This window comes from Jaculus jaculus, chromosome 8, assembly GCF_020740685.1.
Source record: "Jaculus jaculus isolate mJacJac1 chromosome 8, mJacJac1.mat.Y.cur, whole genome shotgun sequence".
In the NCBI taxonomy this organism is placed as follows: domain Eukaryota; kingdom Metazoa; phylum Chordata; class Mammalia; order Rodentia; family Dipodidae; genus Jaculus; species Jaculus jaculus.
Genome location: NC_059109.1, coordinates 135,534,982 through 135,605,191, shown reverse-complemented (window position 1 = coordinate 135,605,191; position 70,210 = coordinate 135,534,982). Strand labels below are relative to the sequence as shown.

Here is a 70,210-nt window from a genome sequence, read left to right as displayed (position 1 = left end):
GGCTTCAAGGGAAAGAAAACACCTCAGGCCCTTAGACCAGCTTTCTCTTTAAAGTAAACAGGTTTTATTTTTATAATCAGAACATTCTAATAAAAATATTATTATAACATTAGTTCCCTCCGTCCTCGGGTCTTGACTGGCAGGTGTGGCGTGGAGCACGTGCACACTAGCTCCCTGAGGTAGGTGTGAAGGGACCCACTGCCCAGCCAGCGGGCAGCCCGCTCTGCCAGAAGCACCTGCCACTCCCCTGCCAGAGCCCCTTCTCTGCAGAGCCATAGGCAGCCAGGCTGTGTCCTAGACTGGCACACAGGCAGCAGGAGGAAATGCGGGCACAGACCCTGCCAGCCAGAGCTGCCGCGGTTAGGAGGGTGTGGGGCCTGGGAGGTCTTGGAACGGCGGCACAGCGACAGACACCTGAGAACTGGCCCTGGAGGGGCACCTCTGAGGCTGGTGGGCATCATCAGGCTCTGCGGGGGCTCACGTCTGCTCATGGGGCCCCTCCCCGGGAGATGTGCTCTGGGCAGCCAGCCAGCAGACACTGTCAGGGAAACACTGTCACTGTCTCCATGGCTGTCGCCATCAACCAGAGCAAGACTCTAGGTCAAAAGCAGGTTTGGGGTTCTTGGTGGTAGCTGTTCTTGAAAAACATAGACTAAAATTTGAAATCTCCTTAGAAAAACTCCAACAAGACAAACTGCAGGCTGTGACTGTAAACCCGTTGTCACCCAGGAGAGTCATCAAGGGGGAGGGGGAGGGGAGGGCGGCGCACAGCCCCAGCCCCCGGAGCAAGGCACCTGTTGTGAGTGGCAGGAGGGGCTGAGGAGCCCAGGCGCGCTGAAGAGCTCCTGAAGTCCTCCCTCAAAGCACGAGGACTCAGCCTGGAAGAGAGCCATCCCACGAAAGGCAGGCTTGGGCCTGTGGTGACTCAACCACGTGCTGGTGGCTACCGAGGTGGTGGTTGCTGCCTCACTGCATCCTGTCGGGCTGCAGCTGCGGCGCCTGGTACTGTACAAAGGTGGTGCCCGCAGGGGCTGCAGCCGGGAGGGCGGGTGGCATGGTGGCTGGGTAGCCGTAGCTCACAAAACCGGTGGCCGTGGCAGGCGAGGCGGCGTATGGATACTGGTCATAGGTGGCTGGTGGGTACTGGGCGTAGGCTGGGCTGGCTGGCGTGTACTCAAGGTAAGGAGAGGAGAGGGACGGGACCGGAGCAGCAGGGATCACCACACTGGGCTGGACGATGGCTGGTGGGTAGATGTAGTGGGGTGTCAGCCTGTGGGCCAAGCAGAGCATCAGGGGTCGTGAGCAGAGGGTAGCAGGGCAAGTGACAAGAGTTGGGGACACAGATGGCTGAGGAGAGCCAGGGGCACACACGCGGGTGACACTCTAGCCTGCCTGGGTCCGTTTCCTCACCTGTAAATGGGGGAAGGGGAGCAACAGGCTCCCCGTCCTCCTCAGGGAGGCTTCCCCAGACTGGACTCCCTCCTCAGGCCCGTGAGTCTCCCGCAGGACACACTGCGTGACGGGAGGGGACCAGGGCCACAAGGAAACATGCAGCCAAATGTGCTGCGGCGTGCCTAGCATTTGGCAGGCTGAGGTCAAGAGGATGGCTGTGAGTTCGAGGCCAGCCTAGGCTACGGAATCAATCCCCGGTCAGCCTGGGACAGAGTGAGACCCTGCTTTGAAAATAAAATAAAATAAAATAATAAAAGCACAGGATCTTTGTTTAAAAACCACTGAGAACCTTGGCTGCAAGGGCAGCCAGTGACCTTGAAGACATGGGGGGGGGCCCCGCTCCCACCCACACCTGTGCAGGCCACTCGGCCAGCTTTCACCCGGTTCCTTGCTGGGGCAAACTGGTCAGCAGGAGCAGCACAGGGTGTGCTGCCGAGGACGCGTGAGGACAACGGGTGACAGGGCCACTGGTGCGCAGCAGGCGGGTGACCCCCAGGGACCTGCAGACCACCATGCCGCGCTTACCCACGGCGTGCTCCACTCACGAAGCCTCTCAACCCTCTGCCCAACACAACACCCACTGTTCGGTCAGGAGAGCTGAGCGCCTGGGCCACGGTGACCAGCACTGAGGTCCCACAGCTGATGGCGGGGACCCTGGCAGACCAGCTCCGAGCCCACAGCAGCTGCTGCGACGCAGGCGCGGCCCCTCTGGGCGGCAGGCAGCGCACTGGGATCCAGGGGAGGACCCGGCTGGGTGGCAGCAGCGGGAGGGGCCGGGCAGAGCGCAGGGCAGCCCGGGGTGAAATACTGAGCACCTCCGCGCCTCCAGGTTGTCTGTAGCACCCGCCACTGATCACCTCAGGACACTGCTGAGCAGACTGACCACATGGGACGACATGCTGCCGTCACAGAAGCCAGTGTACAGCTCCTCTCACACCTTCAGGAGTGACAAGGGACAAGCTGGGAGCTTGCTGCCTCCCGTGCCTGCAGGGTCCAGGTCCAGCACAGTGAGACTCCAGAGATGTCTCCCTCTGAAATGACAGCTGGACAGCCCCAGGTACACCGCCCCCTCCAGCAGGCTGTCCTGTCCAGTTCTGTGAGCCCAGCATTCTGTCCTTCCCTCCTAGTGCCCATCCCCGGTATCTGCCCCGCCCTGCAGCCCCGCCCACTGGCTAAGCAGGGATGCAGGGAGCATCCTAGCCCACAAAGAGCATCCCAGCCCACAAAGGCGCTCGTTCCCCTAGTCTGCTGCACAATGGGGGAGCTGAACCCCCAGATAGATGTGTTTAGTGCACCCCTCAAGCATATCTGGGGCCATGAACTAAGGGCACCCATAGGGGATCAGTCGGAGCTAAGGAATGGTATCCAACATCCCTTCAGGGCCAAGTAAGGTGGCTTCTACCCCTGCAGCACCTTAGGAAGAAAAAAAGGAGCAGCTGACCTGCAATGGGGAACAAGGACACCTTACACACAAGGTCCAAGAGGTGACAAGGAGAAGAGGAAGGTGGCTGGGGGCTCGTGGTCTGAACTTTTGTAAGGCCCAGGGGGCTCACACATAAAAATAAGAGCTCTTGGGGCTGGAGAGATGGCTTAGTGGTTAAGGTGCTTGCATGTAAAGCCTAGGACCCATGTAAGCTAGATGCAAAAGGTGGTGCATGTGTCTATAGTTTTGTGCAGTGGCTAGAAACCCTGGTATGCCCATTCTCTCTCAAATAAAATAAATAAAGGGCTGATGGAATGGCTTAGTGGTCAAGGTGCTTGTCTGCCAAGCCAAAGAACCCAGGTTCGATTCCATTCTCTCTTTGTCCCTCTCCCAAATAAGTAAATAAAAACATTTAAAAAAACAACCCTACAAGGGAATGGTGTAGTCCCAGCACTAAGCGCAGAGACGAGCGGTCCCTGAGGCTTGCTAGCATGGTCAAGTCAGTGCTCCACGGTCAGGAAGAAACTGTCTTAATGGGTTGGTGTGAGGAAGACACCCATCAACCTCTCTGGCCTCCACATGCACACACGTACATACATAGGAACAAACACCAGGCACATGTGAAAACATCAGAGCTCTAGGTGCATGTGAGGGGCAGGGGCCCAGCATCCAGTCAGTAACGGACAAGTGACACGGAGCCTCGGTGCAGCAGAGCATGGTCGGCCGCAGGCAGGTGGCACAGAGTCGGGCCCACCTCAAGGAGCAGCGCGAGCCCCACGGGCGGGGCTGCCATGTCTGAGTCCATTCCTCCCAGAGGACCACGTGGGCAGACCCAGAGAGGTGAGGAAGAAGGTGACTACAGGACATGGGCAGGGGAACAGAGACTGGTCTGAAATGAGGTGGAGGGGACAGGTGCCAATCTGCAAAGACACTAAATCTCATACTGAGTGGGCTCACCAGCAGCTTTCTGTAGAGCATTTACCTCAACGACACAGGACAAGCCTGGCCCCAAGCCAGAGGTGAGAGCACTAAGGCCTATAGAAACATGCGATGCAGGCCTGACCCCGTGAGCCCCACGTGGGCAGCTTGGAGCCCTACTCCCTCCCAGCTCCCCTTTTCAAGGCGGGACAGTCACCAGGACACCAGCAGCAGGAAATACTCTGCACATCACATGGGGAACTGACTGCAGTTGGCAGAAGTGCAGGTGGGCTAAGCCTCACAGTGGTGCCCGGCACCCTCCACGAGAACAAGGCGGGTTCACATGCCACCTCTTCACATTCCTGCCAAGACAGCACTGAACATAGCATGCAGCCTGGTTCTCTAGGATGACAAAATGGTCAAAACCCTGCAACTCCCAAACCAGAGCTTAGGCAGGAGGGATCGGAAGAGGGACCTGTACTGGGTGGCAGGCCTTGCTGTCTGGAGTCCCAATGGAGCCCTGAGGCCTCCAGTGACCCAAGCCTACACTGCAGCAAACCCCATAGTGCCTTAGCTTTGGGCCCAGTGCCACCACCCTGAACTGCCTGTGGCCTGCCCCCTGGATGGAGAGCTCTGGTGGAGGGCATTACAGATGTGGATGCCTGCTCCCTAACTGGCAAGCCTGTGGGAGGCAAGGCCCAAGCTGGGAACAGAGAGGTCTTCCCAGAGCAGTTTCCAACCTGAGGAGCCCCTACCTGGCCCTCAAGACCTCAAAAACAACACTTAGCACGTGAGGCTTTGGCAGTGCTGAGCTCAAAGCTTCTCCACACACTGGTGGGGTGTGTGTGCGCGTGTTGTGTGCACACCCACACACCAATGCCATGGCTCCCTGCAAGGCCAGGCATGGCCCCCATCGCTGACCCATCATCACATGTAATGGCAGCTGACGACATCAGGTGGCCTGCAAAACATCAGGGTCCAAAATGGACTTCTGGCTCCACCCATCTGGAGGGCTTGGGCTGGCCACATGCTGCCACCTACCTGGTTCCCAATGCCCATAGCCATCAGGAAAGGGCTCAGCTACCACAAGCCTGCCTTCTCTTCTACGGTCCTCAGGGACACCGTGTGTCCATGCTCTGCTCACTTGCTTTCCGCAAGGGCTCTGCTGGTACCGGTGAGGACAAGTCTGGGATACTTCACAAAGACTTTTGGGGCCACATGACAGGCGCAATGCTATGGGCTCTGCTCTGCTCCAGAAGGCACAGTGCTCAGAGAGGCCCAAAGGGCCAGCAAAGTCACAGGGTACCGTGACTCTGAAGGGGCCCCTGTGCATGGTACCTGTGCTCCCAAGGATGCCAGATGGGGACAGAAAGAGAGCAGCAGCAGAGAGTGGGCAATTCTGCCATGGTGTCCGGGTAAGCCCTCTCTCCCACCTGTGCCCAGCTCTGCAGGCAAGTCACAGGCCCTCAGACCTGAGCTTTTGCACCTGCCCAACAAGGCTCTCAGAGAAGCACATCCCTGCCCAGACACTCAGACTCCTCTGAAACCATGGCAACTGTGCTGTGAAACTTGGGCAATGTTTGCTGACTGTCCAACTACAGGGCTGGTATATGCTCCTCCTGGTACCTCATGAGTATGGTCAAGGTCACAGCCAACGTCCACAACCAGGGACAGTCCAACTACACAGAATTATTCAGCCCTAAATGACACCTGTGTCATGGTGTAGAGCCAACCCTGCGATGGCTTTCTATGCCATAAAAAATGACTGCAAATGGACGCCCAGGCCAGAACAGGCAAACAGCAGGGACAGCGTTAGAGGGGCACACCTATTTCCACGACACGTGTGTACACAAAAACCCACCTGGAGACAGCTGAGTGTCATGATGCACACCTTTAATCCTAGCACTCAGGAGGCAGAGGAAGGAGGATCACCATGAGTTTGAGGCCACCCTGAGACTCCACAGTGAATTCCAGGTCAGCCTGGGCTAAAATGAAACCCTACCTAAAAAATCAAAACAATAAAACAAAATGAACAGACCCCACCTGGCTCTTAGGCAAGAAAGAGAAAGCCAGCCCCATTTGAGGCCATTCGTGTCCAGGGCTGCACACTGCGAACGTTCTGGAATGGCCCCTGCCCCCCTTCCCCAGAAGGTTCTCCAGTGCTTTCCACACCCTCATCCAGGTCCAGGAGGCCAGTGGCCAATCTCCACCTGCTAAGACCCAAGTTGCCCAGTCCATCAAGCGATAGTAACACGGTGTTCCTTGAACATGGCAGCGGACTTGCTACCCTTCCTGCCTCAGCCACCAGACCACCGGATGCCCGCTTTCCCCCACCCATCACGAGGACCTCCTGGCCACTCCGGCTCCCTGCTGTTTCCATCTTTCCAGCAGACCTCTCTGCTGCCTCTTCCAGCCCAGGCCTTCACCCGTTCAGCTAGTTAAGCCCTCAGGGCCATATTCCTCCTGGGCCAGAACTCTCCAGCACCTTCCCGCAGGGCCCATAATCAAACCCAAACTGCCCCCCATGCCATCCTGCACGAACAGGCTTCAACTTGCCTCTCCACCCATCTCCCACCCGAGGTCCCCTTCGCTCTGCTACTCCCGCTACCTGGGCTCTGCCCACACCGGGCCTTGGCACTTGGTGTCCACTTGGACTGAAGGCTTCTTCCCACAGCTGTGCCACTCATTCCTACCCCCACCCACTGCTTTGTTTTCCCTCTGCACCTGAAGCCACCCTGTCATGTACCCTGTACACATCTGTGTGACCCAGAGAGGCAGCGCTTTCCCTGTCTGCCGCATCCCAGTTTGAGACCGAGCAGATGTCGGAGGCAGGCCAGCCTTCAGTCATCTGGGTTGCAAAAGAGAGACCCCCCACCCCCAGCCCTTACGCTGCTGCTTCCTGGGCCAGAGGCCTCAGCCTCAAGACTGACCAGAGGCTCAGCATGTCCACAGCAAGGCAGGTAGTCCGCCACTAGGTGCTTATAGCCCTGCAAGGCTGGATCCCTCTGGGATGAGCCCTCATCACCGGCCAACGGTGCTCTGCAGCGAGCCTCCACCCAACCCCACCTAGGATCCCACATAGGCCTGGGTGTCAAGCAGGAGGCACCAGCTCCTGGTTCTTCTGGCTTTCATTCCACGACACAGAGTCCTGCTTCCGTGCTCCCTCCAACCACTGTGTGCTGGTGGGCGGAGTGAGAGCCAAGTCTCAAGAGCAAGTGATGTGGGCACACACCAGTATAGGGACCCAAGTCCTGAGGGTCTGGGAGCTTCCTTCCTAGCACGCAGACCCCACAGGGTGCCGGACACAGGCCCATGCTAAGGGAAGGGTGACACCGGTTCAGTTTCTCCCTAATAGCAGGACCTGGGCAGTACTGAGCCTCAAATCATATGGGGACTGCAGCAGGCAAACCTGGCCCAGGCGACATGCTGAAGAGATGCCCTCCCTCTGCCCCTCCCAGCAGCCACATCCCACTGAGAGGGGACATGACCCAACAAGCCCAGGATCAGGAAGACACTGCCAGGAGCACCCAGTTGACTGGACCTCACTGAGACCAAGGGGCAGAAGCCCACACTGAGATTCAGTTGCCTCAGTTTCCCTATCTATAAACACCAGAGAGCCCGGCAGAACTTCCTCTGGAGTCTTCATGGGAACACTGTGCAGTGGCATCTGAGACTGGGCGCCTTGTGGGTGAGGGCCACGACTCACAAACGTCAAAGGAGAACAGAGTCCGCAGCTGCACGTCCAACCCCTCACTTGAAGCCACACTGCCAGTGAAAAATCATTAGCACAGCCCAGCAGGACCCATTTCCTGAACATGAAGCCACCTATGAAAATGAGAAAGGCAAATGAGCCCATTTCACTTTTTCTGCTTGGCGGCTGGCTAGCAGGCTCAGCCTCAGGAGGGAGGGCTGTGTGCGGCTGCCTGGCAAGCAGGAAACCAGGACGGGGCTACATGGGCCTCCCGGGAACCCCCTGTGCTGGGGGGACCCAGGCTCTGTGGGGCCCAACAGAGCTGCAGACACTCTCTGTGGGATGCCATCCGTGAAGAGCAGCTCTGTCAGAGCGTGTCCAAACTCCCAGTGTTAACTGTATCCACCACGCTGCACTCCACAATGGCCTCCTCCTCCAAGGCTAAACCACTCTGGAATCTTCCAATGCCTTTAAAAAAATTTTTTTTAATTATTTGAAGCTGGGAGTGGTGGCACATGCCTTTAATCCCAGCACTTGGGAGGCAGAGGTAAGAGGATTGCCATGAGTTTGAGGCCACCCTGAGACTCCATGTGAATTCCAGGTCAGCCTGGGCTAAAGTGAGACCCTACCTCAAAAAAACAAAAACAAAACGAAACAATTTGAGAGAGAGAAAATGAAAGCACCAGGGCCTCTAGCCACTGAAAACGAACTCCAGATGCATGTGTCACCTTGTACATCTGGCTTTCTGTAGGTACTGAGAAACTGAACTTGGGTCCCTAGGCTTTATAGTTAAGGCCTGCCTCTTTTTCAAATACTCTGTAAGGCACATATCTGCGGTCCCAGGGCTTATACCCACAGCCAGGGTCCAGGTGACTCCAACTGTCTCAGGGTGGGTGATTATACTGTCCCCAAGGGGAGGCCTCAACAGCCTGCGCAGAGCACAGACAGGTGCTGGAGGGTGACTTAGAAATGCCTCTGCCTGGGCTCAGAGTGAGGCCCTGCCTTAAAAAAAAAAAAAAAAAAAAAAAAGACCTTGCAGTGACCTTGGGATGACTCAAAAGGCACCATGGTTCTGAGAAGTAACAGGAGTGCTCAGCACTGAAATGTCTCTATCCCACCTTCCAAGGCTCAGGGTCCATTGCGGAAGAGGTGGCGGAAATGTAAGACCCAAAGGAAGGGTAGGACTCCTTACATTGTGTTCTTCCGGACACAAAATGGCCTGGCTATCCATGACCTCACATTGCCTGACACTACCTACACAGACCATCATAATAGGAGGAAAAGATCATGACATCAAAATAAAGAGAATGGGAAAGTGTGTGGGGGGGGGGGGGAAATTAACATGGGATTTTTTTTATGATCATGGAAAATGCTAATAAAAATTAAAAAATAAATAAATAAAGAGAATGGATCCGGGCGTGGTGGCACACAGCTTTAATCCCAGCACTCAGAAGGCAGAGGTAGGAAAATTGCCGAGAGTGCAAGGCCACCCTAAGACTACATAGTTAATTCCAGGTCAGCCTGGATCAGTGAGACCCTGCCTCGAAAAACCAAAACATAAATTAAATAAATAAATAAGAGACTGAGAGGGGGAGGGGATATGATAGAGAGTGGCATTTCAAAGGGGAAAGTGGAGGAGGGAGGGAATTACCATGGGATATTGTTTACAATCATGAAAGTTGTCAATAATAAATTTAAAAAGTGAAAAAAAAAGAATAAAATTTTAAAAAACGTATCTGAAGCCAGGCAGGGTAGCACATGCCTTTAATACCAGCACTCCTGTGGCAGAGGTAGGAGGATCCTGTGAGTTCAAGGTCAGCCTGGATCTACAGAGTGAGGCTCTACCTCCAACTCCACTCCCCAGAAAAAACCATCACCATATCTGAATCCCAGCATTCAGGAGGCTGGTTGCAAGTTCCAGACAAGCCTGGGCTACACAGCAAGACCCCAAGGGCCCAGGTTCAATTCCCTAGTACCCACGTAAGCCAGAAGCACAGGGTGGGACCAAGCACAGGGTGGCACATGCATCTAGAGTTCATTTGTGGCGCCTAGAAAAACAAAAATTAAATTATAAAAATATAAACATAAAAAACTATTTTACTTATCTATTTATTCTCCCAAATGAATAAATTAAATTAAATAATTTTTTAAAAAAATCCAGAATAGAGGCTGGAAAGACGGCGCGGCAGCGTAGCAGTGGGAGACCCTAGCACACCCACATTCATATTCTCTCTTTCTGCTTGCAAATAAATAAATAAGCTCTTAAAAATTGCAGGACATAGCAGGGTGTGGTGGTGCACGCCTTTAATCCAAGCATTTGGGCAGTGGTAGGAGAATCGCCATGAGTTTAAGGCCACCCTGAGACTACATAGTGAATTCCAGGTCAGCCTGGGTTAGAGTGAGACCCTATCTCGAAAAACAAAAAATTAAAAATAAAAATAAAATTGCTGGAAATGGTGGTCCACACCTTTAATCCCAGCACTTGGAGGATCACTGTGAGTTCCCTGGTACTACAGAGTGAGATACAGGACAGCGTGAGACCCTATCTCCAAAAACTTAAAAAAAAAAGAAAGAAGGAAGGAAAAAATAGGGGCTGGAGGGATGGTTAAAGACGCTTGCTTGCCAAGCATGCTGGTCTGGGTTCAATCCCCAGGTACTCATGTAAGGCCAGATGCAGAGGCACATGCATGTAGAGTTTGTTTAGGGTGGCAAAAGGACCTGGCGTGCCCGTTCTCTTTCTTTCTCACATAAATAAATAAAATGTAACTTTTAAAAATAAAAACCAGGGCTGGAGAGATGGCTTAGCGGTTAAGCGCTTGCCTGTGAAGCCTAAGGACCCTGGTTCGAGGCTCGGTTCCCCAGGTCCCACGTTAGCCAGATGCACAAGGGGGCGCACGCGTCTGGAGTTCATTTGCAGAGGCTGGAGGCCCTGGCGCGCCCATTCTCTCTCTCTCTCTATCTGTCTTTCTCTCTGTGTCTGACGCTCTCAAATAAATAAATAAATAAATAAAAATTAAAAAAATAAAATAAAAACCAAAAATCCAGAATTTAAATATCCAAAGTCAACCCACTCTCCCACTTGGCTCAGCACCTGCCATGTGGCCTGGGTCACTCAGATGGAGACCAGTGTCCCTGTGATTACAGACCCGCAGCAGCTGCGGCCCCTCCCCCACCGCCTGGGCCTTCCCAATCCAAGGTCCTTTTTCCTCTACAGCTCCCGTCCCATCCCTGTGTGGTCATCTGTCTCCTTTTTGCTGCCTGCCACCCTTCGGGCAGGGGCACTCTAGTCACCAGCAAAGCTGAAGTACCCTCCAGGCCCCTGTGGCCCTCAGCCCGACACAAAACCAAATACCTATGGGACAAACTGAGCAAGCTCCCTGCCCGCCTACCTGCCTCGGAGGCCAAGGGGGTCAGGGCCCAAAGCAGGGCTTGGGTGGACAATACTCCAGGGCGTGTCCAAACTCCTGGGCAGGAGGCCCTCTGGTACCCCTCCCGTGTCTTGCACACAGCTTCGGGGCTGGCTCAGGCCTTTCAGGAGTCCATGCCCAGGTCCCCCAGTCTGAATGAGAATAGGTCCTTCTGGCTAGGGTCACGGGCACTGGACAAAAAAACGAGCTTTGCAGAGGAACCCAAAACAGCCGAAGCTGGCTTCTGTCAGCAGACAGACAAACAACAGGTGCAGCACGGGTCGCCGCGGGGAGGGCCAGGTGCCGCCCACGCCCGGCTCCAGACGGGCTGCCAAACAGGAAGTGACGGTGGGGGAGCAGTGGGGCCACCCCACAATACCCCGCAGGTAGCAGGGAGGGCATGGGCTGCCGGGCAGACCTGTAGTCTCTGGCCAGGCAGCGCTCTCACAGCTGCTGTTTCTGCCTGGGGGCTTGCCCACAGCAACTCGAGGGCCAGACCCTCATCATCACCCTGCATCCTGATGTCACATCCCTGCAACCCTCCCGGGGCACCCTCTTCTCTGTGCCCCGTGCAGCCAGGACAGATCCCTCAGGGGCTGCAGAAGCAGCGGAGGACTCCTGTGCGTGCGCCACCCAGACCCGGGGCCTGAGGCCGGAGCACCAGTTGGCAAGTGCTAACTTCTCTGCTGGCCATTGCCATTCTGACACAGGTTCGCCAGCCTCCATCAAACCCAACAAGCAGCACTGTTAGGCGCCCAGGCCTCCCGCAATACCGTGTTTGGCTTTCATAAGGCCCTGGTCCCCTGGGCTCAGGGAGTGTCTCACCCAGAGGCAGGCCAAGCCTGGTGTGTGGTGCTCACGGCAGACCTGGGCTCATGGACAGCTCTGGAGCAGCGCTGGCTTTCTTCCCTCCAAGTGCACCCCACTGTCTGTGGAGGGTGACACCTGTCCATCACCCTTCCTCAGTGCCACTCTGGGTGTGCACACCCATGGCAGTGACAGAGCAGGTCTCTACCTGGCTCAGGACCTTCACAGAGGACACAGGGATCCCTGAAATATGAGCACGGGAGAGGTACAGGCTGGGCCAGGTGGCCCTCTGCAACAGCGCCTGAGCTCACGCATCCACGAGCTGGAGCCCTGGGTTGGGACAAGGGCCTGAGCACCCACCTCTGGGATTTGGAGCTGGGTTCCCCATAGGCTCAGGGTCAGTCTGTCGGCACAGTTTGCTGCAGGACATACCCCAAAGCATCCCATGGCCCTGGGAGCAACATGTCACAACTCTGGTGCTCGCTCAGTTCTGGAGGTGGCCCCTGGAGGCTGGCTAAGACCCCAAGCCCATGGTCCAGCCAATGTGCCTGCCACCCAGCAGCCCCAGGACCCCATCCCCACACCTGGACTGGAGCAAGGCTCCAAGTGAGTGGGCATCCAGCCCACATCAAGGTCCCCTTAAGAACAGCTGGTTTTGTTCAAACCACCCCGGAGAGATCCAAGTACGGCCATGCCAGGGACGAGAAGGGTTCCCCTTCTATTCTAGGCCAAGCGCAAGCACACACACTTGGCCCTTGAGGCCAGGACGTGTTGTTGCCTCAGCAAAGCCATGACCAACTGCTCCTCACTTTCCACCCGGGGTACTAACTGTGTCCCAGGGATGGCAGACATCCTCAAATGGATGGCCTGAGCCACATGCTACCCCCCCCCCACCATGCAAGCCTGGGGATGGGCACACGAGGAAAACTTTTCCAGGTACCAGACCTTGGCACCAGCTGTGTACTGGATGGGCACAGACTGTGTGTGAGTCCAACAAGGCCTGTTCAGATGGGGCGAGGACCCAGGCATGGGCGGAGCTCTCCAGAAATATTTCTAAGCTGTTAGGAGGTTCTGACAAGCTGGACCAGGACGACACAATGGCTTGGCCTACAAGCGGGCCATGGGGTCTTTCAGAACCCTCAGGAGGCAAGGAAGCCTGGGAGAAGTGCAGCCAGGCACCCCTAGCTCAGAGCTCCCGGGGCCCCACCTCCCACTAGGCCCTCAGCCATGGCAGGCTGGGCCTTGCTGCCAGCCCCAAGCAGACAAAACCGACCGCTGAGTCAGGCCCAGCGGCCCAGGGCCTGATTGTTTGCAAAGACAAAGGGGACGCTGACAGCCAAACTCTGCATCCCAGGCAGAGGGAGGAACTGGGCGCTGGCAGCTCACTCAGGCAAGCCAGTGACCCCTCCAAACCTCCTGGGTCTCCCTAGGGCTGCTCAGAGGCCTCAGCTCAAGGCTTGGAGGAAAAGAAAGTGGACAGTCCCTTTTGGTCCCTCATCCCTGTTTGGGTCTCTACTTCTTGGCAACCAACAAACAAGAGCCTGAGTCTCTCTGTGGTCACGGTATTAAATGGCCCATGGATCTAGTTACAGGTTATTGTTGCCTGAAGTCAGGTGCACACACAGTGAATCCACCACCCACCCCTACGTTTCAAGGTCCCATGGCTCACAGGACTCCTGGACTCTGCCTGTCACCAAGAAAACTGGTAGGGAGAGAGAAGCCGGCAGCCTGGATTCAATCCCCTCAGCCCCAGCACCGAAACTACCATAATTTTTGGTTGGAATCTCCCCATCTATAAGATGAGGATGACATCAGTCCAACCCCAGAGACTTACTGTGAGGACAGGGGAAAGACCTTTGTGGGGAGTCCGTGACAGATAACCCATGCCAGGCACTGTCCCATGTGGTGGCACCACCCCCATTTTCCAGACTGAGAAAAATGAAGGCCACTTGCTTAGAGGACCCCAGCTGGTCACTGGCAGAATCAGGACAAGAACCCAGGCCACGAGCCACAGAGGGCAAGCGAAGGCCATTCCTGGAGTCCCCAAGGTATCTGTCGCAGTCAGAGCAGTGCCAGGACCCAGGGGGAAGGCAGGCCTGTCCCCTGCAAGCAGGACAGTCTGTGTGCGCATGCCTGCTCCCTGGGCAGAGCCAGCTGTAGCCCAGCCCTGGGAGCAGGCACAGCAAGCCAGGGAAGAGCTCTGCACGCCCTTCTGGCATGGCCTCAAGGCTGGGGGAGAAGCTGGGGCGAAGACACTAAGGCCAGGGTGTTCCCTGACTTCCAGACAGCCCCAGACATCTAGGAAATAGATCCTAGGGTGAAAAGGGGGTTCCATACCATCCACCCTGTTTCCTCCAAGCTCCCGCGGGGGGAGGGAGGAGACCCTCAGACAGGCAGCACAGGCTACACACCCAGCTCCCACAAGCCCAGTCCACAAGGCTGCTGAGGAAAGCACAGCACTGTCCGAGGACAAGTGACCAAGAGGGGGCACAGAGAACCCTCTGCAGACAACGGAGTCACCCACACAGCAGCCTGATGACAAACACCAACCCCCCCCCTGCAACCCAGGGCAACAAAACCCACAGGTGGGATTTGGGCTGTGACAATTCAGAAGTACTCGCTGGAAAAGGAGCCACGTGTGCTCCAGGCTGACCCCATCCGCACAGCCTGCATGAGGCAAACAGACACCACCAGTCACCAGGCTGAAGCCAGACTGAGTGGCAGGTCCGACTGTGTGTCCCTGAAATGTTCTTTCCCCAGCAGCTGCCGGGCTTTGTCAGATGTTTAAAAGGGGAGGAGGTGGGACACACTGCTAGGCAAGTCACCCAGAAAACCACCGTGGCAACCTCCCACCTGCCACAGAATTCCCAAACACCAGCTGACGGCGACTCGACTCAGTCACCTTCTTGGCTCTGGCCTGGTCAGTGGAGCCTTGGGAAGAGCCCAGCCCACCGCATGTAAGCACACTTCTCCAGAACTGCCTACACCAGAAGCAGCCAGACCTCTTCATTCAGAGCCCAGATGGGCGGTCACCACGCCCACCATGAAATCTCACTGGGCAGGTGACAGGGAGCAAGGCACATATGGCCCTGTGAGCCACTCAAGGTCACCAACCAGGAGTGTGGAGTGCACCAGGTAGGTGGGCTCCAAGGCGCATGTCCCCCACTCAGTTGGGTGAAACACAGTAGGCTTCACCCCTCAAACACAATCTCATTTCTGAAAAGGGCCACCTCAGCGGCCTTTCAGATCTGGGAAGCCCCTAGCCACTACAGAGACCCCAGAATCGCTGCCCACACCGGCCACATCCACTCACCCGTAAGTCCTCTGGATCAACGTGGGGTGGAGCTGTTGCACACCGACAGCAAACCCTAAAAGGAGAGGGCAATTAGGGACTTCACACCGCATGGGCAAGGTCCCCGGGCAGTCACACAGGAAGGCAGGACCACAGACACCATTCCTAATCCTCAGGACAGCCAGCTTGTCCTCCCTTCCCAGGTCACCACCTCTGCCCCACCTCTTGTGAACCCTCAAGGCCTCCCAACTTCCAGGCCTGGGGGTTGACTTCCTCCCTCCCCCCCTCCCCCCCAAGAGAACAACTGACAATGGAGGCTCCCTGGAGCCACACACTGCTAAGAAAGGGGTCCAGTTTCCAAGCTGGGGTGGCTGCTCTGGGCTGGCTCTGCAGGCACATGATAGCTGGCTGCCACTCCCGGGCAAGGGCGGGCGGGGGGGGGGGTGCTTTTTCCACCCCACAGATACCAAGGCTGAATATAGAAACTGAGAGGCAGGCGGAAAACAAGCTATCCCTCACCCGTCTGCACGCTCCGAGGTTTGGCACCCAGGTAGGCCAAGTTCACATTGGCTTTGCGGCCGTCGATAATGGGGTTGGGGTCTTTGCAAGCCCTGTCAGCTGCAGACCGGTCGGCCATGGTCACCTGCAGAAGCACAGGGCGATCAGGGGCTTCGGTGGTTGGTTTAGGGACGGAGAGGAGAGAGAGGGACAGAGGGCTCCACCCTGGCGCCTGCCCATTCTTCCTCCTCCCCCAGGAGGGCATCTGGTACTCAAGACCCCTGGGCCCTGTCCTCCCTGACCCCAGCCCACAAGCTTGCCTCCACAACTGCAGCTCCTCCCCTTAACTTCAAGCGCTGGGAAATCCAGCCTTCAAGGGCAGCCACAATCCCTTGGGAGGTGGAGCAAAAAAAAAAAAAATGAACCCCAAGGGGAGCCCCCCTACAGAGCTCGTTCTGCCCCGGCAGGGGAGGAGTCTGAGGACGCAATAGTATACTGGAAGGGAACTACGAAACAGGTCTTCGAGTCGTTTGAACTAAACTGAACTGATGCTTGTTTGGGGCAGCTGGAAAATATGGAAGGGCCGAGGGGCCCCAACACTGGCTGCTCCGGGAAACCCCCGGGGACCACGGGGCCCCAAGCACCTCTCCGCCGGCCGACCCTAGAGTCCTAATTCAGCACAGCGGATCTTCCCTCCACGGAGTGGGGGAGGGGCGGGCGGCGGGAGGAAGGTGGCAGGTGCGCGGCCGGCCGGCGTGCGCCCCGGAGTGGACTCAGCGCCTGGGGCGAGCAGGGGACCGCGCCGCTGGGTCACTTACGAAGCCGTAGCCGCGGGACTTGCCCGTCTGCCGGTCGGTGATGACCACGGCCTCCTCGATGTCCCCGAATCCCTCGAAGTACTTTCGGAGAGAGGCGTCGGTGGTGTGGTAGGGCAGGCCGCCCACGAAGATCTTGGTGAACGTGGTGTCCTTCTGCGAGCCGTGCATGGCGCTGGGGGCGGCCGGCGGCCGCGGGTAGCCCGCGCTCGGGGCGCACGGCGCGGGCTGCAGCAGCATGGGGTGCACCCCGCCGCTACGGACCCGGGCCGCGGCGCGGGGCTGCGCTCATGGGAGGCGGCAGGGAGCGTCTAGCCAGCCGCCCGGCCCGTCCGCTCGCGCTCCGACCCACGCTCCGCGCCCGCGATGCGCGAACTCCGCGCCGGCCGGCCGCCCCCGGGGCTTTGTACTTGGCCCCGCCCCCTCACGCTCCGCCCTCCCCTTGGGCACGCCCGGCGCGCGGGGGCCGCCGGGAAATGTAGTCCCGGCCCCGCCCAGGCACGCCCTGCGCGCGAGGCCGCGGGAGAGCCGGGTTCCTCTCCCGGGCTCCCGCTGCGCGCCGGCCCGGGACCTGGAGGGCTGCCCCGCCTGGTGGATGGCGGCACCTGTATGATTGGCTTCGGCCAGTTTGAGTTAGTATTTAATCCATAGAGACTGTGTAGCAACCTCCTATACTCAAAGGTGAAGTGCTTTTGTTGTTGCTGTTGTCTTGTTTCTGCTTTTTTTTTTTCTTTTTTAAAAACGAACTCCAGGGCTGGAGAAATGGTTTAGCGGTTAAGCGCTTGCCTGTGAAGCCTAAGGACCCCGGTTCGAGGATCGATTCCCCAGGACCCACATTAGCCAGATGCACAAGGGGGCGCACGCGTCTGGAGTTCGTTTGCAGTGGCTGGAAGCCCTGGCACACCCATTCTCTCTCTCTCTATTTGCCTCTTTCTCTCTCTGTCTGTCGCTCTCAAATAAACAAAAAAAGATTTGAAAAAAAAAACGAACTCCAGACGCATGCGTCAATTTGTGCATCCGGCTTATGTGGGTAATAGTGAATTGATTGGGGTCCTTAGGCTTCACAGGCAAGTACCTTAACCACTAAGCCATCTTTCCAGCCCCTTGTTCCTGTTTTTTAAATAAATTATTTACTTATTAATAAATTATATAATAGTGGGCTGGAGAGATGGCTTAGCGGTTAAGCGCTTGCCTGTGAAGCCTAAGGACCCCGGTTCGAGGCTCGATTCCCCAGGTCCCACGTTAGCCAGATGCACAAGGGGGCGCACACGTCTGGAGTTCATTTGCAGTGGCTGGAAGCCCTGGCGTGCCCTTTCTCTCTCTATCTGTCTCTCTCTCTCCCTCTCTCTGTCACTCTCAAATAAATAAATAAAAATGAACAAAAAATATTTTTTAAAAATTATATAATATTTTTAAAGATATAATTTTTAAACATTTTGTTATTTATTTGGGACAGTCAGAGGGAGGGAGAGAGAGAGAGATAGAGAATGGGCACGCCAGGTCCTCTAGCCACTGCAAACAAACTCCAGACGCATATGTCACCATGTGCATCTGGCTTTCTTGGGACCTGGGGAATTGAACCTGGGTCCTTAAGCTTTGCAGGCATATCCCTTAATGACTAGGCCATCTTTCCAGCCCCAGATTGTTGTTGTTGTTTTGTTTTTCGAGGTAGGGTCTCGTTCTAGCTCACGCTGACCTGGAATTCACTCTGTAGTCTCTGGGTAGCCTCCAACTCATGGCTAGCCTCCTACCACATAGTATTTTTTATGAAATTTAGTGGAAGGGAGCCGGTTGTGGTGGCGCACACCTTTAATCCCAGCACTCGAGAGGCAGAGGTAGGAGGATCGCCATGAGCTGGAGGGCAGTCTGAGACTACAGAGTGAATTCCAGGTCAGCCTGGACTGAAGTGAAACCCTACCTCGAAAAGCCAAAAAAAAAAAAAAAAAAAAAATAGTGGAAGGGAAATAAGATGGTCATTTGTAGAACGTTTTTATAAATAAAATAAGTTTATCAATAGGTAAGCAGAAAGACAGATAACGAATGGGCACACCCATGTCTCTAATCACTGCAAATGAAGTCCAGACTTGTGCTACCTTGTTTACATGAGTATGGGGGAATCGAACCTGGGTCCTTAGGCTTCACAGGCAAGCGCCTTACGTGCTAAACCATCACTCTAGCCCTTGTTTCTGTTTTGAGACAGGGTTTTATGTATCCCAGGCTGGCTTTCCATTTCTGATCCTCCTGCCTCCAGTTTCCAAGGGCTGGGATTACAGGCGTGAGTGACTGTGGTACTAGAGATCCAACCCAGGGCTTGTACGTGCAAGGCAAGCCCTCTCCCAACTGAGCCACATCCTCAGCCCCTGGGGGAATTTTTATCCTGTGTGTGTGTGTGTGTGTGTGTGTGTGTGTGTGTGTAGGTAGATATGATTTACTCGTCAGTTATCAGGGCCTCCCAGGTGCCTGGAGGTAAGCCTGTAAGCCTGGGGTTATAGCAAAGCACACCCCGGAACCCCTGGTTAAGAGGAATACCTCACAGGAGATACACAGAATGTGCTGAGTGTGGTGGCGCACGCCTTTAATCCCAGCACTCAGGAGGCAGAAGTAGGAGGATCGCTATGAGTTCGAGGCCACCCTGAGAGTACATAGTGAATTCTAGGTCAGCCTGGGCTAGAGTGAAACCCTACCTCAAAAAAAAAAAAAAAAAAAAAAAAAAAAACCACAGGATGCAGGAGGGAACAGCAAGATGGGTGGGTGGTCCCCGAAGCCCCCTGAAGAGGAAGGCCTACTGAGCTGTCACTGGTGTTGGGGAACCCAGTGGGGCCACAAAAGCAAGTAGAAAGCATCTTTGTCCGCATGCATAAAGAGGAGGGCATGCTTAGAATCAGGATGGTCCCCAGAATTCTCTAGGCCCAGCTCAAATGTTAATGTGGTGCCTCATGTTGAAAGGAAATTAGGACGCATGGTGGCAAATGTGATCTGAGGGTTTAGGAAGTGTAGGCAGAAAGATCAGGAGTTCAAGGCCAGCCTCAGTTCCATGAGCCCCTGTCTCAAAAAAAAAAAGGTGGAGAGGTTTTAAGGTTGCAACAAACAGCACCAAAGCAGGTATAGGGCCTTGTCACCCCTGGCCATGCACAGGAGCCCTGGTCCAGCGCTTCACCCTAAGCAGGGTTACTCCTGGCCCAACTCTATTAGCGAGGGGCACAGTGGGGCAGCAGGCAGGGTTTCCTGGTCGTTTCAACCCTACCTGTTTACCTAGCTCCTTCTCGGCACAGACCCTGCCCAGAGTGCTTCCTGTCCGGCAGATCCGGGACGCCCGGCCTAGCGCTCTCAGGGAACCGGTCAGGGGCGCATCTGGCTGGCCTCCTTTTCCCCACTCTGCCCCTTCCCTCTTCCCGTTCTTGGGTGTAAGTCCATTCCATCACACAGCACACGGCAGTGTCTGCTTGACTAAGGGTTTCTCCCGGCTGCTGCTAGGGGAGCGCCTGGACAACAGGAACCTTGCAGGTTTTGCTCTAACTGTCGGGTCTGGTAAGCAGCGGGCCATCCTGGGACCAGTTTGTTGCAAGAATCCAAGACAGAACACAGGAGGCTAAGAAAACTTCTCAGCTTGAGGTGCCCCGCCCCACTCCAGCCCTGGCTGATCTGCAGCTTACTCTATAATGCCAGGTTGGGCTTGAACTCGCAACGATCTTCCTATCTCTGCCTTCCGGCCCAGTGCTGGGATTAAAGGCGTGGGCCACCATGCATGGGTTTTGAAGTTTCCTCTTGAAAACTTTGCTTAAAGTGCGACCTTGACTTGCCCCTTCCTAAGGGCCCAAGAAGGTAGCTACGTCCTGGCCGCGAGACCTGGGCCCGCTTGGGTTTCCTTTCTCGGGGGCTCAGTTTCCCCTCCGTGATACTCAGCGCCTGGGGCCCGGCAGCCGGTGCGCTGGGGCCGGCAGTAGCGGCTCGACTACAAGTCCCAGCGCCGCCCGCGCCGCCGCCCCGCCCCGCCCCGCCCCGGCCGCGGCCCCGCCCCCCGGGGCGCGCGCGGGGCCGGCGCTGCGGGCACGTGCTGGCGGGCGGTGGGGGAGGGGACGCGGCCGGCGCGAGAGCGGGGCGGGGCGGGGCGCCCGGGGGCCCGGGGAGGAGCCCCAGCGTCTGGACCCGGGGCCCGCCGGGGGACAGTCCCTGCACGCCGTCCCGCCCCGTCCCCTTTGGGTTTCTGCATCAGCAGTCTCTGCACCTGTCCCGCGGCCCCACGTCGCACGTGTCAGCGTCTCCGGCGGAAAGATCCGCTCTTCATCTCGGCACACCAGCTAACGGTCCCCCCCACACACACCCAGGTCTTCCATGTCAGAAGGATGTAGCGACCATGAATGACTTTATGCAGTAAATTCCACTCGGAAAAGTTGTGTTTGGCTGGACTGAGTGGGGAGGGGAGAGGGCAGGGGAAAAAGAAAGAGCGGTCCCGTGCCCTTTAAAGTCAGGGAGCAGATTCAGCTACCATTATTTAATGTCTTTTTAAATTTTCTTTATTTTTACTTATTGGCAAGCAAAAGAGAGAATGGGCACCAGCCCCAGGGCCTCTTGCCACTGCAAATAAACTCCAGATGCAAGAGCCACTTCGTGCATCTGGCTTTACCTGGGTACTGGAGACTCGAACGAGCCTTTAATTGCTGAGCCATCTCATAGGAGTCTTTTTCCTTTTTTCTTTTTTGGCCTTGAACTCATAGCGAACCTCCTACCTGGGCCTCCAAGTGCTGGGATTAGAGGCGTGTACCACCATGCTCTGCTCTTATAAGACTTTTATTTATTTGAGAAAGAGGAAAATATACAGAGAGAATTGGCGTGTCAGGGCCTCTAGCCACTGCAAATGAGCTCCAGAAGCATGCGCTACCTTGTGCATCTTGCTTACATGGGTACTGGGGAATTGAACCTGGGTCCTTAGGCTTCTCAGGCAAGTACCTTAACCACTAAGCCATCTCTCCAGCCCTATTTTTAAAAATATTTTATTTATTTGCAACAAAGGGAGACAGAAGAGAGGTAAAGGAAGAGAATGAGCATGCCAGGGCCTCCAGCCACTGCAAATGAACTCCAGACACATGTGCCACTGGCTTTAAGTGGGTAATAGGGAATTGAACATGCGTTATTAGGCTTTGCAGGCAAGGTCTTTAATATCTCTCCAGACCTTATAAGTCTTTATAATTTGTTTTCTTTTTGTGTTGTTTATTTTGGGGGGGCTGCTGAGGTGAGGTAGGGTCTCACTCTAACCCAGGCTGACCTGGAATACAATATGTAGTCTCAGGGTGGCCTCGAACTCACAGCAATGCTAATAGCTCTGCCTCCTGAGAGCTGAGATTAAAGGTGTGTGCCACCACAGTTGGCTAGTTTTTTGGGTTTGTTTTGGTTTTTGGCTGGCTAGTTTTTTTGAGACAGAATCTTGCTATGTAATCCAGTCTTGCCTTGAACTTTCTACTGCTCTGCCTGTGCCTCCCAAGGACTGGGATAATAGGTGTGTACCACCATGCCCAATGCAAAGTACCCAGGTTTTAGGTGCTTTGTGCCACTATCCTCTCACATTACAAATAGTAATAAAGGCCAGTTACCTTGGAGTACTTTTAGGTGCCAGGTCCTCATGGGGGGGTGTTCCCTATGTTAGGTGATGACCCAGAGACCACGCTTGTCATAACTATTGCATCACTATTATCCATGGGCCCAGTTTGCAGTGGGAGTGGACTGAGGTGCATAGTAACTTCCCCAAAGCCACGGAGCCAGTAAATGACAGGCCAAACCCAGGGTCCCATCTTGTCCCAACAGGATGCAGAGGACAGGTCCCCCTGCTTTGAGGGCTAGACTGGAAGAGTCTCGGGTGAAACCAAGTGTCCAGGGCCACACAGCCAAGTGGGGCAAAGCAGAGTCAGGATTGGAACCTAGACATGGAGAACTCCATCAGTTGCTCATCTCCTGGGTTGGAATGGGGAGCAGTAATCAGTCAGTCAAGGTCAGTCCCAACTAGTGTTTGAATGGGCCCAACAGCACCCAGGAAGGAGAGGCCCTTCATGAGCTCATGACAGATTAGGCTCCAGGCACCCGCAGCCTAGCCCTCAAATCTGTGGGCCCTGCCCCGTGGCCCAGCTGGCAAGAGCAGCTGTCAGGAGCCTTGACAGAGAGCGGTGGACAGGCTGCCCCAGCTGGCTGGGAAGGACGAGGGGCGGGGCTGGCGCTGGCAGTCCTCAGCAGCCCTCCTGCCCCCAGGGGATAATTATAGCTCTCACATGGTGGGTGGGAAGATTCTCTGGCTTGGGAGGCGGAGTTCTGGGCATAGGCCCTGCACCCCTCAGGGGGCCTCGCCAACCCTGCAGCACTTCCCTTGCTGGGCCTTGCCCAATGAGGATCTTCTAGCTTCCCGGTCAAGAAGTCCTGCCCCACTGTTTGGCAAAGACTGGGAAAGTGCCCCTGACCAAGTGAGGGGACCAAGGGACCAGGGACTGAGCCATTGGAAACCAGAAGCAGAGCCTTGGAACAAGCTAGCTTTCTGAAGACACTTCCAGACCCTGGGAGTTAGAACTGAAGAGATGGCTCATCAGTTAAGAGAGCATTCTGCGGGCTAGAGAAATGGCTTAGTGGTTTAAGTGCTTGCCTGCAAAGCCCAAGAACCCAGGTTCAATTCCCCAGAACCCACATAAGCCACATGCACAAGGTGGCACATGTATCTCTCTATCTGCCTCTTTCTCTTTCTGAAATAAATGAAATAAAGAGAGAGAGAGAGCTTTCTGCTTAAGAATGAGGACCTCAGGCAGGCTGAGCTTGGTGGCGCACACCTTCAATCCCAGCACTCGAGAGGCAGATGTAGGAGGATTGCCATGAGTTCAAGGCTACCCTGAGACTACATAGTGAATTCCAGGTCAGGCTGGGCTAGAATGAGACCCTACCTCAAAAAAAAAAAAAAAAAAAAAAAAAATGAGAACCTCTACCAAGTTTGACTCCCCAGGGCCCCCGTAAAAAGTTTGGCATGGCCAGACACATCTGTAATTCCAGGTGGAGACTGGAGACTTGCTAGGGCTCCCACATGGACACAGCTCCAAGCTGAGGGAGAGGCCTTGTCTCAAGCAAGTACACGAAAGAGTGTACACGAAAGAGTGAGGAAAGGGAGACCCAACGTTCTCCTCTGGCCTCTGCACAAATGCTCATGGGACAGGGATGCTTGCACACATGTGTGCCCACATCACACACACACAAACAGCCAGGTTTTGAGTGCAAATGGTGGTGGAAACAAAGGGCCTTTTGTAAAATCCCAACTGTGAGGCCCGGGGCTACCTGACGGCATCTTCATTCTCTCCCACTGCCCCAGAGGATGGCGCTTTGTGGAAGCTCCCAGTTTCCTACTGTCCTGAGCATGGGTGGGGCATCTCGTGCTGTGGCGGACACTTTGTGGCTGTGAGGAAAAGCAGATACTGGTCCTGATGCCATTAAACCTAGAGGACACTTGGAAATGCTTGAAAATATCTTTTCTTTCTTTTTTTTTTTTTCAAGATAGGGTTTCACTGTAGCCCAGGCTGACCTGGAATTCACTATGTATTCTAAGGCTGGCCTCAAACTCACTGCGCTCCTCCTACCTCAGCCTCTTGAACGCTGGCCAAGTGTTCCGTGAACCAAAAGTGTCCCAAATGGTGCAGGTGCATCTGATGACAGACACTGGGGGGGGGCTGGTGTGACTTGGAAGCAGGTCTTGTCCCCGATCCTTCTCTTTGCTGGGCCATAGGGACTGGCATCAGCCTACACATGGACCTCAGTCCCATCTGGTTGTGCTCTTGAACTGCCGTGTCCCTTTTCCCATAGGCTAACGGTGGTATAATGGGCACTGAGGTCTGGAGGCAGGACTGAGAGCATGGTGACATGGGATAAGGCCCACTGAAGCTGCCTGGCTCTGGCTCTTTGGTTTTTCCCCCCTGTGGATGTGACCCAGACTCATAGTGCAGATGTGGCAGACAGGGAAGACTTGCCGGGGTTCTCATGGATGTAGTCAGAACAGCCCCTGCCACAGGGCGTGCCCCCTGCACCTCCCCAGCCAAAGCTGAGTCACAGTGTCCCGGAGCAAAACAGCATCCCATTAGAGGAAGCCCGGGATGAGCAGGCCTTGGACCTTCCATCGAGGCCGAACCCCATGGCAAAGGCACCTACGTCACCCCTTGGCCTGCCAGTGCATAGGGATGGGCACCATGGCTCTGGTCCCTAGGGGCCTGTTGTATTGTTCCTCACGAGGGAGCCTCTCTCCCTTCCCAGCTTCCAGGAGACAGTCTGTGATATCTCTGTTCTTCACTATGTAGCTTCAGGACGGCCTCAAACTCATGGCTGTTAGAAAAAAGAAGTGGAGTCAAGTAGTCATCTATAACAGAGAAGTTAGACTTCATTAGAGGAGAGTCTAGTCATGGAGAGATACCTGGAAATGTGAGGTGCTTGCCTAACACTGAGTAGTGCGTGGGGCGGAGGCAAGTGTGTCCAAGGAGAGTGGGGAGGGAGACGTGTTAGAGAGATTTGCTAATTCCTCCAACAGCGATCCTCCTACCTCTGCCTTCCAAGTGCTGGGATTAAAGGCGTGCACCATGCCTGGCTCAGCATATAGTTTTGCCAGGTGTGTTGGTACACACCTTTTATTTTTTTCTTTCTTTTCTTTTGATTTTTTTTGAGGTAGGGTTTCACTCTAGCCCAGGCTAGACCTGGAATTCACTCGGTAGTCTCAGGGTGGCCTCAAACTCATGGTAGTCCTCCTGCCTCTGCCTCCTGAGTGCTGGGATTAAAGGCGTGAGTCCCACACCAGGCTCTCAGCGTGTCGTTTTGAGGGCAGTCTGCCATGGTGTGAAAAGCACGGCAGGAGCAGACAGCTGGCATCACGTCTTCACATCAGCAGGGAAGAAATAGACAAGCTCAAAAGCAAAACGGAGCCAGTAGTGGTAGTGCGCAGCTTTAAAAGCAAAGGAGGGCTGGCCTGTAACACCCCAAGACCCACCCACAAGAACGTCGCCTCCAGCAAGGCTCCACAAATCTCCCAAACATTGCCACCAACTGGACTGTAAATATTCAAATATGAATCTATCTATGGGGGAGAGGCGTTATGTTCAAACCACCACATTTGTTCCTGACCCCCGTAGAGTCTTGGCCATTTCATGATGCAGAATGTGTTCAGTCCAACGGTAAAAGTCCCCATAGATTTTCCAGTCCCAACACTGTTCAAACGCCCAAAGTCTCATCTGGGACTCACTCTTTTAAATTAAAAAAAATTTTTTTTGAGGAAGGGTCTCCTTTAGGCTATCCTAGGCTGACCTGGACTTCACTATGTAAGCTCAGGGTGGCCTTGAACTTGCAGTCCAAGGTACTTTAATTAATTAATTAATTTGAGAGAGAGATAGATAGAGGAAGAGGCAGAGAGAATGGGTGCACCAGGGCCTCCAGCCATGGCAAATGAACTCCAGACACATGTTCCCCCTTGTGCATCTGGCTTACATGGGCCCTGGGTAATTGAACCCGGGTCCTTAGGCTTCTCAGACAAATGCTTAACTGCTAAGCCATTGCCCTAGTCCCCAAGGTACCTTCTCTTTAAAAAAAAAATTGTTTGTTTTTTTTTTGCTTATTTTTATTTATTTATTTGAGAGCCACAGACAGACAGAGAGAAATAGAGGCAGAGAGAGAGAGAGAGTGAGAGAGAGAGAGAATGGGTGTTCCAGGGCCTCCAGCCACTGCAAACGAACTCCAGATGCATGCACCACCTTGTACATCAGGCTTACATGGGTCCTGGGGAATTGAGCCTCGAACCAGGGTCCTTAGGCTTCACAGGCAAGCCCTTAACATCTAAGCCATCTCTCCCTCCCCCCAAGGTAATTTCTTAACTATGATCCCTGTAACATCAAAGCATAGGTTTACACATTCCCAACATGCAGTGGCATGGAGCAAACATTCCCGCCCTGAAAATGGAGGAATGAGGTGCAGCAAGAAAAGACAGGGCAGATGCAAGACTGAAAACCAGCAGGGTGAGCATCAAATCCTAAAGCTCTGTGCCAGCGCCTGGGTCTGCTGATGAAGTCGTCTAGGCTCCAGAAACCTGCGAAGCTCTATCCTCCAGCAGTGCTCCCTGGAACACCTGTCTGGGGCAGGATCTGCTCAAGCCCGAAGATATTCCTCAGACATCCCGCCGCCTGGCATCTTCTACATCAGGACATCTCCATTACCACCTGCACTTCACCTCTGTCACACGTTGCTTAGCATTTTTCATGCTTCAAAAACTAGTGGCACTGGGCTAGAGAGATGGCTTAGCAGTTAAGCACTTGCCTGTGAAGCCTAAGGACCCCAGTTTGAGGCTCGATTCTCCAGGACCACCGTTAGCCAGATACACAAGGGGGCGCACACATCTGGAGTTCTTTGCAGTGGCTGGGAGCCCAGACTTGCCCATTCTCTCTCTCTCTTTCTCTGCCTCTTTGTCTGTCACTCTTAAATAAATAAATAAATAAATAAATAAATAAATAAATAAAACTAGTGGCACGTGGACCATGTTGCCAAGTTTTTCTGTCATGTAAGGAGGAAGCTTGTGGTGGAGTGATTCAGGTGTCCCCCATAAACTTAGGTGTTCTGAATGCTAGGTTCCCAGGTGATGAAGATTTGGAAATTAACGCCTCCTGGAGGCAGTGTATTGTTGGGGGCGGGCTTATGGGTGTTATAGCCAGCTCCCCCTTGTTAGTGTTTGGCACACTTTCCTGTTGCCATGGTCCACCTTATGTTGGCCAGGGGGTGATGTCCATCCTCTGCTCATGTTGTCATTTCCCCTGCCATCATAGAGCTTCTCCCTTGAGCCTGTAAGCCAAAATAAATCTTTTTTCTTTCTTTTCCCACAAGCTGCTCTTGGTTGGGTGATTTCTACCAGCAAAGCAAACCTGACTGCAACAAAGGCTGACCTGAGGAGAGGGAACTCCTCTGGCATTCTTACTTCTGGCCTTCTTTCAAAGGAACTCACATTTTTACTAGTTTTGAGCCTTCCCTTGGCTTGGATCTTACCTTCAGGGAGCAGCAGTTATCGTATCTTCAACCCTGGTAATCTCTTTAACAATTATAGCTAAAGGGGCTGCAGTTCCTGGACCTGGGACTACAAATTTGCTTACATTTCTTTCTGGGCCAAACATTATATTTATTTATTTACCCTTTTTTTTTTTTTTTTTTTTGAGGTAGGGTTTCACTCAAGCTCAGGACAGATGTTCTCTTTTATATCTCTTTCTGATTTATATTTTCCTCTCTTTCACCACAAATCCAAATAAGAGAAATAGAGAAGCTAAACCACACATGCACTGCTTTCCTGTCTTGAAATTTCCTTGGCAAATACATTATCGCATTACTGTGTTTTGTTTTGTTTTGAGGTAGGGTCTCATTCTAGCCCAGGCTGAACTGGAATTCACTATGTAGTCTCAGGATGACCTCAAAGTTATGGTCATCCTCCTATGTTTGTCTCCCGAGTGCTGGGATCAAAGGCATGCACCACCATGCCTGGCCTACTCCATTACTTTTAAATTCAACTTTGCTCAAGGTCAGAACACAGGCAGAATGCAGCCAGCTTCTTTGCCAGAATATCACATGAACTGCTTCTAGCCCAGTTCCTAACAGAGTCCTTATTCCCCTTTGAAACCTCATGAGCTCAGCCTCCACAGTCCTCATGTCTCCCTACGTTCTGATCTTCTAAACTCTCACCAGAATGACCTACTACTTACAGCATTGTAAGCTTTCTCTAGTACAAAATTCTAAATCCTTCCACGTTCCTCCTGCAAACAAGTTCCAGGAGACCAAGAAATGTCTGACCTGGAGCAGCTGAGGGAAGGAAACGGTGTCTTACAGTTTACAGTTTCGTAGGGAAGTGTCATCATGGTGGGAAGCATGGTAGGAGAAGACAACCAGTGTCACATCTTCACACCAGCATGGAGGAAGTAGAACAGCTCAAAAACACCAAGTGGGGCTGGACTATAACGCCCCAAAGTCTGAAGGGCATGGTGGCATGTACCTTAAGCCCAGCACTTGGGAGGCAGAAGTAGGAGGATCCTTATAAGTTCAGGGCCAGCCTGAGACTAGACAGTGAATTCCAGGTCAGCCTGGGCTAGAGTTCAACCCGACTTCAAAAATAAATAACAAATAACTACCCCAAAGCCTGTCCCCAGTGACACACTTCCTTCAGCAAGGCTTTACCTCCTAAAGGCTTCACAAAACCGCTCAATGGTTCCAACTGGGGATTAAGGATTCAAACACATGAGTCAACTGAATGTGGTTGCTCACATCTTTGATCCCGGCACTCAGGAGGTGCAGGTAGGAGGATTGCTATGATTTCAAGGCAGTGATGGAAAGAAACGCAGGGCAGTTCCTCCCCATGCTCCCACCCCGAGGCAGGGTCTCGCTCTAGCCCAGGCTGACCTGGAATTCACTATGGAGTCTCAGGCTGGCCTTGAACTCATGGCAGTCCTCCTACCTCAGCCTCCTGAGTGCTCGCATTAAAGGTGTGTGTGACCATGCCCAGCTTAGGACAATTTTTGCTAGGCAGAGAACCTGCCACAAAGACCTGGGTTTCCTTCCAGTGAGCCTGATACTGCCAATCACCGTGATATAACCTTGCAGGCCTGGCACTTTGGAGGGCGACATGTATCACACACAGGCTGCAGGGAAGGGAAGCAGGCCTGGCACCGGCAAAACTGCTTCCACCACACCAGCAGCCAGTCCCAGGATGCCAGCCAGTAAATGTATACGAAATCCACAGAAAACTTACAACGGGCTGCCCAATGATTTACTCTCCGAATCTGCCTTGCAGTAACCTAACGTTTGTGTGTGTGCTCACGCAAGCAGCTGCTGGAAATTCAAGCCAGGGCCTATGAGTGCTGACAAGTGCTCCACCACTACACTTCACCCCCAACCCGAGACAGGGTCTTCAGAGTTGCCCACACTGACCTTCCAAACTGGCAATCCTCCTGTCTCAGAGAATCTGTGATCACAGGGACATGCCACTGGGCCCAGCTTAACACAGCTTAGCAAAAAGCTTCAGACAGGGCTGGAGGGATGGCTTAGCAGTTAAGGCATTTGCCTGCAAAGCCAAAGGACCCAGGTTCGATTCCCCAGGACCCACGTTAGCCAGATACATAAGGGGGCACAAGTATCTGGAGTTCATTTGCAGTGGCTGGAAGCCCTGGCACGCCCATTCTCTCTCTCCCCCTCTTTCTCTGTCAAATAAATAAAAAAGTAAATAAAATATCTTAAAAAGAAAAGCTTCAGACAGGGTTACAGTTACTCAGGGCTCTATTTTCTACTTTCTCCCCTCTCTCCTGATCCTCCTGCCTCTGTCTCTCTGGCAGTTGCCTCCCTGTGCATGCCACCATAATAGGCAGACCTTCTCCCATCCCTATGGGATAAGAGCTGTGAAGCAGGCTGACTGTCGTTAGCAGGAAGCACCACAGGGCTGTGAAGGAGGGCCTCTCTCTGGACATCATGGAAGCACCTTACAGGGCAACAGGATGATTTGACTAAACCACCTTCCCATAGCCCTGGGGCGGGGAGTGTGGGACTCATACAGCTCTTCATGGGACCACATACGTGCTGTGGGGGGGGGTACACAAGCAGGAGACAGGGAAAGACAGGAAGAAAGAAGGGCAATAGTGGGGAGAGAGGATGAGAGAATTGGTCTTGCATAACCAGTATTAACTGTATCAGCTAATTTTCTTGTTGCTGTGACAAAATAGCTGGGGAAAGCCACTTCCGGAGGAGGGGTTTATTTTGGCTTACAGTTCAAGTGAGTCCATCCTGGGGATGGCCGTGGTGGTGCGAATGTGAGGCTGCTGATCAGACTGTATCCTCGGTCAGGAAGCAGAGTGACCTGAGCGCTTCAGCTCCCTTCACTTTCTCCTCCCTCCTCCTTTTTGGAGGCAAGATCTCATGTAGCCCAAGCTGGCCTTGAGCTTGCTTTGTAACCAAGGATGACCTTGAACTCTCTCATCCATCTTTCAGGTGCTGGGATGGCAGATGTGCACCATATGCTTGGCTTTCCTCTTCCTCTTCCTTTGTTTTCTTTTAGGTAGGGTCTCACTCTAGCTCAGGCTGACCTGGAATTCCCTCTGTAGCCTCAGGCTGGTCTTGAACTCACAACCATCTTCCTACCTCTGCCTCCCAAGTGCTGGGATCAAAGGGGTGCACCACCATGCCCAGCAGGTTTGTTTTTTTTTTTTTTTATTTGAGAGCGACAGACACCGGGAGAAAGACAGATAGAGGGAGAGAGAGAGAATGGGCGCGCCACAGCTTCCAGCCTCTGCAAACGAACTCCAGACGCGTGCGCCCCCTTGTGCATCTGGCTAACGTGGGTCCTGGGGAACCGAGCCTCGAACCGGGGTCCTTAGGCTTCACAGGCAAGCGCTTAACCCCTAAGCCATCTCTCCAGCCCCCCCTTTTTTTTTTTGAGGTAGGGTCTCGCTCTATCTCAGGCTGACCTGGAACTTATTATGTAATATGTCAGGCTGGCATTGAACTCACAGTGGTCCTCCTACCTTGATCTCCCAAGTGCTAGGGTTAAAGGCATGCGCCACGATGCCTGGCTCTGTGCCCCATTTATCTTACCCAGGACTCCAGCCTATGGTAGTGCTGCCCGCAGTTAAGCCTCTCTGGAAATGCTCTCACACACAGGCCCAGAGACATGTCTCCTCAGTGATTCCAAATCCTGTCATGCTGACACAACCAAGGGTCACCATTGCAGACATAATAGAGGAATCCTCACAGCGTTTCGTTGTCCTAACTTCAGCGCATCTGCAAATACCATGTAGCTCAGGGAAACTGAGAAACTCCCTAGCAGACAAGGGGAAGGCTAAGAACCATCTGCAGTGTAAATTAACTTCCTGTCACTTGTGTCAGGAATATGAAAATGTTTGTTTGTTTGTGTGAGTAGGGTTTTCTCTAGCCCAGGCTGACCTGGAATTCACTATGTAATCTCAGGGTGGCCTTGAAGTCACCGTGATCTTCCTACCTCTGCCTTCTGAGTGCTGGGATTGAAGGCATTCACCACCACACCCCACTGAAAATCTTCTTTGGTACTGTGCTGGAGGGATGGCTTATCGGTTAAGGTGCTTGCCTCTGAATCTAAGGACCCAGGTTCAATTCCCCAGGACCCACTTAAGCCAGATACACAAGGTGGGGCATGCGTCTAGGACTCATTTAGTGGCTGGATGCCCTGGAACACCCATTCACTCCCTCCCTCTCTCTCTATCTATCTCTTACTAAAATAAATGTATTTTACTTATCTCTTCCTATAAATAAATAGCTCAGTGGTAGAGTGCCTGCCTACTATGCATGAAGTTCAATCCCAGCACTGCACAAAAATAACCTAAATCCAATTAGAAATTCTCCAAAAGCACATGCATTGAAGGGCATGGGGAGGTGGCTCAGTAGTTAAAGACACTTGCTTGTAATGCCTGGTGGCCCAAGTTCAGTTCCCAAGTACCCATGTAAAACCAGATGCACAAAGTGGCACATGCTTTGGAAGTTTGTTTGCAGTGGCAGGAGGCATGCCCATTCTCATTCTCTTTCTTTCTGCAAACAAATAAGAAAAAAAAAATTTTTTTTAAAAAAAGAATGTGCATTTAAGGCAGGACATGAATTTTTTATTTTTATCTATTTATTTTTTTTAAAAGGGCATTTAAAAAATTTTTTTTGTTCATTTTTTATTTGTTTAGGACATGGATTTTTTAAAGGCTGAGAAAGATTTTTTTAAATATTTTATTTTTTAAAAATCTTTTATTTTTATTTATTTATTTGACAAAGAAAGGGGGGAGAAAGTGAGAGAGAAAGAGAGAGAGAATTGGCACACCAGGGCCTCCAGCCACTGCAAACAAACTCCAAACACGTGCTCCCCCTTGTACATCTGCCTAATGTGGGTCCTGGGGAATTGAACTTGAGTCCTTTGGCTTTGTAGGCAAACACCTTAACCGCTAAGCCATCCCTCCAGCCCAAGATTTTTTTATTTATTAGAAAGAGAGAGAGAATGTGCATGCCAGGGCCTCTAGCCACTGCAAACAAACTCCAGGTGCATGTGCCACCATTGTGAATCTGGCTTACATGGGACCTGAAGAATCAAACCTGAGTCCTTAGGCTTCACAGGCATGCGCCTAAACTGCTAGGCCATCCCTCCAGCCCCTGTTTTGTGTTTTTGTTTGTTTAGTAGCATTTGATGAGAAGTGGGGAAGTGTCCAAGCCTGAGGACCCGCACCAGCAGCACTCTACAGACACATGCCAGAGGCTTCAACTGCCAGTAACAATTTTCTTTCTTTCATTTTTTTCTGCTATACTAGCTGACTAGCGAGCCCCTGTGATTCTCCTGTCTCTGTCTCTCCTCAGCACTGGGATTACAGACATTATCGTGTCTGGCTTTTTAAAAACTTTTTTTTTTTTTTTTTTTCCGAGGTGGAATCCTGCTCTAGCCCAGGTTGACTTGGAGTTAACTTTGTAGTCTCAGGCTAGCCTTGAATTCATGGCAATCCTCCTACCTCTGCCTCCCCAGTGCTGGGATTAAAGGCATATGCCACCACGCGCAGCAAAAAAATAAATAAATAAATTTAATTTGTTTTGTTTATTTTTAGTTATTTATTTGAGAGTGACAGACAGACCAAGGGGGGGGGAGAGAGAGAGAGAGAGAGGGAGGGAGGGAAGGAGAGAATGGACGCGTCAGGGCCTCCAGCCACTACAAACAAACTCCAGATGCGTGCGCCCCTTCGTGCATCTGGCTTATGTGGGTCTTGGGGAATCGAGCTTCAAACCAGGGTCCTTAGGCTTCACAGGCAAGAACTTAACTGCTAAGCCATCTCTCCAGCCTCCCAATTTTTTTTCACTGACTCAAAAAAAAAGTACCAAACTAGGGCTGGGAAAAGAACTCAGTGATTAAAGGCATTTGCTTGCAAAGCCTGCTGGCCCAGGTTCAAGGTCCCAGTGCCCTTGTAAAGCCAAATGCAAAATAAATAAATAAAAATGTTTTTATTTATTTGCAAGCAGAAAGAGAAAGAAAGAATGAGCACATCAGGGCCTCTTGCCACTACAAACAAATGTCAGATGCATGAGCCACTTTTTGTGTCTGGCTTTATGTGGATACTAGGGAATTGAACCTGGGCCACAGACGTTGCAATCAAGTACTTTTAACTGCTGAGCCAGCTCTCCAACCCTGGCATTAACAATTTTCTAGTAGCCATATTTAAAAAATATATAAGGAGGTGCTTCCACTTGTGCCTTGTCCCCCAAGGGTCATATGCTGCAGGTGTGCCCAGCATGCTGACCCTCAGTGGTGGCTCTTCAAGAGGCGGGGCCAGCAGAAGGTGTTTGGGCTGTGGTGTCATCCCTAGGAGTGAGCGCCCTTGAGAAGGGGTCCAGTCTCTTTGGACTACAGCCTGTACCACCAGGTCTGGCTATCTTAGTATTTTCTTTTCTTTTCTTTTTCCTTTTTTTTTTGGCTTTTCGAGTTAGGGTCTCACTCTAGCCCAGGCTGAATTCACTATGAAGTCTCAGGGTGGCCTCGAACTCATAGCAATCCTCCTACCTCTGCCTCCCTAGTGCTGGGTTTAAAGGCATGTGCCACCACGCCCGGCTCTTATAGCATTTTCTAAAACCTTAAATTTTTCCAAAAAGTGTATCTCCCTGTGTACTATATCGTATGGAAAAGTATTCTAACCGGAAAAACAATCTTTCTTCTCTTTCTTTCTTTCTTTTTTGGTTTTATTATTTATTTATTTTGGTTTTCCAAGGTAGGGTCTCACTTTAGCTCAGGCTGATCTGGAATTCACTATGTAGTCTCAGGGTGGCCTCGAACTCATTGCGATCCTCCTACCTATGCCTCCTGAGCGCTGGGATTAAAGGCCTGTGCCACCACGCCCAGCTTTTTTTTTTTTTTTTAAGGTGTACACTACCACGTCTGGCTTTTTTTTGTTTTTGTTTTTGTTCATTTTTATTTATTTGTTTGAGAGCGACAGACACAGAGAAAGAAAGAGGCAGATAGAGCGAGAATGGGCTCACCAGGGCCTCCAGCCACTGAAAACAAATTCCAGATGTGTGCGCCCCCTTGTGCATCTGGCTAACGTGGGTCCTGGGGAATTGAGTCCTTAGGCTTCACAGGCAAGCATTTAACTGTTAAGCCATCTCTCCAGTCCTGTTTTATTTTTTGAGGTAGGGTTTTGCTCTAGCCCAAACTGACCTAGAGTTCATTATGTAGTCTCAGGGTGGCCTTGAACTCAAGGCAATCCTCCTACCTCTGCCTCCTGAGTGCTGGGATTAAATGCATGTGCCACAATGCCCAGCTCTCCCCTCCCCCACCCGCCCCCAGGTAGGGAGGGTCTCTCTTTAGTTCAGGTTGACCTAGAATTCACTCTGTAGTCTTAGGGTGGCCTCACACCCATGGTGATCCTCCTACCTCTGCCTCCCAAGTGCTGGGATTAAAGGCGTGCGCCACCACACCCAGCACAATCTTTCAATTTCACTTTGTGTCATGAACTGAGGGGACACTCAATCCCTTTATCTCCATCCAGCACATCTGTGAAATTGAGCTGTGTAGAGTGGGGGAACACCTATCCAATCATGGGGGGGGCAAGGGCGCCACCTGCCGGCCTGACAGAAAGCCAGCCTCCCCACTGAACTCAATCTCAAGAGAGTTTGAACCCCAGGGCTGGAGGCCCTTAGCAGGCCCTGGGAGGAGGGCCCTGGAGGCTCCTTCTGTCCTGCGAAGTGTCTGGCTGTTCACAGCCATTTTACACAGGCCACCAGGGCCCAGACTTTTAGCCAACATACTCAAGGTCACAAAGGGCGACAAGATTGGGGTGTGGAGGTAACTGGTTCACCCCTGAACACATTTTTTTTTCTTTTCAATTTTTTTTTATTAACAACTTCCATGATTATAAAAAATATCCCATGGTAATGTCCTCCCTCCCCCACTTTCCCCTTTGAAACTCCATTCTTCATCATAGCCCCTCCCCCTCTCAATTAACTCTCTTATTTTGATATCATTATCTTTTCCTTCCTATTATGATGGTCTTGTGTAGGTAGTGTCAGGCACTGTGAGGTCATGGATATCCAGGCCATTTTGTGTCTGGGGGGAGCATGTTGTAAGGAGTTCTACAGTTCCTTTGGCTCTTACATTCTTTCCACCACCTCTTCTGAAATGGACCCTGAGCCTTGGAAGGTGTGATAGAGATATTGCAGTACTGAACACTCCTGTCACTTCTTTCCAGCACCATGATACCTTCTGAGTCATCCCAAGGTCACTGCCATCTGAAAAGAGAAAATTCTCTGCCAAAAGTGAGAGTAGCATTAATATAAGGGTATGAACATTAAGAGAAGTTAGCACATATGTTAAAAAATGTATTTATTTATTTGTGAACGGGGAGAAAAAGAAAGGGAGAGACAGAGAGAGAGAGAGAGAGAGAGAGAGAGAGAGAGAGAGAGAGAGAGAGAGAGGGAGAGAGGAGAATAGGTGCGCAAAGGACTTCCAGCCACTGCAAACGAACTCCAGACGCATGGGCTACCTTGTGCATATCTGGTTTACATGGATCCCGGGGAATCAACCCTGGGTCCTTTGGCTTTGCAGGCAGGCGCCTTAACCGCTAAACCATCTCTCCAGCCCTGAGCACGTATTCTTAATTCCAGTAATGTGGGCATTATCAGTATGACTCACCCACTCCTGACCATACTCTGGGCAGAATGCAAGGGAACAGCTATGGGCCTGCACTTGGACTTACCCCCAGTGAGAGGAAAATACCAACCCATGCCACTACCATACAGAACACACACACACACACATGTAGGTAACAAGAGCAGAATCATACCACTTATTATCGCCTCATGTTACATTTGGGTCGCTCTGGCTTCTTAAGCTCATTTTCATTAAAAACTATTCTTTATTTGCACTTGTGTCTCTCTTTCCCACCGCTGTGATGAACACTTACACTTTTTGTGTCCTACTTACGTGGGTTGTTTAAGAGTTGAACCTGGAGCCAGGCATGGTGGTGCACACCTTTAATCCCAGCACTCGGGAGGCAGAGGTAGGAGGATCGCTGTGAGTTCTGAGACGACACAGTGAATTCCAGGTCAGCCTGGGCTCGAGTGAGACCCTACCTTGGAGAAAAGAAAGAAAGAAAAAGATGGGCCAGCAGGCTTTGCAGGCCAGTACCTTTTTTTTTTTTTCCCCCTCACTGTGCAGATTTTATTTCATTATAGAATAGATTTGATAAGGACACATGCAAACACACCCTTCTCCAGTACATGTTACTTTCTGGTGCCCCGCGCTTTCACACCAGGCTAGAGATGTCATGAAAAACGTTTCCAAATGTCCTTCATCAGCCACTTTACGCAGTGCTCCCTTCATTTACTTGTTTAGAACGAATGAAAATCTTAGCATTCATTCTTACGTCTGTGCATGACTCTTCTATTTCAGAATCCGAGATACAGTCCCCAGTGTAAACAATAACTTCAAGCGGGTAAGGCCTTCTGGACAATTACGCCACCTGCGTTCTACTCATCAGAACACAGCCTTATGCCACACTGCCGAGAGCTGTCCACGCATAAGAGGCAGGGAAGGAAGCTGCCCTCAGTTCCCGGGGCCTCTGTGACATCTGCGCCCCGTGGTCGCCGGCAGACTGCAGAGACCCCTCTCCACCTGGCCCGCTTGGTCATCTGCTGCAAAGCACACTGTGCAGCGCGTGCGCAGCGAGGCCCGGCGGTGGCCGTTTACTATGAGCTGCTGAACTCGAGACTAGCCCACGACCCGATCGTGCCATTAAACACACAGGCTGGTGGCCAGTTGCTCAGCCATTAGCCAGGGCACGTGTGCGGGGACGGGGACAATTTGTGGTGGTGCTGAGAAGCAGGCTGAGTCCAGGCAGGAAGGAGTGACCAGAGCGCGGTAGTGTCCACACACTGCTGAAAGGGGGCTCCCCCATCCTCACCGGCCTCCGGAAGGGGGGGTGCTCAGGGAAACCTTAGGCAGTGTGACCAAGGACAGCCTCCTGGCTGCGTTCCTGACTCAGTGACGCTCTTTAAAACAATTTTTTTTATTAATAACCTCCATGATTATAAAAAAATATCTCATGGTAATACCCTCCCTCCCCCCACTTTCCCCTTTGAAACTCCATTCTCCCCATCTCAATCAGTCTTTTTTATTTTGATGTCATGATCTTTCCCTCCTATTATGATGGTCTTGTGTAGGTAGTGTCAGGCACTGTGAGGTCATGGATATCCAGGCCATTTTGTGCCTGGAGGAGCATGTTGTAAGGAGTCCTACCCTTCCTTTGGCTCTTACATTCTTTCTGCCACCTTTTCTACAATGGACCCTGAGCTTTGGAAGGTGTGATAGAGATATTTCAGTGCTGAGAACTCTGGTCACTTCTTCCCAGCACCATGATGCCTTCTGAGTCATCCCAAGGTCACTGCCATCTGAAAAGAGAAGGTTCTCTACCAAAAGTGAGAGTAGCATTTATATAAGGGTATGAACATTAAGAGAAGTGCTACTGGGCAGTTTGATGAGCATAGTATATACTTTTAGCAGCAGACGTTACACCCCTAGGGCTCATGAATACCCCAGTTTTAAGTTTTCAGTATCAGGGATGTATTCCTTCCCATGGAATGGGCCTCCAGTCCAATTAGAGGGCAGTTGGTTTCCACCATGACAGACATGCCACTATTGCACCTGTTGGCTCATTTGGCCTGGCTGGTTGAATATAAGGTTTGCAGTGTCACTGTGGAGTATCTTCACTGGTGGTATCTCTCTCTCCCATTGAGCTGCATGCAGAATGGCTTCTTCCAGCTTTCTGTCAGCTGATCTACATGGAGGAGGTTCTCAGCTCAATTCCAGCAGGAGTTCTCAGTGGCCTTGCGGCCCAAGTATGTGGCGGCTGTGACGCTCTTTACTCACGTGATTCATTTTTTCAGGACCAGTTAGTCCACAGCGATCCTGGTTTGGTACCTCATTATTATCATAAATATCTGACTTAGCAAGCTAGGTGGAGAAACAGTGACAATTATATACAATATTTTAATTAATTAATTAATTAATTAATTTGGTTTTCAAGGTAGGGTCTCACTCTAGCCCAGGCTGACCTGGAAATCACTACGGAGTCTCAGGGTGGCCTCGAACTCACAGCGATCCTTCTTCCTCTCCCTCCCAGTGCTGGGATTAAAGGCGTGCGCCACCACAGCCGACTCCTTTTTTTTTATGTGTATATATTTTTATTGACAACTTCTATACTTACAGACAATAAGCCATGATAATTCCCTCCCTTCCCCCACTTAACCCCTTCATAACTCCACTCTCCATCACATCCCCTTCCTCTCTCCGTTAGTCTTTCTTTTATTTTGATGTTATCGTCTTTTTGTCCTAGTATGAGGGTCTTGTGAAGGTAGTGCTAGGCACTGCGAAGTTGTGGATATCGAGGCCAATTTCTGTCTGGACAGTTGCACTGTAGAGTCCTACCCTTCCTTTGGCTCTTCATTCTTTCTGCCACTCTTCCGCAATGGACCCTGAGTCTTGGTGGATGTGATAGAGATGTTTCAGTGCTGGACATTCCTATGTCACTTCTCAGCGCTGTATTGCCTTTTGGGTCATTCCAGTGGTCTGTGACGATTTTTGAAGAGTTCATAGAAAACAAAAAAAATGCAGTACCTTTTGTTCTTTTGTTGATGACAATTCTATACCCAGTGTGCTTTGCTTCCTGTGCTATGCGGTAACAGTGGAGATGGAAGTGCTTATCTGCTGTGACACTTGCTGAGCAGGCCAGTACCTTAACTGCTGAGCCGTCATCCTAGCAAAGGCTCCATTTTATTTATTACTTAAGTTAATTTTTTTTTTTTTTTTTTTGGTTTTTCGAGGTAGGGTCTCACTCTGGTCCAGGCTGACCTGGAATTAACTCTGTCATCTCAGGGTGGCCTTGAACTCATGGCAATCCCCCTACCTCTGCCTCCTGAGTGCTGGGATTAAAGGCGTGCGCCACCACACCCAGCTTATTTTTGTTTTTTAAAATATTTTCATCTGGGGCTGGAGAGACGTCTTAGCTTGTAGTGGCTTGATTCAGGTGTCCCCCATAAACCTAGGTGTTCTGAATGCTCGGTTCCCAACTTATAGAGATTTGGGAATTAACACCTTTCTGGAGGCTGTGAGTTTGCAACACGGTTTTGTGTTTGGAAATGGCCAGAGGCAGTGAAGCAGGCTTGCTGGGTACCCGTGTAAAGACCCAATGGAACCATGAGGATGAACCACGGGTTGCAGCAGTGACCCAGTGCAGATGCCAGGACTATGGGGTAGCTGCCAAGGACAGCTGCTGGCACCAAGTTTTCTGGGACTGTGAATAGCCTAGCCGAAGGGGTGGAATTGGAACTCCAGAGACTCATCACTGGTTAGAATTATCGGACTTGGAGACTTGATGCTGGTTAGCAATTGGACTTGGAGTTAGTTTGGTGTTCGCCCTGTTTAAATCTTGTATTGGTTGAATATTTAAAATTTTGGTTTATTTTTATTTATTTATTTGATAGTGACAGTCAGAGAGAGAAAGAGGCAGATAGAAAGAGAGAGAGAGAGAATGGGCACGCCAGGGCTTCCAGCCTCTGCAAACAAACTCCAGACGCCTGCGCCCCCCTGTGCATCTGGCTAACGTGGGACGTGGGGAACCGAGCCTCGAAGCGGGGTCCTTAGGCTTCACAGGCAAGCGCTTAACCGCTAAGCTATCTCTCCAGCCCCCCCTTTTTTTTTTTAAATTTTGGTTTATTTTTATTTATTTATTTGATAGTGACAGTCAGAGAGAGAAAGAGGCAGATAGAAAGAGAGAGAGGTTGAATATTTCTCTGCTGTGCCCAATGCTATCTTTTGCAGTATGAATGTTTATTCTGTGCCATTATTTTTTTGTTTGTTTGGTATTATGGCTCAGTTAAAAGATCTTGGACTATGAGAATGTTTGAATATCACTGGGCTATTTTAGCCCAGACTAACCTGGAATTCACTATGTAGTCTCAGGGTGTCCTCAAACTCACGGCGATCCTCCTTCCTCTGTCTCCCAAATGCTGGGACTAAAGAGGTGTGCCATCATGAGTCTAGGGGACTTTTAAAAGTTTGACTGAATGCATTGCATTTTACATCATGGATGGTTATCAGTTTATGGCAGCCAGGGCCAGAATGTGGTGGTTTGATTCAGGTGTCCCCCATAAACTTAGGTGTTCTGAATGCTAGGTTCCCAGCTGATGGAGATTTGGGAATTAACACCTAGAGGCAGTGCATTGTTGGGGGGTAGACTTATGGGTATTATAGCCAGTTTCCCCTTGCCAGTATTTGGCACACTCCCCTGTTGCTGTTATCTATCTGATGTTGGCTAACAGGTGATGTTCACCCTCCTCTCATGCCATCATTTCCCCCTGCCATCATGGAGCTTCCCTTCAAGTCTGTAAGCCAAAATAAACTCCCCTCCCCCCACAAGCTGGTTTTGGTTGCGTGTTTTCTGACAGCAATGGAAAGCTGATTGCAATAAGGCTCTTGCCTGCAAAGCCAAAGGATCCAGGTTCAATTCCCCAGTACCCATGTAAGCCAGATGCACAAGGTGGTGCATGTGTCTGGAGTTCATTTGCAGTGGCTGGAGGCCCTGGCATGCCCATTCTCTATCTGCCTCTATCTCTCTCAAATAAAGAAATAAAAATTTAAAAACTGAAATGTGCTTGAAAAACATTTTCATTTATTTATCTGAGAGTGTGAGTATGGGTGTGCCAGGGCCTCTTGCCACTGCAAACAAACTCAAGACAATGTGCCACATGTATCTTGCTTTGTGTGGCTACTGGGGAATTGTACCCAAGTCATTAGGCCTTGCAAGTGCCTTTAACTGCTATGTCATTTTTCCAGCCTCCAAGGCCCAATTTTTATTTGTTCATTTTTATTTATCTATTTAGGTTCCCCCCCTTTACCCCGAGGTAGTGTCTCACTCTAGCTCAGACTGTCCTGGAATTCACTCTGTATTCTCAGGGTGGCCTCAAACTCACAGCAACCTCCTACCTCTGTCTCCCTAGTGCTGGGATTAAAGGTGTGCACCACCATGCCCAGCTATATCTATTGAGGTTTTTGAGGCATGGTTTTGCTCTAGCCCAGGCTGACCTGGAATTCACTATGTAATCTCAAGCTGGCCTCAAACTCACAGTGATCCTCCTAGCTCTGCCTTCTGAGCACATTTTTTTTTTTTTTTTTTTTTCCTGAGGTAGGGTCTTGCTCTAGCTCAGGCTGACCTGGAATTCACTATGGAGTCTCAGGACAGCCTCAAATTCATGGTGATTCTACCACCTCTGCCTCCCGAGTGCTGGGATTAAAGGCGTGTGCCACACCTGGCTTTGTTACTTTTTAAAGTATTTTTATTTATTCATTCGCAAGCAGAGAGAGAGATGGAGAGGAGAGAGAGAATGGGCACACCAAGGCCTTCCAGCCACTGCAAACAAACTCTAGATGCATGTGTCACTTTGTGTGTCTGGCTTTACATGGATACTGGGGAATTGAACCCTGGTCGTTAGGCTTTGCAGGCAAGTGTCTTAACTGCTGAGCCATCTCTCCAGCCTCCAAGGCTCTATTTTATTTATTTATTTATTTTTGTTTTTCGAGGTAGGGTCTCACTCTAGCCCAGGCTGACCTGGAATTCACTATGGAGTCTTAGGGTGACCTCGAACTCACGGCAATCCGCCTACCTCTGCCTCCCGAGTGCTGGGATTAAAGGTGTGCGCCACCATGCCTGGCTCCAAGGCTCTATTTTAAAGAGAGGCTGGTAAAACGGGCCATGGCTTAATTTGGAAAATGCTTAGATGTTCCTGAGTTTGGAGTTAGGGGATACTGGTGAGAGGGTAGCTGGTCAGTACTTGGGGAACAGCTGGCAAGTAAATGTCAACCCAGTGGGGCACTGTGGGTTGCTGGAGGACAGACATGGTCAGAACTCTAGGTGACTGCAGTGGTTGTCCACCAAATTAACCACCCCCCTAAGAAAAAGGCTGCTCTGGCATGGAGTGGCCTCAAGGGGGACAAGGCAGGCAGCGCTCTCTTGGACCACTTGCTGGAAGGGTTTTCAGAAGCAGGCTCACGTGCATTGAGTACACGTGGGCATGCGATGCACTGGGCACATGGGGGCATGTGGACAGGTGCATATACAGCTTGATGCCCTCGCTCCTTCCAGCTTCTGACCTCAAACACACGGGTCACACCAAGCCCGACAGGAGCAGAGATGCCTCAGCCTCCCTCTCAGCTGCTCTCCTGAGCAGGCCGTGCCCCATGAAAATCAAGGTGGAGCTGCCATGGGCACAGAAGGGCCAGGCAAACAAACGGAGAGGTTGGGTCCACTGTTACACTCGGATCCAAGCAGTACGTGGAGGTTCAAGGTCTTCCAACAGGACTGTATGTTTGAAAATTTTCTGGAGCCAGAGACGGTGACTGTAAGTCCAACACAGGAGAGGCTGAGGCAGGGGGATGGCTAAGGTTGAGGCCAGCCTGGCCTACAGAGTGAGACATGGGGTCAAACAAAAAGTGTTAGAAAAAAATGAAGTGAAACCTGTCTCCTGTGTGCAGCCCAAATGTGCATTTCAAGGAAAGCAGCAGCCTGACTGGCAGAATGAGATGTGCTATCTTTGAACCAGAAGAGGTCATCAAACTTACCTGTCCTAAGGCAACATGTACTGTATGTAAAGTCCACTCAGGTGCCTGCAGGGTGGCGTGGGCCTCAGACTCCACGTAATTGTCACACTGTGAGAAAACAGTTATTCTGGCGAGCTCGGCACTCTGGTCTGCTCTGAGCACACACTCAGCACACTTCCTGCCCGGGTCCTGGCTCTGGGTTGGGGGAATCGGTCTCCTCCACTACGGTGCTCATCCTGGTGGGCAGAGGGAGCTCTCACTTTTGGCAGGTCAGGTCCAACCTTGGGCTTCTGAAAATGGTGACCCCCTCCCACCCTTGCCCATCACAGGAGGGACTGCTGCAGCACAGTGGAGGCCCAGGCTCAGCCTCCTTGCGTTCTCAACTGCTGCCTGTCACCAGCGTGTGAAAACAACGTTGAAACTGGCTGACGAGTCTGTTCCCACCTCACACGAAAGTTGACGACAGAGATAATCAGATCTTTCTACTTGCTCAGAAAACCCCGGCACTGATTCATAGAGGAGGCGCTTAGCTTGACAACCACACTTCTCTAGTACACTTAAAAATAAATTTTCCGACTGAAAAACAGGGGCCAAGAATTAATGGGTCTGAATTCTTTTATGGTCTACCAAAACACTTAAGCCAGTTTCTTTGAGATCCTTGCTTTTTATGAGCAGGTGAACCCATTATACAGTAGTGGTGATAGCAAATTTTCACATCAGTGAGACCTTATACCAGCTACCCTACAAAGCACTTAGAATCACAGGTAAAAATGCCCCAAGTGCTAAAGCCAAATGTGGAGTTTCTTCTTGGATATTTGCCCACAGGGAGTTTTTTTACCACACTCAAAATAACCATCATGGGGCTATGAGTTCAAAGCAATTCCCATGCGGTTGACATGGGCTCCAATTCAAAGACCATGCAAGTGCAACCCATTAAGGCCTTGCAACACGGCCCACAGAAGGCTGTCTCTCAGGAAGACCAAGTTCCCATGTTGGAGGGGCCAGTAAATCTACCCAGCAGGACAAGAACACACTGGGATGATGAAGGGAATGAGGGGGTTGGAGAGATGGCCCAGTGGTTAAGGTACTTGTCTGCAAACCCTAGTGACCCGTGATGGACTCCCCAGTGTCCATGTAAAGCTAGATGCAGAAAGTGGCACATGCATCTGGAGTTCATTTGCAGTGGCTGGAGGCCCTGCCATGCCCATGTTCCCATGTTCTTTCTCTGTTTGCAAATACACACACACATGGGAATGAGGGGCACAGAAGAAAAACTAGACCAGTGCAGGAGGGTGTCACTGCTCATGGGAAGGATGGTGGCAACGTGAGACTTCTTTAAGGGGTAAGATTTTTGCATTAAGGGTCAGAAATCAGATGTTTGTTTTTCAAGGTAGGGTTTCACTCTAGCCCAGGATGACCTGGAATTCACTACAGAGTCTCAGGGTGGCCTTGAACTCACAACAATTCTCCTACCTCTACCTCCCAAGTGCTGGGACTAAAGGTGTGCATCACCATGACTGGCTGAGAAATCAAAAATTTAAATCCAGCCTTGATGCTGGGCAGGATGTCCATTTGCTGAGGGGCAGGGCAAAGGGAAAGACAAATGAAGAGAGCCACCAGGCCGTTTTCCAAGTATTTTATTATAAAATGCAGTACGGGGCTCACAGACGGCTTCCAATCTTGCTGAATCAAGTGCGCTGCCCGCCCGAATCTAACCTCGGTGACATGAGTCCCCAGAGCCTGGCAGCCAGGAGTGGGTGGAACGAAAGCCAGTCTGACTCCTGGGCAAGAGCACTGTTTCCTCCAGGGCGCAAATCCACGCCGTCTGGGCGGAGGCCGAGTGTGCAGAAAGAGGCAGTCGAGTGGCTCCAGCTACTTCTTGTTCCGTGGCTTGAGTTCCTCAGCTGCGTTACGCAGAAAAATGTAGTTTTTCTTTTGGGGGTTATAAAACTCATGTCCCTAAAGAGGAAAAAAATCCAGTGACCGTATTATTAAAAACAACACTCACACCTGGGCCAAGTCCCACGTTACGTACTGGCCGCAGCAGCAGCAGAACAAGGAGGGAGAGAAGTAAAGGTGGCCACCTGGGTGGACACAGCCTCTCCAGAGAGGGTGGAGGCTGCGGGGCCGTTGTCAGCAACACCCTGCGGCAGGTGGCCTTGCACAGTCTTTTGGCCACTGGGGTCCTTGGTACAGTCTCGCTCTGGTCCAGGCTGACCTGGAATTCACTATGCAGTCTCAGGGTGGCCTTGAATTCAGTGATCCTCCTCCCTCTGCCTCCCGAGTGCTGGGATTAAAGGCGTGCACCACCATGCCCAGCGGTCAGCATAAATTTTGACCAAAGGTTTAAGAAGGCCCAGTTCGCCTGTGAGGCATCATGGGAGAGGCCCTAGATGGTCCACCCCAGAGGGAGACCCCAGGAGAGCAGCAGAGGTCCAGGGATACAGTGAAATACAAGCTAAATTGCAGATTTATTTTTCCCCGTGCTAAGCTCTTTGCCACCCAGCTACACATGCATAGCTGGTTTCAAGTTTGAGATGCAGTCTTGACAATCCTCTTCTAGCCTCCTAAGTGGTGAGATTGAAGTGTCAGCCACCATGTCTGGCAAAATCCAGATTGGATGTGACAGCTGGGTGGACCTGAGAAGGTTCAGCTACAGTGGAGGCGGGGGGGGGGGGGGAAGGCAAGGCCTCGGACCCACGCAGACCACAATCAGAACAACTTTAGTCAGGCAGAAGCAAGAGTATGCCGCTGCAAAACAGGGTGGCTTCCACAGGTGAGTGAGGACAGCTCAAAAGAGGAATAAGATGGGCGTGGTAGCACATCCTTTAACCCCAGCACTTGGGAAGCAGAGGTAGGAAGATTGGTGTGAGTTCAAGGCCACCCTAAGACTACATAGTAAGTTCCAGGTCAGCCTGGGCTAGAGACACCCTACCTCAAAAAAAAAAAAAAAAGAAAAAAAAGAGGAGGATGAACAAGATATGCAGCAGGCAGTGGAATTCAAAAGCTGCTCGGCTGGCAAAGGAGCCCAGACAGAGCACATGGGTGACAAACTACAGACACACCCGACCGCAGCGACAGAAAGCAAATCAATGGCTTCATGTGTACACAGGGTGAGGACTCAGAAGCCCGGGGACAGCATCAAGAAACTGGAGTGGTGAGGGTGTGGTTCATTGGCAGAGCCACCTGACTGGCATGCACAAGGCCCTGGGTTCACTCCCTAGTACAGGAAGGAAAGAAGGAAGGGGGAGGAGGAAACAAACTGGGAGTGAAGGCCTCATGTGGTTGGGAGGGTGGCAAGAAAAGTAGGCGAGACAGCAGAGAAGCAAGGCTAGTGCCAAGTGCAGAGACTGGCAGAGGGCACATGGCAAGACAGACATGAACCCTGAGTAAATGGAGGCATCTTCTCCAGCACCAACATCAGAAAAGCAAGATGGGTACCTACTGGCAGACAGCGCTTCACCAAGGCCCCAAGCCCAGGTGGCTCCACCACTCAGTGCTTCAAAAATGCAGCCAGGGGCTGGAGAGGTGGCTCAGTAGTTACAGGTACTGCTTGCAAAACACGGTGGTCCAATTCCCCAGTACCCACATCGAGCAAGATGTTTCACAAGCAACACATGCATCTGGAGCTGGTTTTCAGTGGCACAAGGCCCTGGTGTGCCCTGTTCTGCCTGTCTGTTACTCTAATAAATAAGTAAAATTATTTTTAGGCTGGGTGTGGTGGTACACAGCTTTAATCTCAGTGCTCAGGAGGCAGACGTAGGAGGATCACCATGAGTTGGGGTCACCCTGAGACTACAGAGTGAGCTCCAGGTCAGCTGGGGCTAGAGTGAGACCCTACCTTGAAAACAAAAAAAGTAAAGAATGCAGCCAGAACCCTGCCATCTGCTAACTCCCCTGCCCAAACCAATGAAGCATATGCCGCCACCAGGTGGCAGCTCCATGCTGCGCTCCTGCCCCTCCTTCCTCGCAGCATGGGCCCCCAGCTTGCCCAAGAATAGAGAAGCTCACGGCAGCTCTCAGTGACCCAGAACAGCACTTCTCGTGTTCTGTGCCAGGTTCTGCCTCAAGGTGGCATCAGATCCCACGCGCTGTGATGAAGGCCCTATTAGTTCCCTTTACAAGGAGGTGGCGATGACCTTCCTGAGGCCATGCAGCAAGTCTACAGACCAGGCCTTCAGATGAGTCCCAGAGTCATGCACGGCTGCTTGAGGTGGCCATGGTCTGGACTCACCTTGGACCAGTCGTAGCTGGAAGCATAGGCAAAAATGTTCCCATTGTGGTTAAAGCAGCATGCTGCGATGGGCTGGTCCAGCTGTTCCGAGGTCTTCAGCTTTGTCCTGGCGTCTTTGTCCCAGAAGCTGAACCGGCCGTCAGACCCCACCGTGGCCAGGGTGCCGTGAACAGGGTGGAAGGCGATCCCATTCACCTGCCAAGTAGATGGGAACCATGAGAGCAGAGACAAAGGCAGTTGGTATTTCTCAGAAAAGCTGGGGACTGCAACAGGAGCTGTTCACCAGCCATGTCCATGGCTAGTTTCCAGGGGTGTCTGTGTTTCAAGGGGAAAGTTGAGCTGCCATGAACGTACTGCATAGATGTCTTGAGGCGCTGAAGTATTGGTTCCATTGGACCGATGACATTTGAAGGTAAAGTTATCTTTGGCCCTAAAAAAACAAAGATCCGTCTAAGTTTTCCTTTAAAGAATGTCTCAAGAGAACACTCCAGTTGGTAAAGTCCACTTACGGATTTGGGGGGTTGATGTAGTGAATAGCAACTCTCCCTTCGATACTCCCCAGGGCAAAACCAGTCGGCTTGTTCTGTTTGTCTTTAAAAATAGCCACACATCGATGCTATAGTTTAAAATGAAAAAAACAAAAATAGAAAAAAAACCCATCATCACATGTAAGTGAAGCTTAGTTAAGAACATAACTGTTATCTCATGTTATTCTGAGGTTTGACGAAAAAGACGGCATTTTATTCCCCAGCAAGCACTAGTTTCCAATGTCCCAATAGTCACATGACTACAACGGACTTGCGCACAGCTGCCACTGTCTGTCCCTCTAGTTGCTCCTCTCCGGCCACTCTGAAGGCCACAATCACTGCGGGAGACTCACAGCCTCAAAGCCCAGAGTCTGGCGCACCTGACCCTGCTGGGCTGTGGGGCGCCCTTTCCTCAGCAGCAGGCACCCTTCCATTTGGTCATTGGTATTTATGTGCCCAAGTCCCTGGCCAGGAGGCCAGGTCTGCTGCCAGCCCACGCGGAGAGGGGAAGCAGTGCAGGGGACTGCAGAGCGCGCGTGCCTTTCTTCACCATGGGCGAGCGGCGCGCGACACCGGCGCTCCAGGCACCACCTGTGCTCCCAGGCCTAGCTGACCTCAGGACAGCGCCCACGCTCGTCCCTGTGGCAACAGCAGCCTTCCTTCCTTCCTAAGGCGAAGTCGAGCTCTCCCGTGTGGACGGCTGTTTTCTTTGAAATGAGCACCGCGGGTTCCGCTAGATCGATGGTGGCTGCACTGTCACTGTCGTGCTTGGGAGCCCCGTGTCCTCGTCCACACCTGCTGTCTGCTGGCTGTGGTGCCAACGGGTGTGAGGGGCAGCTTGTCCTGCGGTTTCCTTTGTACGTCTGTAAGCAGTGACGGTGCTGGTGCCCCACACACCTGCCTGCCAGCAGCCATCTTTGGAGAAGGGCCTCAGTGGGTCACTGATGCTCTGCTGTGAGCGCCCTTGTTAGGATGCAAGGCCTGACCAGACCCACACTGCTCCAATACTCTTTCCCACTCCCTGTCTCGTTCTGTGGACTGCCTCCTTTGATGTGCACAAGATTTATAGTTTGGCCTTTTAGTTTCACTTGATTAGTTTTGCACTTACTGCCCATGTTTTTTGGTGTCATATCCAAGAAATCATTGTCAAGACTTATGCCATGATGCTTTCACCTAACTGTTTTTGAAGGCTTGCATTGGATATGGTAGGAGGAGGAGAAAGAAACATTCTCAAAGGACAGTTTGTGATGCAACTGAGGAGGTCTGTTGGTTGGCGGGATGAACAAATGAGAGGGAGGTGACTTGAGGCTAACTTCTTGACTGCCAGACACAGGCCCACTTAGTGGGACGTGAGCAGGGGCGGGCAGCCTACCAAGTCTCTCAACCAGCATCCACGGTCACAGAAACAACAGTGCTGGGACAGAGAGGGCAACATTGACACAGAGCTGCAAATGGGGTTCCAGGTCCATATGGGGTGCAACTGGGCCAAGACCTCTGGGAGCAACACAAAGAGCCACCAGACCCTGCGCTGTCACTGGGAGCACAGAGTCGGGCTGCTGGGGTCTGAGTTCCAAGGCCCAGGCATGAGTGAGTGGCAGTGGTGGATGGGAAGGGAACCTTGCTTGGGTTAGCTAGTGGCCTAGGTGGACACTCTGCAGAGTCACAGGGACCACGAAGCAGCAGCCAGAGGTGGGAGAGGCTAACATTCCAGGAGCGAGGGTGGAGAAAGTCTCAGCTCCCCTGAGATGACATCAGCAGTGTCTATGGGATTACTGAGGAAGCTACAGCTACACCAAAGCGGCCTCAGCAAAGCCGTGGGTGCAGTGGTCTTGAAGGGGGAGGGGGCGAGAAGACGGCTGCAGGGACGGCTTAGTGGTTAAGGTGCTTGCCTGCAAAGCAAAGGAACCCAGGTTCGATTCTCCAGGTTTCTCGTAAGCCGGATCCACATGGTGGTGCATGTGTCTGGAGTTCATTTACAGTGGCTAGAGGCCCTGGCACGTCCATTCTCTCTCTCCCCCCCTCCCTTTCACTGTCTCAAGTAAATAAGTAAATAAATAAAATAAATTTAAATTAAAAACAAAGGAGAGGGTGAAACAAGTGAAAAATTCAGAACAATGACAGGTCATGCCAGATTCTGGACTGTGATGGGAAAGGGATGCAGAAGGTTCTGGAACATGGTGGACTCAGGAAGAGGTGCTTCCCAGAGTGAACCAGAGCTGGGCATACTCTAGTGAAGTTCTAAGAGTGGCCCACCACAAAGCTGGCCACCAGAAAGCCTGGCCTGTGCACAGCAGGGGAAGGCAGGGAAACTGCTGGCACAAATTTGCATGCCCAGCAGAAGGTGAGGATGGTCCCCCCCAAAAAAAACTTGACCTAAAACTTCTGTTGGATGAGAACTGATCCCACAGCTGCAGCCACAAAATCTCAGGAGTCCTGGAGGTGGAGAGAGAGGAGAAGGCCTGCAGTCCAGGGCCGAGGACGGAGCCCAGGGTGTGTGTGGGGGGAAACACAGCAACCATCAAGGCAGCGCTAAAGCTGGCAGTGATGAACGTGCAATGGAAACCCACCCTGACTGACTCCGCCCCCAGGGATGACGGAAGGACAGGCAAGCTCAGCTCATCAGGGAGGGCAGGCAATGCTCCTTCAGTAGTTGAACTTTTCTCCTTAAATTCACTCCCTGCACATTCAAAACAGTTACAACTGCGCACCAGATGTGAGCCCCATGTGGTGTGTGACAGGTGCAGACGCATGCTCCCTGAGGGCCAGCACTCACCTGGTGCTTCAGCGGAGACTCTATCCTCCTGAATTCGGAGGGCTGGTTCTCCAACTGATAGACAATCAGTCCCCTCTCGGCAGTGGCCACCACGGCCATTGGGTAGATCTAGGGAAGGAAGACAAAAGGGATGTATTGGACATGAAGGAAGGGCTTTCTATGCCAATGTCATATATTTACTTATTTTAGTTACAAAATGCTTCATAAAAACTTAAGAGAAATCAGGTGTTGAGGAGATGGCTCAGCAGTTTATGGTACTTGCTTGCAAAGGTCACCAACCGGGTCTTAATCCCCACCCTCCTACGTAAAGCCAATCCCCCTCACAACTTGGCTTTAGTGTGCTGGGACTGTGGAAGTGGACCAAACTCAGGGGCTCTAGCTTGAGCAGTGAGTGCCTTATCACTGCGCCGTCTCCCACCATACTTTTAACACTGTAACACGTGAGTATTTAGAAAATATTCTGAGGGGGGCCAAGATGGCTTAGCGGTTAAGGCACTTGCCTGCACAGCCAAAGGACCCAGGTTCATTTCCTCAGGACCCACATAAGTCAGACAAGGTGGCACATGCATCTCGAGTTTGTTTGCAGCATCCATTCAATCTTTCTCTATCTGCCTCTTTCCCTCTCTCTCCCCCCAAATAAATAAAAATTTAAAAAGAAAGAAAATATTTCGAGGAATCAAGACTTTCCCCAGCATTCAAGTGGCAATTCTGGTGTGTTTTACTCCAGTCAACCCTGACATTCTGTGTGCACATTTCAGTATAATCTGCAATCTTTACTTAAAACATATTTTCTAAGAATCACCCCCCACCAAGCACTTTTTGGAGAATAACACAATGACCCTCTTAGGGAAAATTTCCTAAGTGTGGATGACTGGGGCAGCAGATACAAAACCTTCAGACTTAGAACTGAACAGGCAGAGAAAGCTCTTCAGTTTCCATCCCAATTAGACAGTTTCAGATGTGAGGCTGTCTGGCTGCGACATCTGCCACCTCACTGACCACCAGGGTTGATTCAGCTGACCTGGCTGGCTAGGCGGGTGTTCCCTTCCTCCCTCACCACTCCAAGTGCATCCCTCCCAAAGCTGTGCACTTGGCCGAAGAGGACAACCGTCCCCCAACAGAGGGGGACTGGTCAAGGGTATGAGCAGCTGCGCTCCCCTGCTAGAACCTTCAAGCAAGCTTGCAAGGTCCAGTTAAGCCATCTCCAACAATCAAGCTACACAACACCCCTGTGCCCGAATGCTCCCCACCACAGCAATACTACGTGCCCCCCATACCCCCGGGACGGCGCAGCTGCAGGCCGGGCACAGCTTTCCACCTCTCACTCCACCCAGACTCATCAGGACCGGACCCCACATCTACTAGCAAGGCGGAGTCTCCTGCTCACCACAGGTCGTCCACAGGTGAGAAAGTAGATTCCTTACCACATCGGCACAGTAACACCGTTCAGGGAGTTGCAAGACCATCATAGGGTTTGATGAGCGTGTATCCCAGAACTAAAGAAAGGAAGAGCAGTTAGACTGCTGAGAGCTGGCATCTGCATGGAAGGGGGACAGACCCACCTCACTGGGGACACATTCCTCACGTGCATGCTCACCTTCAAGGTCTTATCCCAGCTCCCGGTCATCACACAGCTGTAGTTTGGGGCTTTGATCCAGTGGATGGTTTTGACAGGAGCATCGTGCTTTCAACAGGACAAAAACAAACAGATCAAATAACAACATGCTCCGGTGTGGTGGCGCATGCCTTTAATCCCAGCGTTCAGGAGGCAGAGGTAGGAGGATTACCGTGAGTTTGAGGCCACCCTGAGACTCCATAATGAATTCCAGGTCAGCCTGGGCTAGTGAGACCCTACCTCAAAAAAAAAACAAAAAAAAAAAACCCACCACCACCAACAACAAAAAAACACACCATGCTCAATAGCTTGAAATTCAGTATAAATACTGGGGCTATACACTCAAGTAATGGCTTAGCATTTTTCCATGACCAACAATCAGAGCAGGAGCACATGGCTAAGCTGCCCTCTGTTCTAGCAAATTCTCACTGATAATGAAGTGGCAGTGAGGCCCCTATGGAGACATGCAGAAACACCGAGGGGAGACCGAGCAGGGTCTCCGCAGGGCCGTCCTGGCCCGTGAGTCAGGAGCGCCCTCTCGCGTAAGCTCTCGTATCTCTGCACTTCTGCTTTCGTGTTTATTGGGGGTGGTGTTTCAAGGTAGGGTCTCTCTAGCTCAGGTTGACCTGGAATTCATTGTATAGCCTCAAACAGAGATCCTCTCACATACCTGGCCTTTCTTTTCTTTTTTAAAAAGATATGTATTTGGGGGGCTGGAGAGATGGTTTAGCAGTTAAGGTGCTGCCGGCAAAGCCAAAGGACTCAGGTTCAATTCCCCAGGACCCACATAAGCCAGATGCACGAGGGGCACATACATCTGGGGTTTGTTTGCAGTGGCTGGAGGCTCTGGTGCTCCCATTCTTTCTATTTGCCTCTTCTCTCTTACATTCTCTCATAACAGGTAAGTTAAAAAAAAAATTATATATACTTTTTCCCCCTTCTCTTTCTTTTTTCTTTTTTTTCCCCCGACGTAGGATCTTGCTCTAGCTCAGGCTGACCTGGAATTCACTATGTAGTCTCAGAGTTGCCTCAAACTCACAGCAATCCTCTTATCTCTGCCTCCTGAGGGCTACCATGCTGGCAAAAATATTTTTTTAATTTACTTTAGAAAGAGGCAGAGGGAAGAGACTGTGAGTATGGGCACATCAGGGCCTCCTGCCATTGCAAACGGACTCCAGATGCATGCAGCACTTTGTACATCTGGCTTTAAGTAGGTACTGGGGAACATAAGCCAGACCATAGGCTTTGCAAACAAGCACCTTTAACCACCAAGCCATCTCTCTAGCTCCTGTTTTTTTTTTTTTTTTAATATTATATATGTAAACAAAGAGTGAGTATGGGAACACCAAGCCCTCTTGCCACTGCAAACCAACTACAGAGGCATATGCCACTTTATATAACTGGCTTTACATGGGTACTGGGAATCAAACCCGGGCCAGAGAGCTTTGCAAGTAAGCACTTTTAATACTGAGCTATCTCCTCAGCCTATTTTTATTTTATTTTTTGTTATGGGGGGGGGGGTGGAGGAGAATGGGCACTCGAGGACCTCCAGCCATTGCAAATGAACTCCAGACACATGCACCACCTTGTGCATCTGGCTTACACGGATCCTGGGATATCGAACCTGGGTCCTTTGGCTTTGAGGCAAAGTTAACCATTAAGCCATCCTTCTAGCCCATTTCTAATCTCAATGGTTTCACATGAGAATGTGCACACCTGAAAGTACAGCAGCTCTGTGGCACCCTTCCTCACAGTACCCTCCAATGACAGTGCTCAGCACAGGACAAGCATTCAACAAACACTGGCTGATGACAAGTAGCCAAATTCAGCTGAAAAAGGCAAATCACATCCTACTGTTACAATGCCAAATGTGATTATCAAGGGTCACTTAGCCCCCTTGTCTCTTAAATATCTTAATGCCACCAACTCCTTGTCAATACCACACGTATATTTATACCAAGATTTATGGCAAAGTCTGTGAACTACTAGCAGGAATGAGGATGCTTATCAAACACCGTTGTGTGCTGACACCTCCACGGGTGCGGCCGCGAGCTCCGTATTTCTACAACACAGGACGATCACAGCCCCGCACGCACGCTCTGGGCAGCCTCTCGCCAGCCTGTCTACAGGGCTGCTGTTACCTGTGCGATCTGTATCGCTTGATTGCTGTTGAGGTCCCACATCTTGGCAGTCTTGTCACATGATGCTGTAAACACTTTGCTTCCGTCCTAAGAAAAAAATTTAGCTTTCTAAGCAAAATCATCTCTGCAAACATTCAAATTCAGACCTTAGGTTAAATATTTTTATTTTGTAATTTTTTGTTGTTGCTTTAAAAAAAAAAATTTTTTTTTTTAACTTTAGAGAGGGAAAGGGAGAGGGAGAGAGAGAGAAGTGATGTGCCAGGGCTTCAGCCACTGAAATTGAACTCCAGATGCTTGTGCCACTGAGTGGGCATGTGCGACCTTGCACTTGACTCATCTTTGTGCATCTGGCTTATGTGGGATCTGTAAAGGCTTCATAGGCAAGCGCCTTAGCTGCTAAGCCATCTCTCCCACCCTATTGTTGCTTTTTTAAGGCAGGGTCTCTCTCTAACCCACACTGAATTAGAACTCACTCTGAAATGAACTCCAGATGCATGTGTCACTTTGCGCATCTGGCTTTACATAGGTATGGGAAATAAACCTAGGTCAGCAGGCTTTGTAAGCAAGTGCAATTAACCACTGAGCAATCTCCCCAACCCCTGGAACTTATTCTGTAAGTTCAGGCTGGCCTCAAACTCATGGCAATTCTCCTACTTCAGCTGGGATCCTTGACCTCTGCCTCCCAGGTGTATGCCAACACACCTGGCTCTGCTAGTATCTTCTGAGTTAGTAAAGTTTCTAATCTTCAAACAACTTTAGCTCATGGCAGACATAATGCAAGGTTTAAAAATGATATACACCAATCAAGGTAACATGTTGTCTTACTTTCCTCTTCACTGTGACAAACCTGACCAAGGCAATTTAGAGAAGAATAATTTCTTCACTTTATTAAAGGAGAGGGAATGCAGCTCAGTCATACAGCACTTGCCTAAGAATGTGCACTGGCCCTAAGGTCAATTCCCAGAACACAGAGAAAGAAAAAGGCACATCTGAACCACCACAGCAACAGGGAAGGAAGCAAGGTATCTACGACCAGAAACCCAGCGTTCCTACAACACACACACACACACACACACACACACACACACACACACACACACGTGCTTCAGGCTGATGTGCTCCAAATGTTCTGTGCCAATTCACTACTCAACCACTTACCAAATCCAAAAAATTATGAAATTTTTCTGAGACACCTAAGGTCCCATGCCTTTTGATAAAGGCTACTTAAACTGTGTCTGTATTCAAGCTATTACATCCGAATTAGCGCTTGAAGTGGAAGAGCATGTTAGGATGGAGGGATACATACGTCACTCCAGCAGACGTCCAGCACAGGTCCAGTGTGCATCTGCTGGGCTTTTGGGATGGTCTGACCACTGTCCTGAACTTCCCAGCATCGAACCTGCAAAGACAAGAGAGTCAGCGCACACGAGGCACACCGTGGTGCAGTGCCAACACCTTGGAGCTGGTGGATTTTACCAGACTCCCCTCAGCTAACTAAGAAAAGAACAACTGTCACGCACAAGTGAGTGGCTGTTCTCTGCCCGAACCATGAAGGCAGCATGCTCCACTGCTTACAGCTAGGCATGCACGCACACTACACCCCACATCTATGAGAAACAGCTCTTTTTTTTTTTTTTTTTTCTGAATCAGGGTCTTCTGGCCCAGGCTGACCTGGAACTCACTATGCTGTCACAGGGTGGCCTCGAACTCATGATCTTCCTACCTCTGCCTCTCAAGTGCTGGGATTAAAGGCATGAACTACCATACCTGGCTAGAAATGTGTCTCTTGAAGGAGAATATACAGACTTTCTCAAAGAATCAAGCGGAAATTTATCTTATTACTCTAAATGCTTTCTGTACTTGTTAAAGTAATGCATTTTACTTAGAGATTTTTTTAACTATGACAGGACAATAGCATTTATTTTATTTTTTGAGGTAGGGTGGTCTCGCTCTAGCTCAGGCTGACCTGGGATTCACTATGTAGTCTCAGGGTGGCCTTAAACTCTTGGCAATCCTCCTACCTCTGCCTCCCGAGTGCTGGGATTAAAGGAATGAGCCACCACGCCCGGCTAACAGTCACTTTAACCCCACCCTGGCAGTCAGGTACAGTCCCGTGTACCTTCAGTCCACCTTGCTACCCTGCTGTTCTTCTTGAAGGAACTTGACGACATGCGCCTCTATTCTGTGACCACAGTGCCGCCCTGCTCACCTTGAGTCTTCTAACATTTCTCAGCAGCAAACCAAAAGTATTTCTAGAAACCACATATAAAAAGCAGGAGTGCTTAGCCCTGGCTTCCTTCTCTACATTCTCCTCTTGCAGGCAGCTTGCGTCCACGGAGCTTTGGCTGTCCCCAGGTGAGCTGTGCAGACCACTCCCAGCTTCCTCACATTGCTGACCTGGCTGGTGATTTTCTCTAAGCACCCCCAACCCCCTGCATCCTGCTTCATAACATGGATACACACACGCAGCGCTCTAGCTGCTGTCAAGACTTGTCCCCGGCGAGCCACTGGGACCCAGGCCAAAGCTGAAGGAGCTCCCACAAGCGCGCGCGCCACTCTGCCCGAGGTGCCGCTTCACCTCATACGGCCGACAGCGCGTCGGGGTAACTTGTCCTTGTGGGCACTGTTCCTCAGCAAAGATTCTTAGTTTTGCCAATTTGATAAGGAAACCAAATCTATGTTAAGTTTTCCAATTACAAATGTGACAAAATGGTCTAAATTTATTCCTTTCATATGAAGCATCTCTTCACATCGTGTGCTTGTATCCTACCAGAGCATTCCATTTTTCTTCTCTATACACCATACCTTATTGGTCTGTGCTGTTAAAATGGAAACAACTGGTTATGTTCCTGGAGACGTTTCTGGAGACCAAGAAAGCTCCTGAGCAAGCAGCACAAACAGCGTGCGGGCTTGCGAAGGGCTGGCGGGGCTGTGAGCGACGCATGCGGCCGGGGTGCTGCTGTTCAGAGGGCTCAGGCTTCTTAAGTGGCTTCTTGGAAAAGCAGACCCCAGCCCTTATTCAGAGTACAGAACAGTGCTAGGTGGATAAAACCTGGCCAGAGACACTATGCAGAGGTCACCAGGGAGCACTTACATCATTAGCCCACGATCCTGCAATAAGAAAATTCCCTGGCAAGGTCGGCGGGCTAAAAGACAGACAACCGATGCTATCGTCAGGAGAGGACGTGACTTCAATATCCTGGGGGGGGGGGGGGGGGGAGGAATGGCAACGTTAAAACAGTCTCTTCATTACAATGTCAAAAGTGCTTTCATTCTCACTGAACTTATTGCCCCAAGCACCAATGGGATTCGGTCTGGCCTCTGGCCACACACAGGAGTGACGACAGACAAGCCAAGGGAATGCCAGCACTGCTGTGACTAGAGCCTTAACCAAAGGACCAAAAAGGACATTTCCACCAGCTCATGTGCCCCAAGTATGTGATGAACAGTCTTCAGCTAGGCTCTGGCACAGGGAATCCCCCACAACATTCTGGTGACCCTGCAGGTCATGAGGATCAGGATACTGGTCCAGAAGAGGGCTGGATGCTGTGCTCTGAGTTTGAGAAAGTCTGGCTAGACAAAGTGCCAGGGCTTTGATCCCAAAGGAGGTCCCCATGCATGCCATCTACTTCTCCTGCAGCCATCTCTGCTATGGTACATGGAGCTCTTCCCAGTAACCCCAAAGCATCAGGAGATACCTTCATGGGGTTGTGATTATCTGTAGTTGTACTGCCAAACATGCTGGTCCCGCCAGTTCCAAACCCCGATGTTGTTCCAAACAGACTCATGTTGACCCTAAAACATAAAGTAGGACATATGAAGGGCAGGTCCTTTCTTAGTGAATACATACCACAGGGAGGTAATGAGAAGATAGGAAAAGATCACACCATAAAAGGCAAACACGAAATACTCAAATGCAAGTGTCTCTTCAGAAGAGATCTAAATATGCAACAGGCAGAGTGCTCTTTAAAAATATATATTTAAAAAAAAACAAAAACAAAAAAAATATATTTTTTTAATTTTCACAATTTTTATTAACATTTTCCATAATTATAAAAAATATCCCATGGTAATACCTCCCCCCACCCAGCACTTTCCCCTTTGAAATTCCATTCTTCATCATATTAAAAATAATTTGATCTAGAACCGAGTCAGAGAAAACTGCAAAGACAGGAGAACTCCTACACACTCCATGTTGCTTCCTCTAGTCTTACTGTCTTCTAACAGCAAGATACCCTTGCCAGCACCAAGGAATCGATCAATATGCTACAACAGAGCAGCTTGTAGTCAACCAGCTAGGAAAAGTGTTCATTCTCTACATAGCAGACTCTGAGCTGGACACCAGGACTTAACAGTAAAGATAGTTATATAGAGATTCTGAGCTGTACACCAGGACCCAACAGCAAAGAGAAAAGGTCTCATTTGTTCAGTCTCCCCTAGTGGGAGCTTACTTTCCTATTTCTGTATTCTGGTTTAGGTCAATGACACTGCATGAAAATATCTAGAAAAACCACCAGCATGAAAATATCTAGGAAAACCACCATTCCAAGTGGGAATTCCACTTCTTTTTAGGAGAACTTTAAGAAAAGCATCCCACTTTGGTCCACCTGAATACCAAAACGTCTCTATCATGCAGTAGACATTCACCAAGCAACTCTCCACCCTGAGTGATGGTTAAACTGGCCAACCTGCGTGGACTGAAACCACAACGGAAACAAACCTCTGGGCATGTCTAGATTAGGTGAAATGAGGTGGGAAGACCCACCCTAACTGTGGGCAACACCATGCCATGGGCTGAGGTCTTCGACTGAGTAAGATGTAGAAAGCGGGCCCGGCATGGTGGCATACACCTTTAATCCTAGCACTCCGGACGCTGAGGTAGGAGGACTGCTGTGAGTTCCAGGCCAGGTAGGACTATAGAGCAAGTTCCAGGTCCACCTGGGCAAGAGTGAGACCCTTCCTCAAAAACAAAACAAAAAGTAGAAAACGAGCTGAGCACCAGCATTCATTGCCTTCTGCTTCCTGACCATGGACACAATGTGACCAGCTGCCTTATGTATCTACTACCATGACTCCCCCACCTGATGGAATGTCTCCCTTTGCACTGGAAGCCACAATAAACAACTTCCTTCTTACGTAGCTTTTGTCAGGATTTCACCACAGCAATGAGAAAACTAACAGCTTTGTCCTGGGCATCAGTCTGGCAGGCCCACTGACCAGGCCTCATTTTCTGCTCCACAAAGAGAAAATTGCATGTTCTCAGTAGGGCCCTGAGACTCACAAATTATGTACAAATGGATTAATGCCAGCTGGGCATGGTGGTGGACTCCTGTAATCCCAGCATGTAGGAGGCGAAGGCAGGAGGATGAGGAGTTCAGGTCTCCTGGACTACATAAGAGCCTGACTCAAAACAAAGAGGTAAAGGGGGTGGTGCCTGTGAAGGTGATCCCAGAACTGCACCTTCTTTCTTCTCCCAAGAAAGTCTGTGTTCTGTGACTCTAAGTGACTCCTGTGTATCTGTCACATTCCCAGCTGTTACCCATTAGCAAATGCTTACACCCAGAAGTCTACCATGTCAAAAGGATCCTAATACCTGCGCTTTCTGCTTGCTAACAAGGGTAGCAGCCTTCAATGAGACCACATAGAAAGAGGAAAGTGTGAGGAATTATGCAGACATAACAAGTTAGAAATCACAGCTATAAGCACATTAATATCTCAGAAATGACTTTGTGAGACAACTGAGTATCTGCTCAGTACAGGTCCTGCCCTTAAATGTAGAGATGCACTTGAAATGCCAGTGAACTACTTAAATGACCAAGCAGAGGAAGGGGCAGACCTCTACAATCAGTGCAGGCAGCAGCTATGTTGACCTGGAGAATTACTGTGCCTTGATTTCCTCATCTGTAGGACCAACACTAATATCTATTTCAGAATAATGAGAACGGCCAGAAACACAGCAGGTTCTAATACTGTGATTCTGCTCCACTCCTCTTTCTCTACACTCACGCTGCCATTCCAGGGGCTCTACGCAAGAATCACCCAGTACTAAAGTGCTGATAGGAACCCTATGTTGTGCTGGGCAACAGGAAGCCCCACGTTCACAGGCAGTTTTGACCCCTTCCCCACACTCCAGCCACCGTCTGCTAGCTGTGAACACACGGCTCACCCCTGTGGAAGCACATGCCTACTAACTGTTATTTCAACCAAAGACGGCTGACCCACCTTTATGCCAAATACCTCCGTTTGAATCTTCAGGCCCCTGTTCAAAAAGGGACTCAGTCATGAGTGTTGTTGTTTTGCGACAGTCTCTCACGTAGCCTACGCTGGCCTTGAGCGTGCTGTGTAGCTGAGGATGACCTTGTACTGAGGCAGGCATTCGCTACCCAGCCTGGTTCATTCCCAGCTGGGGATAGAACCCTGGGCGTCCTGCATGCCAGGTAACCACTGTACCGACTGGGCTGTATTTTGGCCTTTCTCTCCAGAACTTCCTGGAGCGCTAGAAATATTCTAAAACTGCACTGTAGTGATGCTACAGTGTGAAAGTGTAAAATTCCCCAAACTCAATTCCATAAAGTTGCCGGATGTATTCTTAAATTACTTACTTTAGAGACAGGCTCTCGGTGTGCAGGCCTGGCTGGCCTCAAACTCCTGGCCACCCTCCGGCTTCTGCCTTCCAAGTGCTGGGATCACAGGTGTGTGCCACCACGCCCGGGCCATGAGTTCTTTTCAAAGCCCTAACAGCATCTCCACCTTTGCTCACGAGCCCTCCCTCTCCTCCAGAGCCCCTGCACCATCTGCAACGCCTCCTTTCCCGCTAACTCTGCCCCCGCAGGCTGCACGGCGCAGGGAGCCGCCGCTCGTGCCCTGGACATGCACTCGCTCCGCAGCCCGGTGCACGCTCGCCCGTACGCGGGAAGGGCTTGGCCAGGGAGGACGGCCAGGGCCGGACTTCGTTCCAGAGGGTGCAGAGTGCTACGAGGGAAGAAGAGGCTGCTGGACCGGCCGGGGACGGCTTCCCCGAGGTTACCCGTGCCGTGCGGCCAGACGTAAGGGGAGGGGACAGCAGGCCCACGCAGCCCTCAGCACTGTGACCTCAGTTTCCCCTCCGGGCGCACGGCGGCGGGCCGCGGCTCGCGCCGCCCGGGCTGCCCCGCACTGACCTGCTCGGCGCGCGGCGGGTTCCGAGGGCCCCGAACCTCCTCAAGCCCGGGGTAGACGCTGCGCCGGGGACCGCGGAAGTAGGGCGCGTGCGCCAGGAGCCACTTCCGGTGTCGCCCGGAAGGCGTCACGAAAGCAAGCTCCGCCTCTTTCCGGCGGAGGACACATGCGCAGTAGAACTGTTGAAGTCAAGGGAATGTCCTTACGCCAGCAGTTTGTGAATCGGTGGGAAGGTGGTGCGCCGCTGCGGTTGCCAGGCAACCGGGTGACCAAAGCCGCGGCTCCAGCTCCTGAAGACAGTTGTTCTTGCTTGTGGCTTCATCATCGTAGTTGTCGTTTAGAAGTCTCGGGGGGGGGAACCCCACAAAACTGGGGTGGAGAGATGGATGGCTCAGCGGTTAAGGCATTTGCTTGCAAAGCTTGACTTCCAGGGTTCAACTTCCCAGTGCCCACGTAAACTCAAATGCACAAATTGGCTCATGCATCTGGAGCTCGTTTAAGAGAGGCAATAGACCCCGGCGTGTCCATTGTCTCTCACTCCTTTTTTCCTTGCAAATAAATAAGTAAATAAATAAATAAAAATACTGGCCTGGAGGATGACTTAGCGGTTAAGGCCCTTGCCTGCAAAGCCTAAGGACCTGGATTCAATTCCCCAGTACCTTGAAGCCGGATACAAAAGGTGGCGCATGCGTCTGGAGTTCGTTTGCAGTGACTAGAGGCTCCAGTGTGCTGTTCTTTCTGTTTCTCTCTCTCTCTCTGCCTCCACTTTTCTCTCAAATGAATAAAATAAAATAAAAACCCAAACTATGAGTACTATCTATTCAAGTTGCCCCCCTGTTTGCAGAGTGGGGCATCCTGAACCTCACCTGGCTTATTTGTTTCCCTGCAGCACAGTAGGACAATGGTTGGAGCTTCCAGGGCTGTTACTTCTTTCTTCTTTCTTCCTTCTTCCCTCGTCCTCTTCCTCTTCTTCCTCTTTCTCTTCTTCTTCTTCTCCCCCACCCCCCGCCGCCCGCAGCTGTAACTCAGGCTGATCTGGAATTCACTATGTAATCTCAGGGTGGCCTCAAACTCACAGCAATCTTCCTACCTCTGTTGCCACCACGCCTGGCCCCTTCTTTCTTCTTCTTCCTTTTCTTGGTTAGGGCTGTTCCTTTAGGAGACCTCAAATCACACGCAGAAGACTCTTGCTCCATGTATGTTCAGGGTGTCAAAAGACAAAATGGCAAATTCAGCTTATTGATCCTAGAATGAGAGTCCCAATGAGCCAAATATAAGGCGGTTTTAGGGACAGAGAAAGGCTGAGTGTCACAAAGAGCAAAAAGGAATTGTTTATTCCAAAATTAAAGGACCACAAAATAGAGAAAATGGTTGGTTATCATCAGGTTATTTTTTGTCTCAATTTGCTTTATTTGACAGTTTGTTTACGTGGAACTTTAACATGAGTGACTGCATTTTGATTTTTAGTCTCATGTGGTTTGGTTAGGGGTCAGTGGAGGAGTTACGTCCAAAGCTGTGGCCTCCGATAATTTGTATTTATCAGGGGGCTGTTACTAGGGCTCATAGAGGCCCACTTTAAACAAATAGAAGCATGAAGGGGACAGGAAGGGGAGAGGGAGGAGATCTGGATTCCCCTGTCTCCCTAGTTTCGTGATCTCTATCTAAATGTTCATGGGAGATGGAATGCAGTTAGAAGACAGGCAGGGTTCATGGCAAGGCAAAGACATGTACTGTCAAGGGGGATAGTGGACTGTGGCCAAAGAGACCACTGTTCTAATCTACACACTTGACAGGCCTTAAAAACAACTTTTTGTCTTTATTTTTTTACTTATTCATTTATTTAACTTATTTTGCTAATATCCATAGTCACTGGCTTCCTGTAGGGTCTTTGTCCTGTCTGGGTGAGCCATAGGTCTGCTTGGCCTAAGGCTTGCTCACTTACAGGACGAGGTTGATGCATAGCATAGGAGAGTGTGTGTGTTCTTACAAGAATGCCTCTTGCAGAAGGAGCTAGTGTTACTGAACTGTTTAAATTATTTTCGTGTTAATAGTACACTTTGAGTATCTTTTCCACATTATAAAGAACTTTCTGAACTATAAATGTTTTCCTTACATTATTTAACAATGTACACTTGTTTTACAAAACTGAATTCAATTCTAGGGGTTTCTCAGCAGCCAATAATTGTACATTTTGCACTAACTCTGGGAGTTGCGCTTTTTTTTTAAATTTCTTTTGTTTTATTTTTATTTGAGAGCGACAGAGAGAGAGAGACAGACAGACAGACAGACAGACAGAGAGTGAGAGAGAGAATGGGCACACTAGGGCCTCCAGCCACTGCAAACGAACTCCAGATGTGTGCGCCCCCTTGTGCATCTGGCTAACATGGGTCCTGGGGAATTGAGCCTCCAACCGGGGTCCTTAGGCTTCATAGGTAAGTGCTTAACCACTAAGCCATCTCTCCAGCCCAGCACTTCTTGTAAGATTGTGCTTTGTGCTTCAGTTTGTAGACTTATTTAATGAAACCATTCAAATAAACCAAACTTGCTTTTGTTGAAAAAAAAATGCCTCTTGCTATACAAGGATCTTGTGAGAGTTAGGACTCCACGGAGCCTGGTCCACAGTGATTCTAAATTATTTATTTGAAAGAGACAGAGAATGGGTGCACCAGGGCCTCTTGCTGTTACAAACAGGAACTCCAGACACATAAACCACTTCGTAGATCTGGCTTTAATAGGTATTGGAGAATCAAACCCAGGCCATCTGGCTTTTGCTAGCAAGTACCTTTAACCACTAAGCCATTTCTCCATCTCCCACATAGAGATTTATTCATAATCTCACTGCACCTTGGGGAAAATTATGTCATCCTGGGAGGTCATTTTCCCTCTCACAGCCTTCTTACATTTATTACCCCCAGCTGCTCCTGGCCTCTGTTTTCCAGGCTTGTTGACTATGAAGTGGGTTCAGCCCCAGCGGCCTCAAGCTTGTCAGTATCCACCCAGCTACCTCACGTCAAGGGGTTACTGTGCATGTGCTGGAGCACCTGCTTGCAAGACCCTGACGTCCCAGAGCACTGGGATCTGTGAGGTTGTGATCAAGTGTAGATCCTGCAGGTCCAGGGTGTGCCCAAGAGCACACATTTCTACCAGGTTCCCAGTTAGGACCAAGAATTCTAATCAGGCAGTTCTAAAATTCCTGATGCCTGGACTTCTCCCACAGAGATTCTGATTTAGAATGCCTGGGTGGAACCCAGGAAAGTATTTTTCTAAAAACTCCTAGATTATGCTAAGGTGACTCCTGCTCTTCAGGGCATATCACAGAAAAGCAGCTTTTGCATGTCCCGTCAGTGGACCCACAGCAGTGTGCGCCCTCAGATGCAGCCAAGTGGACTGGTGATACAGCTCAATTGTAGAGCACTTGCCTAGCATGCACAACGCCCCAGACTGAATACCCAGGACCACATAAACTGGACGTGGTGGTGCATACCTGTAATCTCAGCACCTGGGGGGTAAAGGCAGATGAATCAGAGGTCTAAGGTCATCCTCAAATAAATATGAGTTGGCAGATAGCCTGGGATATATGGAACCCTGTCTCAAAAACCAAAACTAAACATAGTAACTCACATTCTGTGACAGCTTCAAACACACCAAACATAAATAATCCCACTTTCTTCTCACAATGACCACGGAGGGTGGGCATTGTTACTGTCGCCATGCCCCTTGTGTGGAGATCAGGATCTAACTCATCCCTGGCAGAGAGGCAGAAAGAGCCGCCCACTCCAAAGCTGGAAGCTGCACTGTCAGAGATGGAAAGCAGGAGCCATGCACCTCCCCACCCCCAGAAACCAGGGAGGGAGTCCTACTGCTTGTTCCTGGCATATGACTGAGCCAAACAGCATAGGGAAGAATGATTTCAAAGGAAGAAATGAACGTTGAATTATGGTTATGGCTATTGCTCTCATTGGACAACGTTTCTGCCATTTCAACACAAATATTTTTGTTTGTTTGTTTTTGTTTCCCGAGGTAGGGTCTCACTCTAGGCCAGACCGACCTGGAATTCACTTTGTAGTCTCAGGGTGGCCTTGAACTCACAGTGATCTTCCTACCTCGGCCTCCTAAGTGCTGGGATTAAAATCTTGTGACACTAGGCCCCGCTTTCATTTGGAGTTTTTATTTAAGAGTTCTAGCAGGTTGGCTTAAAGTTTTGCAAACAGGCTGATTGCGTTATGCATAGTTTCACAGGGAATTGGAGCATCCAGAGTATATTTGTACAAAAAGAACTCATAACTACCCAGAAATCCTCACAGTCTCCTACTTTTCTCAGACTTTTCTATCTACTCTATTAAAAAAAGAACCTGCAAAAAAATACATATATATTTTGGTTTTTCGAGGTAGGGTCTCACTCTAGCTCAGGCTGACCTGGAATTCACTATGTAGTCTCAGGGTGGCCTCGAACTCATGGCGATCCTCCTACCTCTGCCTCCCAAGAGCTGGGATTAAAGATGTGCACTACCATGCCTGGACTGAAAATATTTTAAAGAAATTCCCACCCAAAGTAGTTGAAGAATTTAGCAAACAGTGAGCTGCCAGCAGAGGGCACCCTTGTCATGTCTTAAGGATTATATTCACAGGACATATACCAGGGGACAGAGGTCCACTTAGCCAACCAAAGTCTGTTCACAGTATTTGACCACTGAAAATTCTTTAATGCATTCTTACTGCGGTGTTGCTCTGTGAGCAGCGGCAACAGGCAGATCAGATACCTACATCAAATGGCCAACCAAGAGGCCCAAAGATGCCACAGGTAGAAATCCTGGGAACTTTGCTTATTTTTGTATAGTGTATTGTTTTTTGCCCTCCCCCCCCATGAATGCATGGCTTCTGAAATCACTTAATGTCATCAATGATGACAGCTAACATTTTTAGAAAACAGAGTATTGCAAGCAGCTTTTATTTTATGAGGGTTATTATGAGCCCTTAAGGAAAAACCAAGAGTCTCTGGACATCTTTTGTTGTTCTCATTGCTACTCACTGTAACTGCAAACAGACTCCAGCCCAGTGTTCTCCCACGTGGACTCAGTAGATGATGGTAACTTGAGGGGACTTCTGTCACCAGCTGCCACTTAAAGTAGCCATTTTTAAATAGCAATCTTAACAGCTCCTAGCGCTCACTTTTCATCCACATCCAATAATTTTCAAACTTAATGGAGTATATGTTTTTAAAATATAGCCTCATGATTTTCTGAATTTCATTGGTATCTGTAATGGTGCCTTTTTCATCTCTAATTTTATTGATTTGTGTCTCTTCTCTCTTTTTTTAAAAAATTTTTTGTTGTTGTTGTTCATTTTTATTTATTGAGAGTGACAGAGAGAGAGAAGAGAGAGAGGGAGAGAGGGAGAGAGAGAGAGAGAATGGGCACGCCAGAGCTTCTAGCCACTGCAAACGAACTCCAGATGCGTGCGCCCCCTTGTGCATCTGGCTAACGTGGGTCCTGGGGAATCGAGCCTCGAACCGGGGTCCTTAGGCTTCACAGGCAAACGCTTAACGGCTAAGCCATCTCTCCAGCCCTCTTCTCTCTTTTTTGGTCAGATTTGCTAAGGGTTTATAAATCTTATTTATCCTTTCAAAGAACTAACTCTTTGTTTCATTGATCTTTTGTACTATGTTTTGGTTTCTATTTCATTAATTCCTGCCCTAATATTTATTATTTTTTCCCATCTAATGATTTTGGGTTTGTCTTGTTCTTTTTCCAAGGTTTTAAGGTAAAGCATTAATTTATTTACTTGTGCCCTTTATAATTTCTTTTTATTTCTTTTTTTGGTTTTTCGAGGTAGGGTTTCACTCTAGTCCAGGCTGACCTGGAATTCACTATGTAGTCTCAGTGTGGCCTTGAATTTAGAGCAATTCTGCTACCTCTGCCTTCCGAGTGCTGGGATTAAAGGCATGCACCACCACGCCCGGCTTCTAATTTCTTAGTATAGGCACTTAAAACTATGCATATCCCTCTTAGGACTGCCTTCATTGTGTCCCAAAGGTTTTGGTATATTGTTTTCTCATTATCATTTGATTCTATGAATATTTTGATACTGTTTAGTTTCCATGATTTTGTGTATGCACTATAGCTTTTCTTGCTGTTGATCTGTAGTTTAATCCCATTGTGATTAGAGTGCAAGGAATTATTTCAATTTTCCTGTATTTGTTAAGATATGCTTTGTGTCTATTTTAGAGAATATATGATCTGTTTTAGAGAGTGTTCCATGTGCTGCTGAAAAGAATGTGTATTCTGCAGCATTTGGATGGAATGTTCTGTAGATATCTATTAGGCCCATTTGTTCTATAACCTCATTTAATCCAGATCCTTCTCTGTTTATTTATTTATTTATTTATTTTGCCAGGATGACCTGTCAATTGATGAGAGTGGGGTGTTGAAGTCACCCAATACAACTATGTTTGGTGTTATCTCTGACCTTAAGTCTAATAGCATTTGTTTGATGAAATTGGGAGCCCCCATATTGGGTGCATATATGTTTTGAATTGTAATATTCTTCTGTTGGATGGTTTCTTTATCAATGTAAAGTGACCTTCTTTATCTTTCCTGACTAATGTTGGTTTGAAATCTACCCTGTAAGATCACAGAATAGCAACACTTGCTTGTTTTCTAGGCCCATTTGCCTGAAATACCATTTTCCATCCTTTCACCCTAAGATAGTGTCCATCTTTTATGGAATGGTAAATTTCTTGGAGACAACAAATAGAAGGATTCTGCTGTTTAACCCATCTGCAAGCCTGTGTCTTTTGGGCATTGAGGCCATTAATATTAAAAGTTATTACTGAAGCTGGGTGTGGCAGGACATGCAGAGGTAGGAGGATCACCACGAGTTCAAAGCCACCCTGAGAGTATATACTGAATTCCAGGTCAGCCTGGACTAGAGCAAGACATTACCTTGAAAACAAACAAAAAAACAAACAAACAAACAAAAGTTATTATTGAGGGCTAGAGAGATGGCTTTGTGGTTAAGGTGCTTGCCTGCAAAGCCAAAGGATCCATGTTTGACTACCCAGGTCTGCAGTTCAATTGCAGTGGCTGGAGGCCCTGGCATGCCAATTTCCTCTCTTGCTCTCTCTCATAAAAAAGACAAAAGACAGCTGGGTGTGGTGGAACACACCTTTAATCCCAACACGCAGGAGGTAGAGGTAGGAGGATCACCATGAATTCGAGGCCACCCTGAGACTACAGAGTAAATTCCAGGTCAGCCTGGGCTAGAGTGAGACTGTATCTCAAATAAATAAATAAATAAATAAATAAATAAATAAAGAGTTATTATTGAAAAGTATGCATTTATTCTTGCCATTCTTCTTGCTTTGTAGTTCTTAGTGTTTTTCCTTTACTCTCTTATATTAACTATTATTTGAATATTTTTTTTTGTTTCCTTATGCATGTGCTTTCCTTTCTCTTCAGCATGAAGGATCCTGTCACATATTTTCTGTAGTGCTGGCTTAGTAGTCATATGTTCCTTTAGCCTATTTTTATTGTGGAATGTCCTTATTTCTCCACCTATTTGGATGTGTAGCTTTGCAGGATAAAGCAACTGTGGTTGACAGTTGTTATCTTTTTAAAAAAATCTTTTTGACAGTTGTTATTTTTCAGAACTTGGAATACATCATTCTAAGCCCTTCTGGCTTTTAAAGTTTGTGTTGAGTAATCTGACGTTATCCTGATGGGCTTGCCTTTGTATGTGACTTGATTTTTCTCTCTAACTGCTTTCAATATATTTTCTTTGGTTTATGTGTTTAGTAGATTAATTATTATATGACGATGAGAGGGTCTTACCTGATTTTTGTCTGTTTAATGTTATAAAAGCTTTCTGTATCTGTACTGGCATCTCTTTCCCTATTTGGGGGAAATTTTCTTCTGTGATTTTGTTGAAAATACCTGCTATGCCTTTGAAGAGGAGTTCTTTTCTTTCTACTATGCCCTGAATTCTTATGTTTGGTCTCTTCATTGTGTCCCGAATACCTTGAAATTCCCATTCATGCCTTCCTATTGGTTTGTCTTTCTCTTTGTTGGACTGTGTTAGGTTTGCCACCTGGTCTTGCAGTTTAGATATTCTGTTATCTCCTTTATCCATTCTTTTAAAAAATAGTTTATTATTTATTTATTTATTTGAGAGAGAGAAAGAGACAGGGGGAGAGAGAGAGAGAGAAAATGGGCGTGCCAGGGCCTTCAACCACTGCAAACAAACTAGATGCATGCGCCACCTTGTGCATATGGCTTACATGAGTCCTGGGGAATCAAACCGAGGTCCTTTGGCTTTGCAGGCAAATGCCTTAATTGTTAAGCCATCTCTCCAGCCCTCCTCCTTCCATTTTATTGGTGAGACTTTCTACAGAGTGAGACTCTGCCTCTAGTGATGACAGAAGAGACAAAGACTCTATAAACCAGGAAACATCAAAGGCAATAATAGTTAACACCAAAATAAAGCTTATTTGAGAATGGTAAACTGACCAAGAATAAATCAATCAAATCTAACACATAACCTGTTCTGACATGGCAGGTGAAATTAGCACTTCCAGTGTAGGCCTATGAACCTGGCTTTGTGTAAGTAGGCCCTGGTTGGCTTCCAATCTCATCAAGGCTGAGTGCCCACCTCAGTTTCTTTCTGTCGCTCTGTGGACAGGGTTTGGCTGCTTGGGTGGCTGGATCTGGTGTTCTCATCAGCTGTGCTGGATGCCATGTGGCCGGGGGATGGCTGAGTTCTCTGGTGGTTCGTGGCACTGGGAGCTGGGGGAAGGAAGGCTGTGCAGGCTGCCTGGAGC

General features: G+C 50.3%; 2 protein-coding genes across 3 annotated transcripts; both read right to left on the bottom strand.

Moving 5' to 3' along the window:
* Nucleotides 1-47: 47 nt before the first annotated feature.
* Nucleotides 48-16,543, bottom strand: Rbm38 (RNA binding motif protein 38). Its single transcript, XM_004663839.2, has 4 exons — nt 16,307-16,543; nt 15,510-15,633; nt 15,012-15,066; nt 48-1,270 (listed from the first exon to the last, which is right to left on the bottom strand). Exons 1-4 carry the CDS (start codon nt 16,541-16,543, stop codon nt 967-969), a joined length of 720 nt encoding a protein of 239 aa, XP_004663896.1. The 3' UTR covers nt 48-966.
* Nucleotides 16,544-44,567: 28,024 nt separating this feature from the next.
* On the bottom strand, nt 44,568-61,500 carry Rae1 (ribonucleic acid export 1). Of its 2 annotated transcripts, none has more exons than XM_004663840.2 (12): nt 61,398-61,500; nt 57,936-58,032; nt 57,332-57,436; nt 55,544-55,636; nt 54,238-54,324; nt 52,079-52,165; nt 51,906-51,977; nt 50,482-50,589; nt 47,691-47,797; nt 47,536-47,611; nt 47,182-47,376; nt 44,568-44,906 (listed from the first exon to the last, which is right to left on the bottom strand). In XM_004663840.2, exons 2-12 carry the CDS (start codon nt 58,023-58,025, stop codon nt 44,820-44,822), a joined length of 1,107 nt encoding a protein of 368 aa, XP_004663897.1. In that variant the 5' UTR covers nt 58,026-58,032; nt 61,398-61,500; the 3' UTR covers nt 44,568-44,819. The 2 variants fall into 2 exon arrangements, with proteins under 2 accessions (XP_004663897.1, XP_045013655.1); XM_045157720.1 differs by lacking the exon at nt 61,398-61,500 and adding an exon at nt 60,840-61,113.
* Between the last annotated feature and the right edge of the window lie 8,710 nt (nt 61,501-70,210).

Coding starts and splice junctions, on each gene's coding strand:
- Rae1 (XM_004663840.2), bottom strand. CDS start 58,025: ATGAGTCTGTTTGGAACAACATCGGGGTTTGGAACTGGCGGGACCAGC. Junction 52,166..54,237: donor AAGCGATACAGATCGCACAG/GTAACAGCAGCC, acceptor TCCTGTTGAAAG/CACGATGCTCCTGTCAAAAC. Junction 47,377..47,535: donor CGCCTCAAGACATCTATGCA/GTACGTTCATGG, acceptor TCTACTTGGCAG/GTGAATGGGATCGCCTTCCA.
- Rbm38 (XM_004663839.2), bottom strand. CDS start 16,543: ATGCTGCTGCAGCCCGCGCCGTGCGCCCCGAGCGCGGGCTACCCGCGG. Junction 15,067..15,509: donor ACCTCGGAGCGTGCAGACGG/GTGAGGGATAGC, acceptor CTCTCCTTTTAG/GGTTTGCTGTCGGTGTGCAA. Junction 1,271..15,011: donor TTGATCCAGAGGACTTACGG/GTGAGTGGATGT, acceptor CTTGGCCCACAG/GCTGACACCCCACTACATCT.